Below are 72,089 nucleotides of genomic sequence, written 5' to 3' on the forward strand. Positions count from 1 at the left end.
AGAACTCTGATGTTTTAAAAGCATTGCACTGGTAGAAAAATGCAATGCATGCTCTATTCCCTGTTTTAAAACCATTTTGATACTTGTCTTTATATAATAAAACTTTTAAAAAGCAGATGGAATGATATAAAACTTTGAGTGCCTTATTCAGAGTCTGTAGTTAAAAAAAAATTTGAAAATTTCTACTTTAAAGAATATGATTGGAAATTCAACCTATTTGACTAATCCTGGAGTCTGGAGAGTTCTTAGGCTGGCCAGCTCCTGTCAAACCATGCAACCTATGCCAGCATAGAAAACAGATGAAATATATATGTATATACAAAGAGAGAGGGAGAGAGAGAAAGAGAGCAGATAGACAATCAGATAAAACGAATTAGAAGCATTATGAAAGCAAAAGATAATGTTTATTTACAGAGTACTATACATATTTTTTATAGCTGGATATTCCGTCTATTTTACAGCTATTACTTTTGACTTCATAAAGAGATATGGATAGGGAGGCAAAACAAATAGTTATAATATAAAAATAGAATATACAGCCTCATAGATATGTATATTGAAATGCATACACACATGTCAATATGTATGCACGTATATTTGTAAAGTTATGGAGTAGAAATCACATTTTAATTAATATCCATTGAATTATTTTTTTCAGTTTTATTCGTTAAAATATTAGTCTTGATACAAAGTCCTAATAAGTAGGAAGACAGGCGAACCACAAATCCCTTCAGGTAGATGGCCCTGCTCAATCTGTAGTAGAGGCATAGGTAAAAACTCTATAAGATGTACCCAATGTAAGCTATGGACACATAAGAGGTGCAGTAATATCAAAGGAAGGCTAACTGGGAAGATAGTTTTTGTATGTGGCAGATGCTCGGGAGCAATAAACACTGAAAATGCTCAGGAAACAACTTCCGCCATGTTTCAAGGAGAAAAACTAGTAGTTGATAGCTTCTGTTACCTAGGTGACCTAGTCAGTTGTGGGGGAGGGTGCACTGAAAGTGTAACTCCTAGAATAAGAATAGCCTGGGCAAAGTTCAGAGAGCTCCTACCTCTACTGGTGACAAAGGGCCTCTCTCTCAGAGTAAAAGGTAGATTGTATGACCCATGTGTACGAACAGCCATGCTACATGGCAGTGAAACATAGGCTGTGACTGCTGAGGATATGGGTAAGCTCGCAAGGAATGAAGCCAGTATGATCTGATGGATGTGTAATGTCAGTGTGCATACTCGAAGGAGTGTAAGTACCTTGAGAGAAAAGTCGGACCAGATGTGGTGCGCAAGAGAGATGACTGTGCTGGTATGGTCATGTGGCAAGAATGGATGAGAATAGCTGTGTGAAAAGAACCACACCCTAGTGGTTGAGGGAACCTGTGGAAGAGGTAGACCCAGGAAGACTTGGGATGAAGTGGTGAAGCACGACCTTCAAACTTTAGGCCTCACCAAGGCAATGACTAGTGACTGAGACTTTTGGAAATATGTTGTGCTTGAGAAGACCCGGCAACCCAAATGAGACCATAACCTCATGGCCTATGCCAGGGGCGTAACCAGCCCATTTATGCGTACCTTTCCTTTTTTGGAAACTAAACTCTGTTTGTGAAGACCTGTTGAGGCAAGTGAAATTGAAATCAAATTTGATGACTGGCATCTGTGCTAGTGGGGCGCTAAGAGCACCATCCGAGCATGATCGTTGACAGAGTGGCTAACTGGCTTCCATGCCGGTGGCACGTAAAAACCAGCATTCAAATGTGATCGTTACCAGCGTCACCTTACTGGCACTTGTGCCCCATGCTAGTGGGGTGCTACAAGCCCCATCCGAGTGTGATTGTTGCCAGAGCGGTGGCATGTAAAAGGTACCATTTGAGCATGATCGTTACCAGCGTCACCTTACTGGCATTTGTGCCGGTGGCATGTGAAAAAACATTCGAGCGAGGTCGTTGCCAGTACAGCCTGACTGGCCCCCATGTCACTGGCATGTAAAAGCACCCACTACACTCTCGGAGTAGTTGGCGTTAGGAAGGGCATCCAGCTGTAGAAACTCTGCCAGATTAAGATTGGAGCCTGGTGCAGCCATCTGGTTCGCCAGTCCTCAGTCAAATCATCCAACCCATGCTAGCATGGAAAGCGGACATTAAACAATGATGATGATGATGACAGCTCGTATATATAACTGTTTGTAAATCTTTTGTATTTTGTTGTGTTCATGTGTGTCTTGTTGACTATAATATACATAAACTTTATAGTTAGTTGTGTCTCCAATGAACAGCAATAAGTGAAAACTGGAAAGATAGAGAGAGGATATTCTGCTACTTGTTACTTTAGTCTGAATACCATAATGAATTAAACAATTATACTGCATGACTTGTATAGGAGTGCAGAAGAAGAGTGGGAGCTAATAAGTGAACTGTGCATGAGAAAGAGAAAGTGGGTTATAGCGTAATAGTTACCAACTACCACAGTTTTTCATTGTTTCTCTTTAAAATGAATAATATAGTACAGGTACATGGTTTCAGTCAAGATTGACAATGGTATTTTTCTCTTTAGCACTCTGTCAAATGCAATGCTTATTTATTCATATTGTTTTGAATTAATCATAAATCATAATGTAGGTTTGAGATTTTTATGTGATTGTTTATATTTAGAATGACATAATAGGGTAGGTGTAAGAGGCTGGATCAGCTAGTTTGAACACAGAACATAGAATATTTAGGCCAGATTTGGTTGGTTTAAATGATAAAGGGTTAAGTAAAAACTAACAATGACAGAGAGTAAATGAATGTCATGAGCACTAAATGAATAGATCTATGTTCAAAGGTATATCCAGAATCATGCTATGCAATATGTTTCCTTTTTTTAAGATTATAAACTATAATTTGAAGGAGACTTGGCTGCTTTTTCAAGCATGCAAGTGAATATATAGGAGCTAATTTGTTGTCTTAAATGTAGAAGGCAGAGCTACATGAGGAGGAACTGAACTCTTGAATGACAATAAATAACACTTTAAGGTTGTCTTCAAATAAACTTTGTTTCCACTTGCAGGTTAGAGAGATGCAGCCCTCTCCTTCCTGTTATTTTCTACTGGGTCATAGGTGCAAGGGCCATGCCTACAGCTACTTAACACAGGAACAGTGAGAGTGCACGAGAAGGTCAGTTTCTTTTACTATGAAGTCATATTTCAATGTGATTGACAGGTGAGAGATTGCAGACAGCCAAATATCTCTTTCTATTAATGTAAAAGAGATTACACTAAACATTGGGTTTTGAGTAGTTGAAAATCTTCTCCAAAATAAATTTCTTAAGAAAGTTAATTGTTCAGTTAGCATTATAGAAAGAATATAGTGTTAATGAGAATTCGATGTAATTCAGCTTTTAAAAAAATCCCCAAAACAAGAAAAGCCAACAACATGATAAAAATAGTTTCATAGTTATGCTATGAATTTACCTGCCATTTCGATTTTTGGCTACCATGTGTACTAAGAGCATTAAAAATTCATATCACTTTGCATAGAAGATAAATTTGAAGGAAAGCTAGCAATTTCTAGTTTTCCTTCAAAAGCAACAAAAATTATATGATTACATAAAAAAAATGACAAAAACTTCAGTAAAAATTTCACTTAAGATAAATGCAGGCATATTATAGTTGCAAGCTTACTTAACAACATGGTTTTGGTTTCAGTCACATGGCACCTTCTATAGCCCTTTGTCAAATGGAATTTGGTAGATGGAAACTATATATATATATACACACACACACACACACACACACACAGATAGATATATATATATAATATGGGTAAAAATATAGAAACAAGAAGTTGAAAATGCGCTACGAGTATTTTTAAAGGCTTGACTGGTTTCACAGATTTTTCTGATTTTCAGAAGTTAAGTGAAATAGAAAGATATGGGGTTACACCACAACTGTCTTGCTTCTGACTGGAGTTTGAAAATTCTCTTGATTTTATAGAGAGAGCCTGGCTCAATTTAGTATCTGTTTAGGATACAATTTGATTGGTAAAGGATGATAATGTGATTAGGCTTAGAAATGTATTAATGTCATGTGACACTATTTTTGATGATGTAAGTTATGGCTGACATGGTTAAATGAATGTGTCTACTGACAGTCCAAAACAATCAGGGCTCTCTAAATGTAATCTGTCAAATGGTAGCATGGATAGAAGTTGTTTGTATGTATTCCAGTGGCTAAATGGTTATGATTTGTACATATGCATGTAAACATACATTTTTTGTGTTAGTGCCATGTGAGAAAAAGTCATGACTGTATCCAAAGTTTAGGTTATTAATTGTGTGAATTCAATGTCAAGTGAGTTTGTGCATGAGTAGTTGAAAGGGTTAAAGTTTATTCAGTCTTGATTTGTATTTTTGTATGAATATATTTCCTTTGTTTATTTGTGTTTGATCTATGGTATTGACTGAACACAGGTAAAGTGGGAAGACTTGGAATTTGGCGGACCTATTTTTTGCACATATGTCTTTAATAAAGCTGATGCAATTCCCTAGACACAAGTCTCTAGGCACATTTACTCAACTCTTTTAGCCATAACTTATGGCACTAAAAATACTGTTACATGACATTAATATATGTATGTAGTGGGGAACTCACAAAAATGTTAAAATCTAATCATGTGACCATCCTTTGCCAATCAAATTGTATCCTAAACACATACTAATTCAAGCCATGTTCTCTCTGTTAAAACAACAAAATTTTTGAACTCCAGTCAGAACCATAACAGTTGTGACATAGCCCCATGTCTTTCAATCTCACTTAACTACTGAAAACTAGAAAAATCTGTGAAACTGGCTAAGCCTTAAAAACAAACTACCTAATACACTCAAATTGTATTTTCAACTTCTTTTCCCTATGTGTGTGTGTGTACCTTTGAGTTTGTTTCTCATCACCATTTGATAACCAATGTTGCTTTGGTTATGTTTAGCATTAAGAGACAAAGAAAATAAATACTAAACTAAAAAAAAAAAATACTGGGGTTTATTTGTTAGTCTAAACCCTTCAAGGCAGTGCACTAGCATAGCTGCAGTCCAATGACTGAAAAAGTAAAAGGATGCAAAAATATAAAATTTAGGAAAATATGAAGTAATTGTGACCAGATTTTTAAAATCATGATTTTTAAGAAATATAAAAAAAATGACAAAAATTTGTTAATCAATTAGGAAACCAAAAGCAAATTTCATGTTTGGGTTTTGGTTATCACAGATGTTGAGTTCCAAGTATGGAATACTTTTGTTGGGGTTAGCAGAAAGACATTTACCACTGGCTTCATTGTACAGCATTGATGGTGCAGACTGGAAATAAGAAAAATTCGAAATATATTATTAATTTTGTTTTTTATGTTTTGAATATAAATTAAATAACTAATTTAAATTAATTGTAAATAAAGAAGATATTTTAAGCTGTGATTTATTATTTTTTTAAATACAAAATAAATGATTAAACATTTCAATATTTGTTCAACTAATAAAAAAAAAAGGATTCGATTTAAAAAAAACATTTTACACAAGATAAAACCTAGGTATTTTCCATGTCTGACACACTTAAAAGACAGGGGTTTTAAAATTGAATATGCTTTGAGATTGACATGAAAGTAAATCATTTGATTAGACTGGTCATTAAACCAACATATCTATTAGATTCACTTGACCAATATATCTCCCAGGCTTCATTAAACACATCTTTCAGATCTGTCAGGCTAACTGGTCTGTTTAGACCAACACACCTGTAAGGTCTGAATCTGAAAGATTAACACATTTATTAAAACTAATAGACTTACTGAATTGAACCACATCCATTCTTGAGTTCCTCTACTATTATGACATTTCATTAACCTTGGAAAGCTTTTCTTGAATCCAACATCATTGATTTCCAGACATAACTTATTAGCTAATTTCAGTTCATTATCAAATGTTTGATACCATTGCTGCAAATTAATATATATAATGGATGTAAAATTGTACAAAAAAAATATAGAGCATCAAATAATGAACAAGAAAACTGGTTAAGTTTTTATAATTTATATCTTTCATAAATCCAAAACACCTGTAAGGTCTGAACCTGAAAGATTAACACATTTATTAAATGCATAGTGGTGAGTCCCTTAACACATCGAGGTATAAGGGCACCAATGAAAACTTGCCTCTATGGCACATCTGAAGCATAATCCTCTCCTAATTACACTCATCATTGCAAATGCACTCAATACAACATGCTACTGAAACATCCAATTTTAGAGTGCTCCCATTGTTTACAGAAGTGAATTCTGGTAACCAATGGTATTCACTGATAAATAAGTCACTTTTGAAATGGACCCAACATAAATAAAAAGGTGAGTAACAAGCAGTCAACTAACTCAGATATTTGTTGTAGGTGCTTGTATTTATAAATGTATGGAAATGTGTCTGACTCTTTGTGTACATGTGTATGCTCAAGTGTACTGTATTTACAGAGAACAAAACTTCCTCATTTATGATAAAAATAAGAAGTCAAAAGGGCATCACCCTGATGACCTAAAAGCTTACAGTTTGTATCCTATCAATAATGTTTCACAATATCCCTGGCATAATTCTCAGTAACACAATCAATTTAGCTGTAAACAGGTACCATAACATGTCACAGCACAGTGGTGTAAGCAGTAAAGACTTTGACAATTGTTTCACTAGTTCGTAGTGTAAAGATCAAAATTACTCATAGGCCTAGAGAAACAATAGGAAATACTCTAGTATTTTTACCTTTGAGTCCCAACATAAAGACAATGTTCTGACTGGTGATCCAATAATCTATGAGGCCATGGGACACTATACAAGCAGGAAAATCTTGATAAACTAATAGTATAAGTGTATCTCTGACTAACATCAACGTCAGAATTAAAAATTAGATATTTTGCAGAATTCTTGACATTAACATTATGTAAAAGAGTTACTAGACCAAACAGTCGGCTTTAGAATATTTAATATGCATTGGTTTGGAAGAGAGAAAGGCAAAATACAGAAAGGTGCAGTGGTTTAGGTGTATCTGTAGAAAAGCTTGTTCACTTGAAACTGCAATAATGTTTTGAAAAATAGAAGGTAAAAGGAAAAGAGAGTAGCCTAGAAGAGACTCAATGGAATGTGATTATTGGAATCCATAAAGAAAGCTCAAGACTGAGAAGAAAAATATTGGCAGAAATGCCATGGAATGACTTATATGACTAAGGGTATGATTAATTTCTTTATGGGACTGTAATGATTAATAAATGTTAGTCACCAATTCATAACAGTTAAAATTAAGATCTAATTTTAATGGTTTATAAACAATGGAAGTCACCAATTATAATAATCAAATGTAATGTTAGTATGCATTGAATGAAAGATATTGTTAGTTGAAATGGTCTTTTATTTATATTGTTATTATTGTTACAATGTAGAAGACAACTTCTTATAGAAGTAGTTGTATACATATTACTTGTGTAGATAGTAAATTCGTCTGTGGGTGACTACTAGAGAGAGTGATTCTAGCCAAGTAGAAAGTAAAAGCTGCAAAGTCCTTTGCATAAAGGTGCTTCCTCCATCAGGACTGGAAGAAAGGAAAAGAAAGACAGATGCTCTTTGGCCAGAGGCCTTACGACCAAAAGAGGTAGAAATGATTTGGGTTTGCTTATTTATATCCTTCCTAATGAAACTAGGTCAGGCTAAACAACTGATTTTTTCCTCTGTATAAGTTTTGATCCATGTATGACTTGAGAAAGGCTAAGAGATCAGTTCACTTTCATAAATTTCCTAGTGCAACAAGCAAGAATAACAGGCAGAGGACTTGTAGGAAAATGTGGATTCAGTTTTGAATCCTGGCTTAGAAATTTGGTAGCAAATCACAACAGAACATCAACAATAAATCAACTCTAATATGGTATACAAATGACAATTTTGGAGTAATCACAGAATATACAAACCTGCTTCTTTATTTTGGAGTTGGAATCACATTTAGCTAAAATCAGCTTTGAATGCTTAGTATATATTTCCTGAGCTGACTGAATACATAAGCCTGATGCAATATGTACAATCTGCAAATAAAATGAAAAATGTTATAAACATTAGCAAAGCTATTACAGTAGACTATGCTGGACTTATAGTCTGAGACAGTTCATATCCTGGCAACAGAATTCTTTTGTTTCACTTTACAAAGTTTTGCTACAGTTAAAATATTCAGTCTAAGGCGTCAACTTTATCTTTGTAGCAGTTGACTATAATGCTGCTACACCAATCATTGGATATGACTACCTCATGGAAAAGCTGATTAACTATACAGGTGACTATGTTATATCCTACTCCGTCAGATAAAAGCACCCATGCCAGTGACATGTAACAGGCACCTGTGCCGGTCACATGTAAAAGACACCTGTGCTGGTGAGATGTAATAGATGTTCTAGAGGAGTAAATGTCAAAACAAGAAAAATTGGAAAAATCAAGCAAAAATATAAAATCAAAGATCTTATAACTCTTCCTGTGGCTAAGAAACTGTTGAAACTATACACAGCTACAGGTTAGAAGGCATGATAAAAGAAGCAAATTCTATCGTCAAAACAAAATATTCAAAACCAATGCTAAGAAGTTTTATAAGGAAATTGGCAAAAATAGATATGGGTAAAAGAACGATCCAAAATTGAGGCGGTGGAAGAGTTTTGGAAGAAGATATGAAGCAATGGATAAGAGTTTAATGCTGAAGTCAACTGGATAGAATGTGAACAAATACTTGCCTGGCTAACAGAAGGATCGATCTACTTACTACCAAAAATTCATGATAGAAAACCCGCAGAATTAATGTCTTAATACTACTTACAATATACAAATGATACATACATCTTTTCTAAACAATCGTAATGGAGTTCTATATTCAAGAGATGAGGAATTATGTATATTATTTACATTTGGCGGATATTTGTCCTCATCTTGTTTGTTGTCAACACAATGTTTCGGCTGATATACTCTCCAGCCTTCATCAGGTGTCATGGGGAAATTTTGAACCTGGGTTCTCATTTTTGAGGTATTTTTCGATGTTGTTGTTATTATTATTAGTATTATTTTTCAGGTAACTGCCTGGAATCGAACTTGGAATCTTGGTGTTAGTAGCCCATGCTGTTAACCACTACGTCACAGGCATATGGCATAGTGGTTAAGAGTGCGAGCTACTAACCCCAAGATTCCGAGTTCGATTCCAGGCAGTGACCTGAGTAATAATAATCATCATCATCATCATCATCATCGTTTAACGTCCGTTCTCCATGCTAGCATGGGTTGGACAGTTCGACCGGGGATCTGGGAAGCCAGAAGGCTGCACCAGGCTCCAGTCTTATCTGGCAATGTTTCTACAGCTGGATGCCCTTCCTAACGCCAACCACTCTGTGAGTGTAGTGGGTGCTTTTTACGTGCCACCTGCACAGGTGCCAGGCGAGGCTGGCAACGGCCACGGTCGGATTGGTGTATTTTATGTGCCACCGGCACGGAAGCCACTGGAGGCGGCGCTGGCATCGGCCACGAGTCGGATAGTGCTTTTTACGTACCACCAGACCAGGGATCCTGGCTGGTTCAATTCGATTTCGATTGCCCCAACATGTCTTCGCAAGCAAAGGGGGTTGGCATGGGTGCCTGTCGTACGGTTGGATTGGTGTATTTTACGTGCCACCGGCACGGAAGCCAGTGGAGGCGGCGCTGGCATCGGCCACGAGTCGGATAGTGCTTTTTACGTACCACCAGAACAGGGATCCTGGCTGGTTCAGTTCGATTTCGATTTCGCTTGCCCCAACATGTCTTCGCAAGCAAAAGGGGTTGGCATGGGTGCCTGTCGTTGGATGAGGTTGTATATCGACTTCGCTTGCCTCAACAGGTCTTTGTGTCCAAGGGAGGAAAGGCATTCATAAGTGGGCTGGGCTCACTTGTCCTGCCTGGTCTTCTCACGTACAGCATATTTCCAAAGGTCTCGGTCGCTGGTCGTCGTCGTCAACAACAACAACAACAACAGCAACAACAACAACATCGAAAAATACCTTAGGAATGAGAACCCAGGTTCAAAATTTCCCCAAGACACCTGATGAAGGCTGGAGGGTATATCAGCCGAAACATTGGGTTAACAATAAACAAGATGAGGACAGATATCTGTTAAATGTAAATAATGTACAATCGTAATGGAATAAGTATTAACATCATGTAAGGCATCTTTCAAGATGACTCGCTCTCCCCATCACTTACCAAGGGGGGTGAGGGCTGCTAAGAACTGTCAAAGAGTTTAGCAATGACATTAGTATGGATTTAAATACCAAGTTTTATTAAATCAAATCAACCAAAATCGGAGTTTTATTAAATTAACCCAACTACTTTACCAAAATGTGCTAATGACAGAAATAACTTTTGTTCTCATTTAAATATTTGTTTTCTTATGTTGCAATGGTTTTTTTTTTTAATGGCTTGGTGAGAAAGCGGGCAGAACCTTTGACTTTTGTTAGAACTTTTATGACTGGTCGGAGGAAGTGAGGAAATTATCTTTACATCAGTAACTTAGACCAAATGCTTGCAACCGAAAGCATACAGCTAAAGGGACACAGGACCAGGCAATGAATCAAGAGAAATTCGTCATTTATTCAATACAACCACATACCTTGTCAACAGCTTTTGGCTTCAGAGGTCTTGCATGGACTGGTATATTTAAAAGAAAGGGTGATTTTTTACCAGAATCTGGCAGGATCTATTAGGAAAAATGACAAACAGGATAAATATATAAATACCTCAATCAAACAGTAACTTAGAGTAAGAAACAATTGCAACTCAGTATGTAATAATATATTTGATCAACATCAATGGAAATTGTAGCTGTGATACCAGTGCCGGTGGCACATAAGAGAACCATCCGAACATGGCCGTTGTCAGCGCCGCCCTGACTGGCCTCCGTGCCGGTGGCATTTAAAAGGCACCATCCGATCGTGGCCGTTGCCAGCCTTGCCTGGCCTCCGTGCCAGTGGCACGTAAAAAGCACCATCTGATCGTGGCCGTTTGCCAGCCTTGTCTGGCACGTAAAAAGCACCCACTACACTCATGGAGTGGTTGGCGTTAGGAAGGGGGGCATCCAGCCATAGAAACATTGCCAGATCAGACTGGGCCTTGGTGCAAACTTCTGGCTTCCCAGACCCCAGTTGAACCGTCCAACCCATGCCAGCATGGAAAGCGGATGCTAAATGATGGTGATGATGATGATGTTGATGATTCAAATATAGTTGATGTTTATCCCAAGTTAAGCCTGATCAAAAGTATTCAAATATGACCATCTTGTCTCTTTTTTTTCTTTTTCAGAAATAGTGTATCCTGTACTACATTATCCAAAAGTTTCCATTTTTGAGTTAGTAGAACAAGGCTTTAGAGAAATTTAGCTGCTATTTCTAGCAGGCGAAGTAACTACATAGAGGATCCTTTACTAATTTCTTTCAAATAATATTATTAATTGTAAAGTATAGAAGCCATCTTATCATGGCTAACCACATTGGGGAGGGGGTGTTACTGTAGCTTTATAGCCCCAAGAGATCTTTGTCTCTAGCTGGCTAGGACACAGATATTGTGTCTAAAGCCAGCTAGAGACGAAGATCTCTTGGGGCTATAAAGCTACAGTAACACCCCCTCCCCAATGTGGTTAGCCATGATAAGATGGCTTCTATACTTTACATTATCGAGCGATTACTGTTTCAATCTCATTCTGAGATTTAATTATGCTTAATATTATTATTGTTTAACCTAAAGTTAGCCCTGATCAAGCAAACCTATAATTAGGAATTTCAGCCTTGACCGAATTGCATTTAGTTTTAGAGATTGTAGGCAGTAAAATGCAATAAAAATCTTGAAAGTCATTATATATATTTTGAGTCAGTTCTTTGATATTAATGCTCTCCAAGTTGAGTTGGAGGACTACATCTTGCTTGTATGTTTCAATTTTGGTTTCTGTAGCTGAATGCCTTCTGTAACCATTGTGTAGAGAGCAGTGGATAAATTTTATAGTGGTGCCAATAGTAGAAGTCGTCATACCCTTGGCAAAACTAAAGACCCCGTGATAACTGTTCAATTTAGTGAGAGGAAGAGAGAATGAAAAGAAGAAAGAGTGGTGATGGACCAGGTTGAGTGGGTGAGTAGAGTGAGCACATGATGGGAAGAAACAGAATGTTTGGGATGTGATGGTGGTAGAGGGGCAGTAACGGAAGAGCAACATGCTTGCCATTCTGAGAGAGATGAAATGATGCAGGGTAATAGAAAAGAGTGATACATCATAGCAATAGAGAATGATGGATGTCAACAACAAATGGTTTGAGAGTGGGGGTCATGGCTTGTAGTACAGAAAGGGTGATGGTGGGGGTATATCAGATACGAACAAACTCAATGCTATCTCATTATTTAGGCATCCTATAGGAAAGACAGTTAGAATGTATTGAATGATGGTTAAGCACAGAAAGGTCCAATATTATCCTTTGCAGCATGGTGCAGCGAATAGAAGAAAGTGTGCTTGCCAAACAGATCTAATACCTGTGTAACTGGGGCAGTTACACAGGTGGTATAGTAAAAGAATAAACCAAACTGACTAATACCACCTGTGTAACTACCCCAGCATAGTAAAAGAATAAATCAAATTGGTTCGAGGAGCACAACTATTCAACTCCATTCCGGTACATGTCAGAAATCTATCAGGATGCAGTGTGGAATCATTCAAATTGCAGCTGGATAGATACTTAAGCACCATTAGAGATGAACCCCATCTCCCAGGATATACACAACGAGCACAAACTGACTCAAACTCGCTCCTACACATGTCAAAATTAAACAGAAAATACAACCTGGCAATCACACCAGACTCTGAGGGTGGAGTCTTCGACTTGGCCTGAGCATGGACTCAAACTCAAATGAAATGAAATGAAATGACTACCTTTTTGCCTACCCCAGATAAGACTATTACTAACTATTAGCAGATAATGTATCATACTATGAATTACTATTAAATAACAGTTATTGTGTTGGCACAAGAATTCAGTGCTAAAAGGTACAAAAACACTTACCTGTTCTGGATAGACATTTTCTAAATACCATTTGAAGGAATGGCACTCTAAAGATTTTCTCAGAGACAGTCTTTCAGAAATGTCTCCATAGTTTACATTGTTGCGGGCTCCAGGATTAGTCTTGAAGAAGAATTTCTTTTGGAAATAATATAATAAAAACATTAATAACAAGAATAACACTAATTGAAGCTTTCCAAACATTTAACTTCATCCTTTGTGTTTCACTTTCCATGTTTCAATTGCTTTTATCTCTAACCATTGTCAAGTTCCCATTTCTAAATATGTACAGGGTGGGCCAGAATTCATGACTCACTTATTAGTTATATTTTTTAATATGCTTATTTTATTGTTATTGTAATATTTTATTTCTTAATCTAACAGATTTAAAAATTTTTTTTCAGAATTTGATTAACCCTCATGGCACATCCTTTGCTAAGCTTGGAGAAATATGTTCAATGTGTGAGATTATATGCTAAAATGGACATCACTGAAGTCTGCAGAGTAATGGAAGCAGCTTATGGGCCACCGGCACCTACGAGAAAGACTGTTGCTAGGATTAATAAGTTATTTGATGAAACAGGTAGTATTGTGGACCCCAAAAGACCAGGATGACCAAGATCTGTTTGAACAAATGAACATAAAGAATGCTTGAGAACCGAGTTAGACAATTCTTCACAAAAATCCAAGTCATCAAAGATCTTTATCAGATCTTCTGAACATTTCAAGGACTTCTTTAAGATGCTTGCTCCATATGAAACTGTATCCTTATACCCCTTGTTTGATTCATGGATTAGTGGAAGATGATCCAGAGCATCACTTGCAGTTTGCAGAAGAATGGCTGGACAAGTTGAATGATGACCCAACATTGGAAGAACATGCCTGGACTGATGAGTCAAAATTTTATATTTCAGGGAGTGTTGTTCAGCATAACTGTATGTACTGGAGACAAGAAAGTCTTCAAATTATGATTGAGTATGACCACATAATGGTGTGGGCAGGTGTGAGTAACAACGGACTCATGGGGCCATTCTTTATTGAAGGTGGCATAAATGGGGTCACATATCTGAAACTTTTACAAAACCAAGTTCTCCCTAAGTTAAAGGAACAAGAAGACTTTGTAGAATTATGGTGGCAGCAGGATGTTACTCCCCCACGTTATTCACTGGCTGTCTGTGACTGGCTGAACAAAATTGATTGTTGGATTGGAAGGTGAGGGCCTGTGCAGTGGTCGCTTCACTCACCTGATTTAACACCACCAGACTTTTATTGTGGGGTTATCCAAAAGACCGTGTCTATTGTCAGAAGATTAACAGTCTTGAACATCTTAAACAAGTTATTATCCAAGAATGTGAAACAATCCCAGTAGACATGTGTTGTAAAGCATGTCAAAACGTTTCAATAAAGATATAAGCCTGTCTTGCAGCAGAAGGAAGCCCAGTTGATCATGAAATGGATACCTGATTTAACTAAACAGTGCATTCATTAACTTTGTACATTTGTGTGCTTACATGCATATCAATAAATATAACTAACAAGTGAGTCATGAATTCTGACCCACCTTGTACATTGTCTTAGGCCTCATCTGAAGGTTCTAGGTTTAAATTCAGCCCATACCTTATGCTTATTCAGGAATAAGATGTATGACAACACACAAAATTGAAGCAATGAAATTGTTGTAAAAACAGAAACACACACACACACACACACAATATGAAATTAACAATTTAGCATATTTTACTAACTCCACTCAAAAGTTTAAAACTAAAAATAATAATTTCTAATTTAGGTACTAGGCCAGTCATTCTGAAGTGATGGAGTTAGTCGATACCATCAACTCTAGTACTCTCGCTTACCAACTACACGGTTCCGGGTTCAGTCCCACTGTGTGGTACCTTGGGCAAGTGTCTTCTACTTTAGCCTCGGGCTGACCAAGGCCTTGAGTGGATTTGGTAGATGGAGGCCAAAGGAGGCTCATCATATATATGCATATATATATATATATATGTATGTGTATGTATATGTTTGTGTGTCTGTGTTTGTCCCCCCAACATCGCTTGACAACCGATGCTGGTGTGTTTATGTCCCCATAACCTAGCGGTTCGGCAAAAGAGACCGATAGAATATGTGCTAGGCTTACAAAGAATAAGTCCTGGGGTCAATTTGCTCAACTAAAGGCGGTGCTCCAGCATGGCCACAGTCAAATGACTGAAACAAGTAAAAGAGTAAAGAGAGGGACAATACAAAACTAGGGACATGTGGGGCTTAACACAAAAATCAAGTAAACAATAAAATAACAATGGCAATTAACAATACAATTAAATAATTAAAATTCCCCAAAAGGAGGTGGGTATAATAATAGTAGTAGGAGTAGTAGTATTAGCACCAGCACCAGCAGTAGAAGTAGTAGTAACGATTATAAAAAGTACAGATATAATAGTTGCAGACATGGCTGTGTGATAAGAAGTTTTCTTCCCAACAACAATGTTTTGGGTTCAGTTCCACTTTGTGAAACCTTGGGTAAGTGTCTTTTGCTATAGCCCCATGCTGACCAAAGCCTTCTGAGTAGATTGCACAGAAATTGAACACTAACTTTCCAGACACTTATGATCCAGAACTGCTTATAATGTGTACTAGTTTATGAGCAGGAAATTAAAATTTTATGGCTACCAAACTAGTTTATTGGGTTGCCCACAGATGGCATTGAATATAGCCACACTTGGATTGTTTACACTGCAATTGCTGGTGATTGATACAATTTTGTGAAATTCTTAGCTTATTTTGCTTAAACTTAATCCCAGCTCTGACCTCTAAGAGAGATAAGAAGGATTTGTGAGCATCTCAGTCCTGAGAAGGTAGTATAATGCAGATGAAACTGCATTATATTGCCAGTGCACACTTCGGAAAACATTAAGAGCTGAAAATGAAGAAACACCCACAGGATCCATAGTCTCATGGTAGGCTTACCATCATAGGGTGCACAAATGCAGCAGGTTTGCACAGATGTAAACCACAGATGATAGGGAAAACTAAATATGCCAGAGCCTTGAAGTGTTAAAAATTTACTCAGCAGCATACTGTGCAAATAAGAATGGTTGGATTACAAGTGAGGTCGGCAAAGAATGGTTTGAGAAGATTTTTGTGCAAGAAGTCGGAGCAAACTGTACACCTGTAGGTTTACCAGATGACTGCAAAGTTATTATTCTGGACAACTTTTCAGTCCACCCTAAAACTGAACTCCTGTGTACGAAAAATCTTTATATGGTGTATTTACACACAACTATATGTTATTTGTCCAACCTTAAGACCAAGGAATACTGTGCTCTCTAATTGCTCAATTTTCAGGAAATCTATGAAAGATGCAGTGAATGCTGGCAAGTCTGTACCAACATTTATTAAAAAATTTAACATAAAGGATGTTCTTTGGCTCATTGCTAGAGCATGGAAGAATGTTGAAGCATCTATGCCAAAGAAAAGCTGACATAAGTTGTGGTCTGGCTAGATGTTTGAAAATGCATGTAATGAAAATATGATTTCACAGGCTTTCATTTATCAAACAAAAAAAAGTTTGGTTTACATGTTGCTTGAGTAAGCAAAAAATTTCACAGGACCTGTGTTGCCAAGGATAAAGCAAATAATCTTAATAGATACTGACAATGGATGAATACTGACAAAGGAACATCTGTTGTGCAATATCTTTCAAACTCAAAAATTATAAAATAGAAAACAATGATGAAAATGAAACAGATGTAATTGAAAAAACTTTACCATGACAAGTCAATTGAAATCATGAATAAAGTAATCAGGGGGCACAGAACAACATAGCACATTTATGGAACAAGAACTAATGAATTTATATTTGTTGCATATGAAAATTTATACAGGGAAAGATCAAACCTTGAAATGTTTAAAACGATAGACAAAAAGAATGTGTACAGTAATTAGTAAATCATAATGATTTCCTAACAAAGAACTGTTGATGCAGAAATATAATATGAATTTCCTACATTCTGCTGAGAGCTACTGTAAGGTATCAACCTACTGACTGAAGAGTTTGTATTCAGTTACTAGCATTGTGTTCTGACTATGCTCAAGACATTCATGTCTTAACGATCCAGTTAACCAATCTATAATGAGGCAGTTTGTTGCTCTATTTTAGACTCAGGACAAGCAAATCAATGAATGAAGGCATTCTAGCTGTAATTGTCTTATTTTTTGTTTATATTGGGAACAACATTGTTTGATCAACACTTGTATTCTATTTTCAAGACAGGAGGCTATAGTTTAACCCTTTCGTTACTATATTTCTGACCAAAATACACCCCTTATGTGTTTCAATTAATTTCTAACGTAATCATAAATTTAGTCTGGTTTCATTAAACAACTATAACTTTTTTATTTATCAATATATTAACATGAATTTTGGAAGATAATTTAATGAAATGTTCTCAACCAATTCTATACTATAATTTTTGTCACAAAGTGACTCTAATTGCAGGTAGATACAGGTAAATTCAACAATATATAAAATTATAAAAATTTTGTTCAAACATCGCTATAGAAAATGGGTTATTAGCTAATATTCAATTGGGTATACAACAAAATTTTACGATAGAATTTGTTATTCTGGGTAACTTTCTGATACCCATAATAATATTTATGGCAAAATAGGCCTTAATTTCATTTAAGGTTGTGGGAAATAACAAACTATCCTTTCTTTCGCTTTGTTTACGTTTAGCGTAACAGTTCGTTTCCGCCGTAATGATTTCAAATGGGCTCATTCGAAAAAGTAAAAAGAAATAGTCTAAGGCTTTACTCTTCTGGGAAAGTCTGTGGCTTGGTCCAGTTTCTTCAGAAAAATCACCGAAAGAAACAGTTTTTAAATTTTCACTCCATTCAGGTGCCAATTCATTTTCTTTATCGCTATCGGATTCACTGTTTTCACTTTCAGAAAATGAAACATCAGATTCATTATCAAATACCACATGCTTTTTTTTCTTCAGTCATAGAGTTAGATTTCAGTAGAAAATCCTTCGAATTCTGACTCGCTGCTTGATATAATGAAATTCGTATCCATTTTTTGTCAGAATTACAAATTTTGAAAACACAATAGGAACAAATTTCGGAAAAAAATCTCCCATAATTCACGGAATTAAAATTACACTTCGATTTTTGTACAAAACTGTAGTTGAACTGTTTATGAAGTATAAATACGTGTTTTCACGAATGTACTAAAGAGATTTACTCTGATATTCTCATTTAAATATGAATAGGTAAATTCGAGCAGTTTGGTAACGAAAGGGTTAAGGAAGATTTAATTGCTCTCTGTAGCTTGACTGGCCAAAAATTGTAGTCAAATCTGTAAACTAGCTTCTATGATGAGGTATTGACTTTTAGTGGAAGTTGTGGAAACATTGTACATTTTACAAACGCTTTACTAAAAATTCCAAAAAAAAAAAAAAAAAAAAAAGAGCAGTTAGTTTTTCATGAAGTGAGGAAAAATAATTGCTATGTTCTAGAAGAATACAGATCACAACAGCTTTTGAAAACTGTGATAAACTCCATAAAAGTTTGAAATCTTCAGATAACAGCTTTGTTCAAAAAAGAAAAAAAAATAAACAACAGAATACATCACACATTATCTCTTTAACTCTTTAGCATTTAAACAGGCCAAAAGTATTCTGCCTGTTTTATGTTCAAACTTGCCAGATCTGGTCTCTTACACCAGTCCTACAATATCGTTTTAAAAATTAACAGCGACCTCATCAAAATCTCATAGCTCCAAGATAATGCCTGATTAGTTCAAGGCAATGTGGATAAAAAAGGATTAATTATGGTAGAATAATGCGAACACTGAAGGGTTAAACTAGAAATGCTTACAATATAGTCATCCAGCCAAACATGAGCAACACGTAATGAATTCTTCAGCATGCTGTCTTCTCCTCTTGGAGAAGTATAAGGTCGACGATTTCGGAAAACATGTCCTACTCGGGAACATGGAATTATTTCGAGATGACCACCACACATCCATATCTGAGAGAAAAAATAGAAAATGAAACTGAATTTGAGACTGCCCTAACTTCTATCATATTAAAACTTTCCTTCAAAATTTCATGTTAATTTATGTACCAAACACCAGCTTTATAATGATAAATTCTTTATCTTAAAAACAAATTAAAACAAAGTTAGTGAAGTTTAACAGAAATATAACAAAAGGATTAAAGAAAGGACACACTGGATAATGTTCTATACATACTAGCTGAAAAGAAAGATAGCGTGATCAAGAGTGAAATACCTTTGATCATGATTGTTTAATCAGGGTTGATCTGTGGGCTAAACATATAATATGGTAATAACATTATCATGAATAAGAAATGCTCTAACAAACTTTCAGTTTAAACTAACGAGAAAGGAGAATGGCATATATTATGCATATCAATTTTTGATCTGAAGATATATTCTAAAATTGTGCATAAATCTGGAAGCATAATTCTATATGTACAATTGGTTCTTTTGCCTCATCAAATCTTTACTCCACTCTCTCATTCTCTTTTACTGATCTCTCCATCACTTACAAACAGCAGTGTTCTGCTGTTGTAATCAAATGAAGATAGAACTACATATTTTGATCATCTTTCCTGTGATAACATTTATCTTTATCACTATTGACAACCACTTCAATTACTTCCATTCTTCAGTGTAAAATGTGAGTGAAGAGGGACACTGAACCACTTCATGTTGATTTGTCCTTATCATCCTTATCTCTTACTCTCTCCATTCACACTCTTGCAACCTGCTCACATGTCATCTCTTTCTCTCTATCCTGCTGCTCTTCAGCCATCTGTACAATCAGCACCTCCCAAATTCATATGCATCATTGATTATCCCTCCACCATTCACCCCTAAACCCATCCAACCACCAGTCATCATCTACTCTCCCCTACCTTTCATCTAACACATATTTTATCATACAAATCCCACTCTACCTTGCACCTTCAGTATATTCAGATCGCTATCCCATTCCTTGCCATTTCTTACTCTTTCCATACACACTTGCTACCTCTATCCAGCCTCCCTTTTTGTTCTTATCCCTCTTTATCTCTCTTTCCGGCTCCACACTGATTACCCCCACCCACTTTTGTACAATGTGAGCAGCCATGTATCTCTTTACAAAAAGAAACCTGATCTAGCCCTTCATACTTTCACCTTTCAGCATCTAGCATAAATCTGCTTCCCTCTATAACGTGGTCCTGCTCAGCTGATAGGGATCTTAGTCATGTGAATTACATGGTGGCCTCACTAGTGCTGATGCCATGAGAAAAACACCCAGTACACTCTGTAAAGTGATTGGGACTAGAAAGGGAATTGAATCATAGACATTGTGCCAAAGCAGACACTGAAGTACAATGCAATCCTCTGACCCATTGGACACCATCAAACTATCCAACCCATGCCAGTATGGAAGACAGATACTAAAAAACTATGATAATTTAATTTTTACTTTTATTAAATGGAATCTAATGGTAAAGTTAGCTAGTTGATGACAAAAACCAGTATGTTAAAAACCTGTAAATTATTTCTTTCCATTTCTTATAATTAAGAGGGTTTTGAGATGCAGTAAAAAAGTAAATTTTCAAAATCCTGTCAAAAATAATGCCTTGATGATTCTAGCTGGAGTTGTAAGAATTATCAATATTATGTATATGCCATAACCTTTTACTTCACTGGGTTTCTGCTAAAAGTTTTCATCTTCATCAATGTATCTATGATAAGTCAGTTAGGTAGAGCTCACCTTTCTCAGACCTATGCCCTCCTGATGATTTCAGATCAGCAGTACAATCTAACCAAAAAACTGTGTGTATTTCTCATGCAATGTATTTACAGTTAAGTAAGTGGGTAATTTAAAAATGTTAAGTAGGTTAGCCAGATAGTATATTACCAACAATAAGAGATCCACAATCAGCTCTTCACTCATATTAATTCCTCCAAGTTTGCAATTTCAGATAAGCTACAGGGTTTTACATAATAGATGTTTCAAGTAAAGCCCTTTATTGGAGAGAGAACATTTTTTTATCTTTTACCAATTTTACCAATTTTATGAAATGACTTTTGCTGATGCAGATCATCATTTGTTCAAATGAACTCTGTTTTTTAACTGCAAATTACCAAGAATAACTCAAAGCAAGTAAAACTTACCCGAAATGAGATTTCCAAGTTTTCTCCACCCCAAAGATCCATGCCAGCATCATATTTTCCCATCTCATTAAAGTAATCACGTTCAATGGCAAACAAACCTCCAACCATTGTTGGTGTTCTGTATGTGAAATAAGAAGTTAATTAATTCTGAAAATTTATCTTTATGAAGATAGGAAACATTCTTCTGTACAGAAATATATTATTGATCAGTTAAGTATTCCATTGCTTGCTAATGAACTGTAAGTTCAAATTTATTAGACATTTCATTGTGCAGGACATCATATTCTATGTATCAAGTTGTCAGGAACAGATACTAGAATTTCAGGTAATATTAAATGTAACAGATTGATATTCTGGCTAAGAAAGACTTATCAGTCTTAGTCAGGAGGTTTGAATGCAGCAATATTGATTCAAAGATTGGTACAAAACATATAAGGGAAAAAAATAAAGAAGACAAGATGAAATTAATTTTTTTAATGATCTGCCTATTTTTTAAAAGCAGACAGCAGTAATAAGTAATGGATGGACTCCTATAACAAAACAAAAATATTAGCAAACTTTATAGAGATGAGACATATTTCTAGCACTTGCAAGCTGATGCTTTTTTTGAGTTATCATAATATTAATATCCAGAGAGTAAATGCTTCTAAACAATGTTCTTTGTATTAAGCTATACCATAAGCATTTACAAATATGATTCTAAATATATTATTTAAATTTGACGGATATTTGTCCTCATCTTGTTTGTTGGTAACACAACGTTTCGGCTGATATACCCTCCAGCCTTCATCAGGTGTCTTGGGGAAATTTGGAACCTGAGTTCTCATTCCTGAGGAGGAGGAGGAGCTTCTTCTTCTTCTTCTTCAGGTCACTGGCTGGAATCAAACTCGGAATCTTGGAGTTAGTAGCCTGTGCTCTTAACCACTATGCCATATACCTGTGATTCTAAATAGTTTTAACAGTTCTTGGTGGGAATTAAATTACTTTAAAAAAAAAAAATAGATAACCAAATAATCTAAGATTTAATGATAAGGCACAATAGCTACAAAGTCAAAATTATAATCTTCTGATCATGTGGCATGATTTCAAAGGTGATTACCAAAAAAGAAAAAAAAAGAAAAAAATGCACAACATAATCCAACTCAGTTTGTCTGTCTGACAACAGTTTCTATTCCTAATGCTCAGTTATATGCTGACCAATAGGAAGAGAATCCAATTGTAAAAACAATTACAGTATCACTCCACCCAGAGTAAAGCAAGCATAGCAAAATATATTTAAAACAAACAAATGAACAAAAACTGTTGGAGGGAATTTCATTTTGCATAATGTAAGAAGTTTGACTGGGAATAAATAAAATTATACACACGGAATTGGTGCAGCAGGGGAGACTTTGTCGAACTTTGGTGGTAATCGGTCCCATTGGTAATGTAAGCCCCAGTTGAAACCACCACGTACCCGAGGTGACGCAGTATAATCAAATGTATTACAGTTGATTGTGTCTACAAATGGGATGGTAACAGTTTTACGATCTTTGGCGATAGGAGATAGAAGTGGAGGTAACCAACCAACATTTACTTCAATATGGCTATCCAGAAATATCAGAACCTAAAATGTAAAGCAAAATAACTGCAACTTTAAAAGATTGCAATTCTAATTTATTCAGTTTCTTTTAATCAGTAATTAACAAAAATTTTAATCTTAAGTTAATATGACCATATGAATAAGAGTGGTATACCATTTTTATGGTATGCTCCAATTTCATTTGGATATTATTTAGAAACTCACTATAATAATCCAGTTAAAATTACTGATCTTTAAATATGAATCTCACAATGAGCTTTTACATTGAAAAAAATTAATACAATACAGGCACAGGAGCGGCTGTGTGGTAAGTAGCTTGCTAACCAACCACATGGTTCCAGGTTCACTGCCACTGTGTGGCATCTTGGGCAAGTGTCTTCTGCTATAGCCCCGGGCCGACCAATGCCTTGTGAGTGGATTTGGTAGACGGAAGCTGAAAGAAGCCTGTCGTATATAAGTATATATATATATATATGTGTGTGTGCGTGTTTGTATGTCTGTGTTTGTCCCCCTAGCATTGCTTGACAACCGATGCTGGTGTGTTTACGTCCCCGTCACTTAGCGGTTCGGCAAAAGAGACCGATAGAATAAGTACTGAGCTTACTAAGAATAAGTCCCGGGGTTGATTTGCTCGACTAAAGGCGGTGCTCCAGCATGGCCACAGTCAAAATGACTGAAACAAGTAAAAAAAAAATATGTTGAAAATATTACATCTTTGTCAATGAAGGTGCATTGTAATCCCCCAAGTCCATTTTAATTCTGCTAACCTAAGGCTTTAATATGTTGTAAAAGGTTCCTTTTACCTGGTTTCTGAATGGAAAATATAGAAAAGTGTAGATGTTTAATACCTGACCAGTAGCTTTTGAAGCTCCAAATAAACGTGCTCTGATTAAACCTTCACGTCTTGTTGTTCTGAAAACTTTCACATTGGGAAATATCTCTTTCAGGTCAGTATGATCAGCTGCACAAAGAAGATTTGGTACATCTTAAAAATTACAGTTTCTACTAACATCAATATTAACAATTTCTTCGATGTAATTCTAAATATAAACAAAGAAAAATTCAATGAAACTTTAAAACATTATCTTTAAGTCCATAATTTTAAAAAAATCTAGTAAACATTAATGAACAAATCTGTGATATATCCTCTGATAAAAGAGTATTTTAATCATCATCATCATTTAATGTCTAGTTTCCACGCTAGCATGAGTTGGACAGGTTGACAGGAGCTGGCCAGCTGAAGAGCTACACAAACTCCATTTGTCTGTTTTCGCATAGTTTCTACAGTTGGATGCCCTTCCTAACACCAACCACTTTATAGAGTGTGCTGGGTGCTTTTATGTGGCACAAGCACAGGCACTTTTACATGGAACTAGCATGGATTTTCTTATGTGGCACTGGCACACCTGAGCCGGTGAGCAGTTGATGCCAGCACAATTTTTCTAAGCTTTTTGATTTTTGTGTAGTTTCAGATCATTAAAATGGAATGTGAAGTGGACAAAATGGAGCATCTTTGATACTATTTACTTTTTGCATTTAATAGAGGTGTTAAGGCTGCCGAAACTGCTCGTGAGATTTATGTTGTGTATGGAGAAGAAGCAATGCCCTTTAAAATAGGGAATTTTGACCTCAAAGATGGATCACATACCAGTCGACCAGTTAAGTTTGAAGAAGAGTGATTGAATCTTCTTCACAAAAATTCACATCAAACAACCAGAGAATTGGCGGGGCAGAAGGATTGTGATCAACCACCTTCACTCAATGGGCAAGGTTCAGAAACTCAGCACCTGAGTGCCACACACTTTGAGTGAAAACAACAAAAATCAACACTCTAAAATCACCGCTAGTTTACTTGCCAGACATTGCTCAACATATGGTCACAATCAGCATTTTGTTTACTCTATTGTCACCTGTGATGAAAAATGGTGCCTTTAAGTCAATATGAAACAGCAAAAAGAAAGGCTCAGCTCTGACCAACAGGTGACTCCATGAGCAAAACAAAACCTTCATCCTTGAAAGAGGATGTTGTGTATATGGTGGTACTGGAAAGGCACAATTCATTATGAACTGCTTGAACACAACCAAACACTCAATGCAGAACTCTACGTTCAACAACTGCACCAATTCAACAATGTAATTCAGCAAAAAAAGACTGAACAGGTGAAATGGCATTCTTCTGCAACATGACAACACCTGTCCTCACATCACTGTAATCAAAGCCGCAATTCAAGAACTTGAATGGGAAGTGCTGCCTCATCCTCCATACTCTCTAGACTTGGTGCCATCAGATTTTCATCTCTTTCGACTGCTTTGTATCATTCAATAATGACATGGAATTGAGGGCTTGGTCAGACGAATTCTTTGTGTCAAGACTGGGAGATTTCTATTATTAATATTATTATCTAAGGTGGCGAACTGGTAAAACCATTAACGTGTTGGGCAAAATGCTTACTGGCATTTGGTTCATCTTTACATTCTGAATTCAAATTCTGCCGAGGTTGACTTTGTATTTCATCCTTTTGGGAGTTGATAAAATAAGTACCATCTGGACACTGGAGTCAATGTAATTGACTTACTCCCACCCATCAAATTGCTGGCCTTATACCAAAATATGAAACCATTATTATTATGTTGTTATATTACTAATGTTAATTCTAATGCTTCACCTTATGGCAATATTCTTGCACTTGTTTCTCTCTCCTTCAAGATCACCGGCTGTTCATCTCCATGAAAGGTGAAAGACTGAATGTTTGCAGTGCACCTACTTATTGCTACCCCAACCACTTATACTAGAAGTCTTCCTCTCTCTCTCATATTTTTCTCAGTTTGTAGCAAGTTTCCACCTCCATTTCCTATGTCTGTACTCACACCATATCAGGCCACTAGGTCCGTGCCAGCACTAGCAACAGTTGTCACAGTCTCCTCTCATCACAATAATTACTCATCATTGCATTTGGATCATACTCTATTTGTTTCACTTTATTTTATTAATAATACTTGTGCAGCACCTAATATATCATCATCATCATCATCATCATTTAACGTCCGCTTTCCATGCTAGCATGGGTTGAACAGTTCAACTGGGGTCTGGGGAGCCCGAAAGCTGCACCAGTCCAGTCAGATCTGGCAGTGTTTCTACAGCTGGATGCCCTTCCTAACGCCAACCACTCCGAGAGTGTAGTGGGTGATTTTATGTGCCACCGACACAGGTGCCAGACGAGGCTGGCAAACGGCCACGCTCGGATGGTGTTTTTTATGTGCCACCGACACAGGTGCCAGACGAGGCTGGCAGACGGCCACGCTCGGATGGTGTTTTTATGTGCCACCGACACAGGTGCCAGATGAGGCTGGCAAACGGCCACGATCGGATGGTGCTTGTTACGTGCCCACAGCACGGAGGCCAGTCGATGCGGTACTGGCTACGGCCACGTTCGGATGGTTTTCTTGTGTGCCACGTGCCACCGGCACTGGTACCACAAAGATACAAATTCCATTGATGTTCATCTATTTTGATTTGTTTTGATTTGATTTTCACTTGCCTCAACAGGTCTTCACAAGTGTCACAAGAAGGAAGGTATGCACAGGTGGACTGACTACGTCCCAGGTAGGGGCCATGGGTTATGGCCTGACTAGTCTTGCCGGGTCTTTGGATGGTGTTTTTATGTGCCACCGACACAGGTGCTAGATGAGGCTGGCGAACGGCCACGATCGGATGGTGTTTGTCATGTGCCCCCGCACTGACTACAGCACTGATGGATTTCTTGTGTGCCACAGGCACTGGTACCACAAGATACAAATTCCATTGATGTTCATCTATTTTGTCTATTTTGATTTGATTTGATTTGATTTTTTGATTTTCACTTGCCTCAACCGGTCTTCACAAGTGTCACAAGAAGGAAGGTATGCACAGGTGGACTGACTAGTCTTGCCGGGTCTTCGGAAGGTGTTTTTATGTGCCACCGACACAGGTGCCAGATGAGGCTGGCGAACGGCCATGATCGGATGGTGTTTGTTACGTGCCCACAGCACGGAGGCCGGTCGATGCGGAACTGGCTATGGCCACGTTCAGATGGTTCTCTTGTGTGCCACCGGCACTGGTACCACAAAGTGTGTGCCACCGGCACTGGTACCACAAAGATACAGATTCCATTGATGTTCATCTATTTTGATTTGTTTTGATTTTGATTTTGATTTTCACTTGCCTCAACAGGTCTTCACAAGTGTCACAAGAAGGAAGGTATGCACAGGTGGACTGACTATGTCCCAGGTAGGGGCCATGGGTTATGGCCTGACTAGTCTTGCCGGGTCTTCGGATGGTGTTTTTATGTGCCACCAACACAGGTGCTAGATGAGGCTGGCGAACGGCCACGATCGGATGGTGTTTGTCATGTGCCCACAGCACGGAGGCCAGTCGATGCGGTACTGGCTACGGCCACTTTCGGATGGTTTTCTCTTGTGTGCCACCGGCACTGGTACCACAAAGATACAAATTCCATTGATGTTCATCTATTTTGATTTGTTTTGATTTGATTTTGATTTTGATTTTCACTTGCCTCAACAGGCCTTCACAAGTATCACAAGGAGGAAGGTATGCACAGATCATCGTTTAACGTCCGTTCTCCATGCTAGCATGGGTTGGACGGTTCGACCGGGGATCTGGGAAGCCAGAAGGCTGCACCAGGCTCCGGTCTTATCTGGCAATGTTTCTACAGCTGGATGCCCTTCCTAAAGCCAATATATAGATGTACATAGTGGTTTTACTTATCTTATAATAAACTTTTTAATACTGTTTGATAGTTATATATAATTATTAAAAAAAATTATAAATATGAATATAAATTAATAATTTTAAATTTAAATAATTTAAATTTAAAATTTTATATTTTATATATTTTGTAAATTATATTATTTTTATTTTTATGTTTTTGTTTATGTTTTTCACTGTTTGATTTGCCTAATAGTGGTTTTATCTCTAATTTAATTTATATATATATATGTGTGTGTGTATGTGTGTATAGAATAATGACTAAATGATGGAAAGTTTAATGCAAGGGAAAAATTAATCATGCTTGTAAATCTACTATCTGCTGGCCGGGTATAGCCCAACTTCTCTTATTCCTCACTGGTACAGATGCAGCTAGAATGAGTAGCTTTACCATAGAAGACAGGACTCCTTCTTATATAAGCTCTAAAACATTAGGGAAGTAACTTCAAACATAGTCACAATGAAAAATAGGCCTAGCAAAATTGTAGAGATGCTGGAGTAGAGATGAGTGGATGTGCATCATGCACAAGAGGTAAGACGGAGGGGATCTTCAACCAAACTTCCCAGCAATTCAAACACTTCTGAGTGAGCAATAGTGATAGCAGGAGTGGAGTACTGTTAGCTGAGAGAGAGGATAGATAAGGTAATAGAGGTAGTCAGGGTGTGTGATAGGATTATTAAGTTAAGACTAACCAATGGCAACACAAAAGCAACATTTATTTCAGCATATGTCCCACAAGCAGGACTACTAGAAGAACAGAAGAATATTGTGTTCAATAAGGAAGACTGAGGTGGTATGGTCATGTGATGCATATAAATAAGAATAGCTGAATAAAGAGGTTGCTGTTCGTTTAATGTGGCTGGAACCTGTAGAAGAGGATGACCCAGGAAGACATGGGATGAAGAGGTGAAAGCTGACCATAGGACCTTGAACCTGACAGATGAAATGACAAAGGGCTGGGATCTCTTGTGATAAGAGGTTCTCAAAAATACCAGCCTACCTCAGCAAAACTAAGTTCTGGAAGCACTATATTTTGGGTTGTCCACTCATAACAAAGACTTTCCTCATGCACTATGTCTATCTCGTCCCCCTCCCCCCAGCAACTGTATCATCCTTACTATTCCTGCTACTTGTGGTCCCCACCTCTTCTGGATCTTCAATCATCTTTCTTTCAATCTTCCCCATACAATCTTAGAAACTACTCATCCACCCTTTCCTACATGGCTTGTGCATTGTGGGGATACCCGAGCACCTTATCACCATTATCAATGTCTTGCAGTTCCTACCGCTCATTCTTCTCCACCCCAATCCCTCAGCTGGAACCTACTCTGCCCCAACTCTCTCATACTAATTCCCTCATCCACTAGCATGAAGCTGATCCATCACTGACCTCTAGGCTTGTAGTCCTGTGAACTGCATAGCCACCTCAATAGTAGCATGAAAAAAGCACCCAGTTGTAAAGTGTTGGTGTTAGGAAGGGCATCCATGTAAAACCATATCAAAGCAGATGTGGAATCTCAATGCATTCTTTGGACACATCAGTTCCTGTCAAACTGTCCAACCCATGTCAGTATGAAACATGGATGTTAAATGATAATGATGATGGTGATGTAGATATTTGAAGCCTTTACCTACATAAAATCTGAAAATTTTCACTGCGAAGCTATGAGAGGTTATGTTATTCATTATGTGTGTAAGCATGGCTGAATAGTTAATAAGTTAATTCTGAAACTACATACTTTTCATTGAGTGGCACCTTCAGACAGTGTTTTCAACCATATCTTCAAGTTGACCAAAGCCTTATGCATGAAACACATCACACACACAAATGCATGCATGCACACATGTGCATGTGTGCGCATGCACACACACACACACACATTGATGTGGGTACGAGATGAAAAATATATGAATTGAACAAAAAGTCTATGACATTTTTTTTTTTTACTGCAGTTAAGTCTAAAGTCAACAGTATAAAAGAACAAATATTGCTTACGTTGACTGCTGAAGTCATCAACAAGTATTATTTCATGAATCATTTCCGGAGGAGACCTTTTCATCACAGTATTAACTGACCGATATAAAGTTGATCGTGCTTCATTATAGAAACATAAAATTACACTTGCTTTGAGTGGCACTTGTAAATGGATTACTTTTGGACACCTGAAATAGAAGATGCAAGAAAAAGAAAGCAAAGATTTAATCCAAATAATAGCAATGTTGATTTCTTTTGACTAATCTAAGAGTCCACAGAAAAAGAGGTGGATGCATTGCTGTACTGAGTTCAGTCCTTTAGTTTCCTGAATTCAAATAAATATGGATGTATTTTTGAGAGGCATTCCATGGTTCTATGTTACAAACAACTTATTTAAATAAATAATTTTTTATATAATTTCAGAACTTTCCCAGATAGCAGTCATTTCTACATTGGCATACATAATTTATTTAAAGCAATGCAACAACCACTTTTTTATTATTTATTCAAGAATTTCCTGATATTTCTCCTTCTTTTTATCCAATATTTTGGCAAAAGGTTACTGAGATATGGAGTTGTGCAGGAGCAGGATATGAAATGAGTTACCTTAATAATACAGTAATCAAATGATTTTTAGGTACACAAAGGGTAGAAGACGGATTTGTGGAAGAGAGAAAAAAAAAATCCCAGCAATATAGGTAAGTGTAAATACTAGCTAACTTCTGTCAACAGTTCTGAATGTAAAATGATTCATCTTCATCACCAAGATCATCAGTGTAGAAAGAGTTTGAAAGTAATGAAAATTATATTCAATGGGGAGAGGAACACCCAGGAAGACATGGGATGAGGTAGTCAAGCATGACCTCAGAACGTTGGGCCTCACTGAGGCAATGGCGAAGGACCGAGATCTCTGGAGATGTGCTGGGACTACAAAGACCCGGGATGCTTCCGGCACCAGTTCCGCATAGTCCCTGCCCATTCAAAGTACCTTGGATCTCGGAACATCTCGCTGTGCTTGAGGAGACCTGTTGAGTCAAGTGCATGTACATGAACATCGAAACAAATATCAATGGAAATAGTAGTTGTGATACCTGTGCCGGTGGCACATAAAAAGCACCATCCGAATGTGGCCGATGCCAGCGCTGCCTCGACTGGCTTCTGTGCCGGTGGGACATAAAAAGCACCATCCGAAAATGGCCGATGCCAGCGCCGCCTTGGCTGGCTTCCGTGCCAGTGGCACGCTAAAAGCACCAACCGATCGTGGCTGATGCCAGACCCCCCCTGGCACCTGTGCAGGTGGCACGTAAAAAGCACCCAATACACTCGCGGAGTGGTTGGCGTTAGGAAGGGCATCCAGCTGTAGAAACACTGCCAGATCAGACTGGAGTCTGGTGCAGCCCTGGCTTCCCAGACCCCGGTCGAACCGTCCAACCCGTGCTAGCGCGGAAAACGGATGTTAAACGATGATGATAATGATGAAATCACTAAAAGATGATAGTATTTTCACTTCTGGTGGGACAAGGTGAAGAGGAAATCATGATTCAAGGGATGTTGCAAACCACTACTTCAGTCCCTTAAGCAGTTCAGTTGAGTGAGCCTCTCAAAGTCCTAAACTAATCATAAATGAGAATAGAATACAAAATTATGTGACAACAAATAAAATAACCTCCCAAGACATAACCCATGAGGTTAGAAAGTTGCCCAATCTCATTCTCTTATGAGTAAATATTCATTTACACTGAAGTATAATATTTTTTGATAATGAGGTAAAGCTTTATCTAATTTAAAGTTTCATTATGCTATGTAGATGAAATAAAACACCAGATTATACAATGGTAGTAAAAGCAGTTTAAAACAAGATTAACCATGTAGATAAAATCAAGTTAAATAGAAATTAAAATGAAGAAGATGCAATATTGATTGATAACTCCTGATATAACAATAATACTGAAATACTTACTCGGGGGGACGAGTATCTGGTAAATTTCTGATCAAGCCAATTCGATTACTTATCAATACATTGAAAGCATAGAGACGATAACCTAAAAACATACAAATAAAAAGAAATTAACAACAAATTATACAAATTGATAGTGTCATGGGATAGCAGTTGCTTATCTTCTTTAAGTTCTTGAAAAAGAAAATTTCTTTTGATAATTAATTAAAAATAGGGGTATCAAGCTGCTGGATCAGGTAATGAAGGTTACGGAGAGGGTTATAGCCCAACTAATTAGAGAGAGAGTTAGCCTAGATCAGATGCAGTTTGGGTTTGTGCCAGGGAAAAGTACTACTGATGCTATTTTCATGGTAAGACAGCTGCAAGAGAAATACCTAGCCGAAGACAAGCCCCTATACCTGGCTTTTGTTGATATGGAGAAAGCCTTCGACAGGGTCCCCCGATCCCTCATCTGGTGGTCAATGAGGAAACTAGGGATAGATGAATGGTTAGTGAAAGCTGTACAAGCCATGTACAGAGACGCTGCTAGTAAGGTGAGGGTTGGCACTGAGTACAGTGAAGAATTCAAGGCAGAGGTTGGGGTCCACCAAGGTTCAGTCCTCAGTCCCCTCCTATTTATCATAGTCCTCCAGGCAATAACAGAGGAATTCAAGACAGGATGCCCCTGGGAGCTCCTCTATGCTGATGACCTTGCTCTAATTGCTGAGTCTCTATCAGAACTAGAGGAGAAGTTTCAGGTATGGAAACAAGGTTTAGAATCGAAGGGCCTTAGAATCAACCTAGCCAAAACCAAAGTCCTAATAAGTAGGAAGGTAGACCAATCACAAACGCCTTCAGGTAGATGGCCCTGCTCGATCTGTAGAAAAGGTGTAGGTAGAAACTCTATAAGATGCACCAAGTGTAAGCTATGGACACATAAGAGGTGCAGCAATGTCAAAGGAAGGCTAACTAGGAAGATGGTTTTTGTATGTGGCAGATGCTCAGGAACAATTAACACTGAAAATGCTCTGAGACCAACTTCCGTCACTTTCCAGGGAGAAAAGCTAGAAGTAGTTGATAGTTTCCGTTACCTAGGTGACCAAGTCAGTAGCGGGGGCGGGTGCGCTGAAAGTATAACTGCTAGAGTAAGAATAGCCTGGGCAAAGTTTAGAGAGCTCTTACCCCTGCTGGTGACAAAAGGCCTCTCGCTCAGAGTAAAAGGCAGACTGTATGATGCATGTGTACGTACAGCCATGCTACATGGTAGTGAAATTTGGGCTGTGACTGCTGAGGATTTGCGTAAGCTCGCAAGAAATGAAGCTAGTATGCTCCGATGGATGTGTAACGTCAGTGTTCATAATCGACAGAGTGTAAGTACCTTGAGAGAAAAGTTGAACCTAAGAAGCATCAGTTGTTGTGTGCAAGAGAGACGTATGCGCTGGTATGGTCATGTGATGAGAATGGCTGAAGATAGTTGTGTGCGAAAGTGCCACACCCTGGCAGTTGAGGGGACCTGTGGAAGAGGTAGACCCAGGAAAACCTGGGTCGAGGCGGTGAAGCACGACCTTCGAACTTTAGGCCTCACCAAGGAAATGACCAGTGACCGAGACCTTTGGAGGTATGATGTGCGTGAGAAAACCCGGCAAGACCAGTGAGAACAGTCAAAATCAAGATCAAACCAAATTGAGGTCGATCAACATCAGGGCCCCCGTGCAGGTGACACGTAAAAGTACCATCCGTTCGTAGCCGTTTGCCAGCCCTGTCTGGCCCCCGTGTCGGTGGCACGTAAAAGCACCATCCGTTCGTGTTCGTTGCCAGCCTGGCCTGGCCCCCGTGCCGGTGATACGTAAAAGCACCATCCGTTTGTGGCCGTTTGCCAGCTCTGTCTGGCCCCCGTGCCGGTGACACGTAAAAGCACCATCCGTTCGTGGCCGTTTGCCAGCCCTGTCTGGCCCCCATGTCAGTGACATGTAAAAGCACCATCTGTTCGTGTCCGTTTGCCAGCCCTGTCTGGCCCCCATGTAGGTGACATGTAAAAGCACCATCCGTTCGTGTCCGTTGCCAGCCTCGCCTGGCCCCCGTGCCGGTGACACGTAAAAGCACCATCCGTTCGTGTCCGTTTGCCAGCCCTGTCTGGCCCCCGTGTCGGTGGCATGTAAAAGCACCATCCGTTCGTGCCCGTTGCCAGCCTCGCCTGGCCCCCGTGCCGGTGACACGTAAAAGCACCATCCGTTCGTGGCCGTTTGCCAGCTCTGTCTGGCCCCCGTGTTGGTGGCACGTAAAAGCACCATCCGTTCGTGTCCGTTTGCCAGCCCTGTCTGGCCCCCGTGTCGGTGGCATGTAAAAGCACCATCCGTTCGTGCCCGTTGCCAGCCTCGCCTGGCCCCGTGCCGGTGACACGTAAAAGCACCATCCGTTCGTGGCCGTTTGCCAGCTCTGTCTGGCACCTGTGCGGGTGGCACGTAAAAAGCACCCACTACACTCACGGAGTGGTTGGCGTTAGGAAGGGCATCCACCTGTAGAAACACTGCCAGATCTGACTGGGCCTGATGAAGCCTTCCAGCTTCACAGACCCCAGTTGAACCGTCCAACCCATGCTAGCATGGAGAACGGACGCTAAATGATGATGATGATGATGATGATTTATGAGAAGCTTATTTTGTTGCATGTAACAAACAGTTGATTTAGCAATATGAATAAGTTTTTAATGTATTTTCAGTCTTAGTGTTGTGGAAGGATCCTGATCACCACATTACTGAATGTGGACAAAAGAAACTGTGTGAACTGTCAGTAGTTGACAATGGTATAGTTGACAGAGTTGATCAGCCGTATTGGTTACTGTGTTAGTTTAATGTCATAACTACGTTTGGAGAAGTACAGAGTGTGTTCTGTGTGAACATATTAATTCTGCAAAAGGTTTTTTCTAGATAACCATATCCAAATATTTATTTGGGTAATACTTTCCTTACACCCGACATGTACAACTCATATCATAACATCTTTGGTGATGAGATATTAAAACACACGCTGGAGAGATTGTTGTTTCAACATGGAAGACTTACTAGCTTTGGCAATTGAATTACAGAAAGAGCAATAATAGCAGTTGTTAAAATTGCAGAAGCAACAATAACTGTTAATACAACTGCTACTTAGCAAAACAGAAAATATATTGAATTTGTTCATCTGATAGTCGCAAACTCCATCGGAGAGTTTGCATATAACTCAGATAAGGGTACTACTTTTCTGGCTTACTTTAGAAGGTATGAGGAAATTTTTAAAGAAGAATGCTCTGGCTGGCCAAATGAAAAAAACTGTGACATTTGTTGAGAAAGTTGGCACCAGCCGAGCATGAAAAATATTGCAATTACATATTACTAAAGAGACTGGGTGAATCTATTTTGAAGAAACAGTAGATAATCTATCAAAAATATTCAGCAAAAAAATCTCTTTATTTAATATGTGCTGGCAATGCATGAATATAAAAAAAAAAAGAAGATACATATGCTGGAATCATTAATAAGGAATGCAAGAGTCAGAAAATTTTTTAAAAAGAAGTGAAAATGTTGTTCCCTAATGTTTTGTTGGACAAGTTGAGTTGGTGCCACAGAAAGTCATAAAAGGCAGCAATATGATGTAATGGCCGTTTTCCCAAACAAGCATAATTGTTGGTATCCCACTGGTTAAAATTACTGCCCATATACGAATTCTAAACTTTTGTCAAAGAAATCTTTCATGAAATACGGTTCTTAGAATTTGGATATGAGCAGTTATAAAAACCCTGATTTTTGGGAAATTACTCAGTGATCGTAGGATGTTACTAAACTCCACAACACTCACAATAGTGATCGCTGGATGTTACTAAACTCCATGACCCTCACTCCTTGAGATATTGGCTATTTTTTATGCCATGTCTATGACTTAAATCAAACAAACATGAGGTGGTTTCATGGCAAAGAATTCATCAAGGTATCTTTTTACATCATCCAAGGAATTGAAATTTTTACCATTAAGACTATTTGCAGAGACCTGAATAAGTGGAAATCCGAAGGTGAATATGGAGGGTGGGGTAACACATCCCAGCCGAGCTGCAGCAATTTTTGTCTGGTTCCCAAAGAAACATGTGGTCTTGCATTATCATGTTGGAAAAAAACACCCTTCCTGTTGGCCAATTCTGGACGTTTCTCTTGAATTGCTGCTTTTAACTCATCTGGTTGTGTGCTGTATTTCTCAGAATTAATTGTTTGGTTACATGGGAGAAGCTCATAGTACAGAATTCCTTTACAATCCCACCAGACACAAAGCAAGACTTTTTAGGGTGAAGACCCGCTTTTGGGGTGGCTAAGGCTGGCTCATGTCACTTACTTGCTTTTTCTGAATATTTCGGTAGATAATCCATTTCTCATCACCTGTCACAATTTGCTTTACAAAAGGTGCGTTTTCATTCCATTTATAAAGTGAATCACAGATGGAAATGTGATCCAAAAGGTTCTTCTCACTCAACTCATGTGGTACCTAAACATCGTAGCGATTTATGTACCCAAGCTTTACCAGGTGCTCATGAACGACAGATTTTGATAGGTTCAGGCTTTCTGCCAATTCTCGGGTCGTGCAATGTGGGTTATTCTAAATTAATGACTTGATTTGGTCATCATCTGTAGTGGATGGTCTGCCTGATTGCTCTTTATCAATAAAGCTATAATCTCCAGCTTGGAACCTTGCGAACCACTTCCCTACAGTTCTTTTGGATAAAGAAACATCACCGTTAAACTGCGCATATTTCTTTGGTTGCTTGTGAGGCATTTTTCTCCTTTACGGAAAAAGAAAAGCATCAAGTGCCGAAAATGAACTTTCTTATCTTCTATTTTAAAGGGTTACAGAATTAACACAGGTTATAGGAACATAAACCTTCTTCCATGAAAAGATAGCTTAAACTGTGCTCTAAATGGAGGTGTAGCCAAATCCTATTTTATGAACTCAACCATGTTCTAAAATAAGTCGAAAGGTAAGGTACTATAAATCGGCATGAACTTTCCGGACAACCCAATAACTCTGCCTAAACTGACAATTTCCTTTTTAATCTATGTGATCATGTCGGGAGGTCACCACTTTTTATAGTCAGTTTGGTTACTGTTTGTGTAACACTACTTTTATATGTTTCCTATTTGGAAATAGATAATAAATATATTTTACTTTTGAAGTAAACATATCACTTATAACTTACTTATAAATGTTATCATTATATATAAATTCTGACTCCAGCTACATAAACACCATAGTGAGAAATACATACTCTGAAACACTAACGGACATTTTATGTGTGCATGTATGTTGAAGATAAATAAATTCATGTTCTTTTAACTGCTATAAAAAAATACACTAACAAGTTGAAGAACGTCAAGAAAGAAAAAAATAATTACTACATTAGTTTATTTATGTACATTTAGCATTTACAGTACAATTGGAAAGTAACATCATTTTGTCTTAAACATTTTTCATTCATGACCCTATTTTGCATCACAAGATTTTTCGCAACCCCAGGTATTAAATATGAAATAAAACATACAAATAAATACATAAATCATTTAATTTTTTTGCTGAACAATATACATATAAAGAAAGTAGTTATATTATTTGTTAAAATAAAAGTAGTTTTAAGATTTGTTTCAAGTACAAAAATAAACCAAAGTAAAAATCAATGTGATGGATGTGCTTGTTTTCTGCTGCATAACAAATTAAACCTTAATGTAATATTTGACACTACTGAACATTTTTCAGCATTGAACAATATTTGGTTTTAATAAGGGTTAAAGCTGAACAAGTCATTTCACATATTTATGTGGCACATCACGTTAAACATTGTGCATTTGTGAAATAGTATATAAACTGAAATTCAAGTGTTTGAATTTAATTTTCATGACCCCCATTTGGGGTCATGACCCATAGATTAAGAAGCACTGCTCTAAAGGATGTCCAACAGGATTCATTTCCAGACAACATCCAGTTTGTTTATGGCTAACCATGCTTTAGCTATCTGAGTTCTTATGTCCTTTTCAGTTGAGACTATCTCAGAATTGAGATACATGAAATCATCAACTTGATTCATGGGTTCTTCACTGATGTTGGTGATAAACAAGGATCCATCACCAACATCATGCTTTCATATAAGTAAAGGATTACATCATATGATGTGTGCTAAAAGATATAGTTAATATTAGTGATAGTGATTTATGATACTGTTACAAAGCCTTGGTGCTGTAACGATGGTAGTGAGGAGATTTACTCTTTACTCTTTTACTTATTTCAGTTATTTGACTGCAGCCATGCTGGAGCACCGCCTTCAGTCGAGCAAATCGACCCCGGGACTTATTCTTTGTAAGCCCAGTACTTATTCTATCGGTTTCTTTTGCCGAACCGCTAAGTCACGGGGACGCAAACACACCAGCATTGGTTGTCAAGCAATGCTAGGGGGACAGACACAGACACACACACATACATATATATATATATACGACAGGCTTCTTTCAGTTTCCGTCTACCAAATCCACTCACAAGGCATTGGTCGGCCCGGGGCTATAGCAGAAGACACTTGCCCAAGATGCCACGCAGTGGGACTGAACCCGGAACCATGTGGCTGGTTAGCAAGCTACTTACCACACAGCCACTCCTGCGCCTATATTTGGGGATGTTTATTGCCCTATAAAATAGCATTATTACAATATAATACAATATGGTTACACAGTAATTGAAAATGAAATTAGTAATAATACAACCTTCACTCCGTTCTATTTCATTGTCTTTTCCATGGATAATTCCAATTCTTTCCATAAGGCCTACATCTGTGTTCTTTTCTGCTGTCTGATGACTTTCCAAAAAACTTTGCTGCCTCTTAGAAGCCTCTTTTCTCCATGTTAGAAACTTTGAATCTAGTTCATTTGCTTCTGATGAAAAATGGAACGCGGAAGAATATGGCTTACTTTGAAGCTTATTTAATGTTGAATTTTCAGGGACATTTGAGTAGTAGACAAGTATGACACAGACAGAGACAAAAATAAGACAAATAGTCCAGCGTTGCCATCTCATCTTGTAATGTGTAATGATTACATCTGGGTCTTATGCATTGTATGCTATAAATCTAAAAAACAAAAAAAATTAGGATAGCGTCAATGAAACATATTGCTAGAAAAATATGGTATTCATATACACATCTCTAAGTAATAATTCATACAAAGGTTTTCAGCTTATAGGCATTAGAGAGAGAAAAGTTTTATGTTGTCAGATTGTTTCTGTTTAAGGCTTTATGAAAATATAAGCAACTTTCTGCTTGTGGACTTTTTGGTCTTCAAAGGCAATGCAGTGTGATGAATGTTTCAGATTTATATCATGACAAGATGAAGAAATGTGGTCAGTTAAAGGAGCAATTTAACAACAGTCAGGTGGAATGTATGACCTATCATTTGACTGTGAAATCAATCCAAACCATACCAGCATGGAAAATAGGTCACTTATCAGATCTTGTTTAGTTTGCCAGAAATGTCCTGCATTATGAAGGTGGAAACAGACAGGAGATCTCCAAACAGCTGTTTCTTAGTGCGATGAGTTCTCCAAGATATGTTTAAGACTGCTCTTAGCATTTGGGTGAAAGTTCCATATAGCTTAGATTCCTGTTATTTGGTAAGTGCCCAGGTTGTTGCTCCATATAAACTCTACCATTGCATAGAAAAAATTCCTCTAAAGTAGCGCTTCTAAAACATTTTTCATTTATGACCCCATTTTGCATCACAAGATTTTTCGCAACCCCAGGTATGAAATATGAAATAAAACATACAAATAAATACATAAATGTATTTCTTCATCTTGTCATGATATAAATCTGAAATGTAAATACAAAAGTATGACCTGTCAGATGTATAAATGTAAATTTGAGAGATGAACAATATGGAAATAGTAAATATAATTTGCTATCAGCACATTATAACTGAGAGACAAGCAGACTAAGAAAATATATTAGTACACAGAGTCATATATTTTAATAAACGAAATTAAGCCTTGTACATGTGCTACTACTTTTACAACTATAAATTTAGAATCACTACATAATTCTTGATATAAGAAGAATGCTTAATTTAATGCATTATAATGTTCCATTGTCTGTTGAAGAATTATGATACTTCTCTTATAAAAGCTACTCATTCCTTTGAATACTTGTAACAAACTTTAACCCTTTAGTGTTCGCATTATTCTGCCAAAATTAATGCTTTTTAATCCACATTGTTTTGAACTAATCATGCATTATCTTGTAGCTATGAGATTTTGATGAGGTAGCTGTTAATTTTTAAAATGATATTGTTGGGGTGGTGTGAGAGACAAGATCTGGCCAGTTTGAACATAAAACGGGCAGAATACTTTTGGCCGGTTTAAATGCCAAAGGGTAAAAGAACCTCCTCCACTTTCTAATAATCAATTGTCTTCTTACTATTCGAAAATGCCTTCATCCCCATTTTTTGGCAAATGTCATCATTTATTCTGTCAGACAAGAGGGTCTCCTTTTCAGCAACCAAATCGAAAAAAATTCCTAATTAGTCATGGATTTCAATTTGTCATATGAACCAACAGGCTCATTTGGATGTAGAATGAAAAGTATAATGGGATCAGATGGAGCCACATGAAAGATTAACCCTTAAAAATAAGAAATTAAAGCTTTAACAAATGGAGACTGTGCTGATGGAAGCTTTACATGCTTTCTGATCATTACTATGTACAGCTACAAATGAGATAACTCATGAAAAACTGTCCTCTTTTTTTTTTTTTTGTTTTTTTTTAAAGAAAAAATACAAGATTAACGCTCCCCACTTGGGTCTCCAAACTTGACACAGATATCATTATTCTTTCTTTTCTTTTCTTTTACTTGTTTCAGTCATTTGGTTAAAATTCGAAGAATTAAACTACGTTAAACTTACAAATTACAAATTTATCAAAAAAGCCAAGTGAAAATAATGTTTTCTTTTGACACATTCTACCAGTATACGAAGTTTCAAATTGTTTAGTTAACTAGAAATTGTGTTGAATTCCGTCTATCAAAAGGAAAAGATCCGAACTTTTTCTAATGTTTAATTACATACAATTCATTCTTTCGTTTTGACCCGCAGAAACGTCAAATATTATCATATCAAAGAATGCCGTAAATGGATATGTAGCCAAACAGATAGATACATAAGTAGATAGATAGGTACATAGGCAACAAGGACAAGCGCACACACATACACGCACAAAAAATTGGGGACGGAAACACATGACCATACACACATGCATACATACATACGGACATACACACTCCAAACAGAGACACATATGGAGACACACATCCATACATAACAGACACATGTACATAGTCACACAAACCCATATGCACAGACACACTCAAACAAGCACAAATACACACAAACACATGAATATGCAGAATACATACACAGACGCATACATACATACGTACATACATATATGCATTCCCCACACCTATGTGCATACACATACGCACAAACAGACAACATCCATTGACAAAGTTGCAAAAAGCAGCGAAAACTTTGGAAGGAAAAAAATATAAATAATAAATGAGTGGAAATCGAACCGGTGAGTGTGTTGGATAATAAAGGCATTAAGACAGTATGGCTCTCCCCATACACAACAAAATTTGCTTCAACACACGAATTCACATAAACACTCTTGCAAACCAGATACAAAAACGATATATTTACACACACACACACATTTGTATGTGTATGAAACTGGTCAAGTAAATATAATCTACAATAAAAATTTGCAGATTTATTTTCATTAAAATATCAGCGCCTTCAGAGCAAAACGAGAAGGTGTAATAGATGATGGTTTTCCAACTCCTAAACAAAAAATGTACTAACATTGATAAAAATTAAATTTTTATCAACTATAGTTGAATGTAAAATGAATACCGATCCACTAGAGTCTCTTATCGCACAGGAAACATCGAACTAACGACTCCCTAATATTTATTACCATATTTAGAATTAACCTTATTTGTTTCGCAAAAGAGTTTGTTTAAAATATAAAGTAAAAACGATATTAGTCAAAATACTTCAGGGATCTTTTCGGTTTGAACGGCAGTTTTTCCTAGCGATGTTCTTATGAAATTGTCACCCATAATTATGACCCTAGAATCGATATATTGCATTTCAATCTCTTTTAGGGTTAGGGTTAAGGTTAGGGGTGGGGGAAGGGTATCTTTTTTTTCTTCACAAATGTAAATAAACCCAATCTGTTTCTTAAACGAGGGACATATTCATACGGCACAGAATGTTTTTTACTTCAATAGACGTCACTGATTGGTTGAAATTGCAGAAATTGAAGAAAAAACAACAACTAATATCTTACAAACTATAGAATTTTCTCAATAAAGCCAAGAGAAAAAGATGTTTTATGAACACATTCTACCAGTATACGAAGTTTGAAAGTGTTTAGTTACCTAGAAATTATATTAAAAAACAGCCGTTCAAACCGAAAAGATCCTACTTCAGGCTTAAAATTTGTGACTTATCTGCCAAATATTGTAAATTAACAGATTTGAAAAACATTGAAATAATATATTCAAAACTTATCTCATATATATATATATATATAAAAAAACGCGATTACATCCATGAATTTCCGCGTGTAGGTTTCTATTATGTCAAAACATATTTTGATATAAATTCGTAAACATGAAAACAATAAAAGCGGAGGGAGAGTTCAATCATTTGAGTTTGTATATGTAGATTATTGTAGAATATTTTCAATTTATTTTGTAAAATTGCGTTCACTTACCTTATTGATTCCTTAAAAAAAAAAAAAAACATTAATTAATTTGTAACGCAGTCGAAATGAAAACATGCGACGTATTTAGCATCAATTAAAAGTGACATATTGAAAAACACGCAGTATAGCGAAATAGAAGTTGTCTCCCTTGACTTGGTGGACGAGGCTGAAATGTTTTACAAGCATACTTAGCGGTATTTCGTCTGCCGCTATGTTCTGAGTTCCGCCGAGGTTGACTTTGCCTTTCATCCTTTTGGTGTTGATAAATTAAGTACCTATTTCTTTATTACCCACAAGGGGCTAAACATAGATGGGACAAACAAGGACAGACATAGGTATTAAGTCGATTCCATCGACCCCAGTGCGTAACTGGTACTTAATTTATCGACCCCGAAAGGATGAAAGGCAAAGTCGACCTCGGCGGAATTTGAACTCACAGCGTAACGACAGACGAAATACGGCTACGCATTTCGCCCGGCGTGCTAACGTTTCTGCCAGCTCGCCGCCTTCTCCATTAAGTACCAGTTGCATACTGGGTTCGATCTAATCAACTTGCCCCCACCTCCCAAAATTTCGAGCCTTGTGCCTAGAGTAGAAAAGATTATTATTATTATTATTATTATTATTATTATTATGGCTCAGTGGTTAGAGCGTCGAGCTTACGATCGTGAGGTTGTGACCTCGAATCCCGGATCGGCCTGCGTGTTGTGTTCTTGAGCAAGACACTTTCGGATCTTTTCCTTTTGAACGGCACATGTCAACACGATTTCTAGTTAACTAACGCTTTTAAACTTCGTATACTGGTAGAATGTGTCAAAATAAAACATTTTTTTCTCTTGGCTTTTTTGAGAAAATTGTAATTTGTTTGTTTAACGTAGTTTAATTTTTCGAATTTTAACCAATGAATCGCCTCTAGTAAGCTAAAATCATTTGCTGCGTCTAAAACTGAGACATCCTGTCACTAACCCGACCCTCACCCTCACCCAAACCCTAAATTTTAGTCCTTCGTTTTTTTTCTTCTTAATTGTTAAATTAATTTGTTACGCGTGTGTCTATAATTATTCGTTTTGTTTTTGTTTTGAGTTTTTGCTTTCGTTTTAGCCTTTCGTTATGTATACGTACGGAAAGCGTGTGTATAAAATTATAGAATTATTTCGTTTGTTAATTGTTTAAATTATTTTCCATTGCTTTCGTTTTTTTTCTTAATTGTTATCCTTAAATTAATTTAACAATTAAGAAAAAAAAAAAAACGAAATTCTAAAATTTAGGGTTAGGGTTAGTGACAGGATGTTGTCTCAGTTTTAGATGCAGCAAATGATTTTAGCTCAATTAGAGGCAACTGATTGGTTAAAAGTCGAAAAATTAAACAAACGAATTACAATTTTATCAAGAAAGCCAAGAGGAAAAAATGTTTTATTTTGACACATTCTACCAGTATACGAAGTTTTAAAGTGTTTAGTTAACTAGAAATTGTGTTGACATGTGCCGTTCAAAAGGAAAAAATCCTTCTTTGTTTCTCTGTTCCCTATGCATTCTCAAACAGCTCTACCAAATCAAATTTTACAAGGTAAAATTTTACAGATCCCGTGAGAGTCAACATAATTTTCTTTTTCATATCGATTAAAACAATATAACATTGGCACTGGTTTGGTATTTTGTGTCAAAAGTGAAAGAATATCTATATTGTAATGTGATATAATATTGTTTCACTTTTATAAGACTATGATATTGTTTCACTTATAGTGATGTTGATTAAGTGACATCCTATAATTTAATAAACATGAGAGAAAGAGGGGGTCACCATCTTGTACGTAATGACAAGAAAATAAGAATTTGCGAGACGTTTGTAATAAGTCATAACATATTTATTTCCGGAAGAAATGCATTAACATATAATATTAATTGAAAGAAAATGTAGAGCGACTGTACGTAAAGGAGATGGTGATGAATGTCTCCTTTTAAACGCCGCACAGTCGCCTACAATAAAAGCCAAAATACACGGAATAAAAGAATACCAGTGCCAAGAAAGAATAAGGAGAAAACACAACCGTATAATGTATAAGAGAAAAGACTTTATTTACAGATGTACTTGTGAGGAGCAGAGTGTTGGTCTATGAGTGCAACAAGTATGTTTCTGTGTGCGTGTCACAAGTGTGTGTACATGTGCTAGCAGAGTGTGTCTGTGTATGCAATGTAAGTACAAACAAGTGTGTGTCTGTGTGTTCGTGAGTGCGTTGTGTGTACAGAATAATAAAGAACAATAGAAAATGAGTCTCTCAGGATACTAAATGAATGTTCAGACAAGATGTTGGTAAATACCAGTTCGGTGTAAGACACACCGTAGCAGAGGTTCTGTATCAATGAAGTTGGGGCAAAGTGGAGAGCCGGTTGAACACATGTCATGTAGCGATTGTGGTTTCTATCCTATGCCGGGTTACTTTGGTACAGTAAGTTCTCGCAGGTAGACTGGAGCTGTTAACAGCGTGAAGTTAAACCTGGAACGATGTTGGTGATGGTGTGTCTGTAGACATGTTGGTGATGTCGATAAGCTTAAAGCGACAGTAGTGATGACGGCGTTAAGGTGAAGTCAAAGATGGCGACGGCAACGGTGGAGAAGTCCTGAAATACTGCATTGGTGTTGGCGCTGTCTGCCGCTGGAACATGGCTAAGTCGCTCTGTGGTCAGAGGTTTGTCCCAAGAAGGACTAGAGCCAAAGACCCAAATGGTTTGTCGTGACCACCTTTAAAGGGTTTTAGTGGGCTCTAGAGAAGAACCTAGAAGACTGTGTCAGGGACCTTATCTGAAGGTTGTGATTGGTTAGTTTACACATTGGTGCGAAATAAAGCAAGAGATAAAATTGCACCAAAACCAACCAATCAGGGCAGTGGACACAACTGATCCTAAGCAGTCGAAGGATGGCTGCTAACTGCCACGATGTTATTTGTATTGTATATCTCAGAGAGAGAGGATGTGTTTCACTACAAAAACTTGTAACATCACTAGATACTGGATGGTTTCCATGTTGAAGCTCCTAGGAGCTTGTTCACAGGTCCTTTTCCACTAGTAAAATTAATTTGTCATGTGTAGTACAACACTTCGACAGTTGTAGCTAATAGTAACATACAGGGTCAAATTTTGCAGGAAGCTCCCTCCAGTGTGTGTCAAGCCTGTTCTTGACGGCATTGACTGATGGAGCTGCGACCATGTCGTCAAAGCTCAGAGCCTCCCCAGGACGTCGTCAGACTTAAACTCTACCAACCCACTACAAAATTCCACAGTGGTAACCTCGCTTCCGGTATTACTTGCTTGGGAGAATAGAGTGAGCAATTGTCAGCACTCCCTCTGCCATCCCCCCATCTTAGGTCTCCGTCTGATCCATGTACCTAAGCCCCTGAAGGACTCCAATTGTGGAAAAAGCTGTTTCACCATCCAGGTAGCGCCGGAGATGCCTCAGCCACAACGCATGCTTACGCATCATCAGCCAAGGCATCTCCAGTCCACTCTTTTATGGTTCCTGACAGCAGATGGAGCGCCTCACAAATTGTGGCTTCCCCTTCCACAAAAAGTGAAAAAGGATCCTTTCCAGCTTGGTCAGCCACAAACTGGGGTAAGGCAGGATGGTCAGGCGGTAGGTTATCACGGATGCTATAAACACCTGTGTAACCTTGGCCCTGCCTAGCAAGGATAACGGCCTCTCAGACAAGATCTGGGTTCTGGCCGTCACCTTACTCGTTACCTCGCTCTAATTTTTCTCCACCTGGAGATCTGATGCAAACAAGATCCTAAGCAATTTAACTGGGCCCTCAGTCCAGTGTCCAACGACAGAGTTGGGAAGTATCGACTTGCCACGCCGTGTGGCGAGTTGCAAGCCAACTAATTTTTTCTGGTTAATTTTTGTCCCTGCCACTGCTTTGTATCCTTTGATAACATCTTCTACACAAGGTAGCTGCCCTTCATCAGACACGATGATGGTAACCCGGACAACAGATTCAATGTTGCTGTATAAAGCTTCGATCCAGTCTCAGAAAGTTGGGCCCAGTCCGACTGCCGCCAGATACCAATGGTCAACACTATCGAATGCTTTAGACTGGTCTAAGTTCACCAGTGCCCCACCTTTGCCAGGAAATTTACCCACCCTCTATATGGTGTAGCGTATGAGATGAAGGTTATCGAATATAATAATGAAATTATTGTATACAGTGCTCAGGTGCACCACAACTTGTCAGAAAGTATGTATAAAGTGTATGCAGTAATGTACAAATATCTGGAAAGCGAAAAATGTATGAGTCAGATACATGCTTGTGTGTGTATGGAGGAGAGGAAATCACGTGTAGTGTTGGCGAATCTCAGAAAGCATGGAAGTTTTGAAGGATGCAGTGCTCCGACAACTAACAACCAATGCCAGCAGTTTGTTCCATGCTTCAGCAACTCTCAGCGTGAAAAAATGTTTCCTAAAGTCATGGGAGCTGTGCTGCTTTCTGACTTTGTAAATATGTTCACGGGTGGAGTTTGAAAAGGTGCTCAGAGTTATTGTTCATAAGATGGTTGATAATTTTATGGGTGTCTGTCAAATCAGCTGCCAGACGTCGGAGTTTCAATGTGTCCATGCTCAGGGAAGTAAGGCATTCAGAATATGGTAAATGCCTGATGGAGGGTATTCTTTTGGTTGTACATCACTGAACGGCTTCCAGACAATTGATATCCTGGGCAAGATAGGGGTTCCAGACCGGTGATGCAAATTCCAGATGAGGTCTTACCATAGCTATATAAAGCCGCAGATAGATAGTCGGAGAGCGGCTCACAAAGGATTTGGTGAGTGATGCCAAGACACCCTCAGCCTTCTTGACAATTTTAGTGATGTGTTTTCTCCAACACAAATCACTGTCGACAATAACACCCAGGTCACGTTCACACGAAGACTTTTTGAGATTAGTGTTGTGGAGGGAATAGGTGGACGCTGGGTTTCTCCTCCCAAAATGCATGGTGTTACATTTGTCCACAGCCAGCTTGAGTTGCCAGTCCGATCCATTGCTGTATTATGTCCAGGTCTGCTTGCAATAGAGATCTATAGTGTACAGGATCTGACCTCTTTATTTCGAGGTACAGCTTGATGTCATCTGCATATTTCAGCACTGTGGCATTCTTTAAGTTGGCATCTATGTCTTTAACATATGCAACAAATAAAAGGGGGCCAAGAACAGATCCCTGTGGTACACCAGACGTCATCTCATAGGGTGAAGAGTGCTGTCCTAGAACTGTGACAACCTCTTTTCGGCCGAAAATAAAGGACTTCAACCAGTTATAGAGTTCGTCTCTTATGCCCAACGCAGAGAGCTTCACCATGAGTCTTTTGTGTGGCACAGAGTTAAAAGCCTTAGCAAAGTCCAGGTAAACAACATCCATCCAGGATCCGCGATCAGTGATTTGGGTAACGTCCTCAAGAAACTCGATGAGTTGATTACGGCAGCTGGAGTTAGGAATAAATCCAAATTGTGACGGCTGGATGAGGCTGTGAGAATATCGTCCTAATGGAGATGGCACATGTCTGTGCTTCTACCACCCATGACAATCCTCATTCTCTTGGCTAGAACCTTGGTCAAAATCTTTAACTCTGTGTTTAGCAGAGTCATGGGCCTAAAATTATTTACGTTATCCCCTTTGCTCGAGTCCTTACTGATCATTGTCACAACTCAGCGGCTCACAGATTTGGGAATTCTCTCATTCTGCTGCCAATTTGCATTAACACTGGTTATTATGGCATTCTTTTATGAAGTTTGTAAGGTAGACCATCCAATCCCGGCGTCTTGTCCCTGAGGCACTCGGAAAGCACCTCTATAACCTCCTTAGCTGTGATCAGCCCTTTACAGTGCTCAGCATCGCGCGCTGAGAAACGTGGGCCGCCAGCCAGGAAATCCCGCTCCTCCCGAACAATGCAGCAAACTGCTCATGAAAGGCTTTGCACATCTCCTCCTGTCCTTCGATCTTCTGCCCATGTTCATTAACCACAGACCTAATCGTAGCATCTACGCCACATTGGGTTTCTACTGAGCGAGCCCACCTGGTAATGTTGATACCCTCGTGACACAGTGCACATACTTTAGCCCGAACCTTGCTTCCTTCGTGTTTGGCATTGAGGTGTTGGTCCAAGGCTGATCTCACTGCCAAAACTTAGGGTGCAGAGCCCATTCTCAGTGACTCTTCTAACACCTTAACTAGTTCTCTTTCTACTCTAGTCTGCTACAAACTTAACTGCTTGCTAAATATAGTTGACTCAATATCGAATGGCTTTTTTGAGGTCACCCCACCACCAGTTATTCGACACAGTGCCGGTTAGTGCCCTCATCACTAACACATTAATCTAGCTGCGGTAAGTTTTGCAATCCAATAGGAACTTGTTCAACTCCCAATAACCAGATCCCTGTTTATGAACCTTATCTATATGCGACCTACACATCACTAATTTGTGCTTATCTTGCTGTGAAACTTCCGCCATCTTCTAGAAGGTCCAAGAGATAGTATGGAAGACGAGAGTGAAAGGAATTGCCTTATTTTCCGTTTCATGTGGAAAATGAAAAAGTCGATTAGCTCGAGATTGGAGATGAACATGCCTGTTACAATTCCTTTCACTCTTGTCTCCCATACTAACTCTTTCACAACAGCAACTACCAAGAGAAAACAGGCTTGCTCCTCGCTATTCAGGGAGGTCGGTGGAACTATCTTAATTACAGATTCACTCGACAGTTGTACTCTTCTCGAATGCGACAGCAGGTGTTCAACATAAGCCCAGAGCTCAGTCACCTTGGGGCATTGCACAATCGCATGCAGAACAGTTTCACTGTCTTGCTCGCATCTTGCAGTCAGAGACATTAATTTGCTCTGAAGTTGCTGGCATTTTAATCAAAACCTGAAAATTTTTATTGTAAATTGTATTTGGTTTATCAGTTTCATGCATGTACATATAAAAATGTATATGATATTAAATATTAACCTTAAGGCACAGATTGTGTCTCCATGTATATCTACTCAATGCTAGTGAACAGTTGGAAAGAATATGTTTCAGTATATATATATATATACATACACACACACACACATATATATATACATATATATATACACTGTAAAAACTCATGTAATTTGTGCACCTGTGTAATTTACAGAGGTGATTTTCTGGATAAGATTTGTTAAAAAAAGCTTCTACTCATGTAAAATTTGCACCCAAATGTTTTCAGAATTGCTGATATAGCCAGGGAAGAAGATTTTCAATTTAGTTGTATTTAGCATAATTTCACTTACTTATTAAGTTTTCATCAAATAAAAATAATTTCTGTTTAACAGGTATCATATTGAAAGCTATTAAATTACAAAGTGTTTGTGTTGTTTATAATAAACTTTATTTTACATCTCTTGTCCACAAGAAATTTTGTCCTATCTTTACTTCTGTATGTAAGAGATTATGTTTGATCATACTGCTGTATGTCTTCTCAAATCATGATCACAGGAAAAGTTGTTGATAAGAATTACCAACAAAAACAATGCTGATAAATACGCACAGGTGTTGCAAAATAAGTTTAATTACCAATAAACATCAGCTTGGATGACACTTTACTCAACTGACAGAGGAAGGTGACCGATCAAACTGATTATGTAAATAGAATTCTTTTCTGCCTATTCTTGTTGGAATCTTTGATATGGAGTATCGAAATTTTAATCCCTTTCACACTTATAAAATGTCAAGCAAACTTAAAAATTTGTCATTACCATTATTGCCAGTATGGGCAGAACTTATGATTTGTTTACTGCGAAGGAGAAATTGAATATGCTGAATATGCATTTGAACATGGCAATAGAGCTGCCAGAAGGCATTTTAATGTTAATGAAGCTAATGTTCGAAATTGGCATAAACAGTATGACCAACTTAAAATTGTACCTAGTTATAAACAGAGAAAAATAAAACCATACAATCAAGATTATCCATATCATAACATTTTTTTCAGTCAGGAATATCCATATCACTATGTATGTCAATGGTGCTCCATTGTAATAGGTAGCAACTCCAAGCAATGTAAAATATGGCCTGGACTATGTTTACTAGCATGAACATCAGACTTCAAGAAGTAGTTGGCCATTTAACGGTTTTAGTAAATTTATACAAAAAATGTAAGCATTATACCATCCAGCATAATTAAAAGTCAACTTCATTATATTTAAGCCATTATTTTTTCTGTAAAAACCTATTCTGACATTAAATGGGCCAACTTCTGGCATTAATGTTCAAGTTTTGTATGTCTTTTTCCAACAAAAGAATTAAAAAAAAAAAGAAAAAACCTGGAAACGATCTACTCATGTAATTTATGCACTCCCTAAAGTGCATAAATTACATGGGTTTTTACAGTAACTGTTTTTTTTTTGGTATCCCTTCCATCACATTTTTGGGATATGTCATTAATAAAGATAGAATTCGCCCATAAAGAAGAAAGTCAATGCTGTTCGTGATATTCCAGTTCCTATTTCACTTGGGAAGTTACGAGAATTTCTTGGACTTATTACCTTCTATAGAAGATTCATTCCACATTGTACAGAGAGTATTTTTCTTCTCATCATGCTACATTATCAGAAAAAAAAAAAATGAAACTATATCATTAAATTCAGCATCATTGACAGCTTTCAATAATATTAAGGACAACTTATTGAGAGTTACACTGTTGGCACATCTGGTTCAAGAAGTACCATTAGCTCTAATGCTTCAGACAGAGGTATCAGCATAGTTTTGCGACAACCATCTACAATGCTTGGTAACCCCTTTCTTTTTTTCTGAGCACTTGAAGCTGGTAGAAATGGGATACAACACTTTATAGTAGAGAACCTTTAGCAGCTTATTTAGCAGTGAAACATTTTCAGCATTTTTCAGAAGGGTGACAGTTTACAACTTTCACCAATCATAAACCATTGACCTTTGTACTGCAATTTAAAACAGGTAAACATTTCCCCCTAGAGATACCAGACATCTTGATTTTATTTTGCAGTTCACTGTGGATATCTGTTGCATCAAGGGTAATGATAATCTAGCTGTGGATACCTTACTGCATATTCATGTTAATGCTTTGCAAACTCATGATTCAATTGATTTGCAACAGAATGCTTTGGATCAAGAGGAGGAATTTTTACAACATCAAAAATTGGAATGACTTTCTTTGGATTGTCTGTTGCCATTATATTTTTCTGATAAGGTGGTGAGTTGGCAGAAACATTAGCATGCTGGGCAAAATGCTTAGCAGTATTTCATCTGTCTTTACATCTTGAGTTCAAACTCCGCCGAGGTCGACTTTGCCTTTCATCTTTTTGGGGTTGATAAATTAAGTACCAGTTGAACACTGGAATCGATCTAATCGACTGGCACCCACCCCCAAAATTTCGGTCCTTGTGCCTAGAGTAGAAAAGATTAAATTCTTCTGATTCATCTATATGGTGCGATGTTTCTACTGGTTTTTCTCAGGCTTATGTTCCAAAGAGTCATAAGCGAATTGTTTTCTTCACTCTTTATAATTTATCTCATCCTGATATTTTGGCAGCAGTGAAATTGACCTCAAGTCGTTTTGTATGGCCTAGTATGCAAAAGGGTAGTTGTAATTGGGTGTGCCAGAAAGCCAAAGACCAAACATCATATCAAAACATCTTTAGGCACCCTTGCTGCTCGCTTCAAACACATCTAAGTAGACATTGTGGGTCCATTACCACCAGTTCAAGATAATATGTATCTTTTGACTTGCATGTACTGTTTTTCAATTAAAGTAATCTCATCTCTCATTGTAGCAAAGGCTGAATGGATTTCACATTTTGGAGCTCTTTTGACCATTACAACTGACAGAGGCTGTCAGTTTGAATCCAGTCTATTTGCCAACCTTGATAACCTCCTCGACAGTGGTGCATCCACACTAGAGTTTATTGCACCATGTCCAACAGAATGAGGGCATTTTTGTTGCCAATTGAAAGCAGCGCTTCATGCTTATTCTGATTCAGACTACTGGAAAATATAAAAATTAAAAGAGGCAGCACGTATGAACTTATTGTGTTTGCAACTCATTCTCAAAAGCAGCAGCAGCATCTAATGAACAAAATACCATCCAAGCATGGAGAAACATGTTAAATAAAATGCCAAGGGACAGGGATGCAGGAATGTTCACATTCCAAACTCAGGTTTTAATTTGCAAATTGAACCATTTTATTTTTCTTGTATTTCTAATATTTGTCAATATTAGAACCAGTGTAATAAATGGATACTTTTTTAAATATTGGGCTGAGTAATTTTTATCTTGCTGAAAGGGATCATTCATCTGTAGGTGTTACTCATGCTTATTCATGATGACAAGCAATATATATACTGATAGTTATGAATTTGTTTTTCATTGGCATTTTATTCAACATATGTTTTTCCATGCTTGCATGGGATTTTGTTCATTAGATGCTGCTGCCTTTGAGAGTGGATTGCAAACACAATAATCGCTTGTTCACCATCTGTTAAATTTCTATCTATGTTTCTCTAAATATATCACCACTAAAACAGTAAAAACAAGTTTTTGTGTGTACTACTTTGGTTTTCTAAACAACCATAAATGAAGATAACATTATGAACCCTGCATTTCTTCTTTACCCTGTACTATAATTCATTCAACATTTACATTCTTATATCATTGCATTTTCCATACTTCACTGCACCCTCATTAAAATATCTAGATTACTTTATTTATTTAATTCTAGATTACTTTACTTGTCCATCATTTAAATTTCAGGGCATCAAATTCTCATATTTTTCCTGTTTTAACATTGTATTTACCTTGATGCTTTTAAATCAATTGTTCTCTTCTTCTCCACTTTAAATTTTGTTTAAAATTTTCTGTAATTTTATCCATCTAATTTTAAATATTTTAAATAGAAGAAAACAGTTATTTCTACTATACAAGCACTAAAATGATATGAAAAACTTGTAAGTTAAAACAACTTAACTACATTATATATAACTCCTATTCTGAGAAGACTGCAATGTGTTGTTTTTTGTTATCATTTTTATCCAATCTATAAATGAAATAGAACAGTAAATGTAAATGTAGCTGGCATTTCTTTACATATTTGGCCTTCATGAAAAACATTTTATTCTTATAGGCCCTGTTAAAAAGATGGGCAACGAATTTTCATAGATTCAAACCACCTTACAAAAGATGGTCTTGTAGTACATTGCCAATGAACTTCTAGGAGACAAACTGTAGACGAGGACCTTTACTGTCAAGTTCAGAGAAAGAACTACCAAGTGTAAACAACCATGCAACTTCAAGAGCTCTTTATTATCTGACCTGGGATACTCCAGGGCTAGCCACTGTTAAACACTATGGTGGTTGATTAACTTCCTGTATGTCCATAGTTGGACACAGGAGCAGAAGTCAGCATTATCCCAGCATCTGCAAGGGTCTAAAAGTGAGGCCAACTTTTAGCAGCCGCCAATGGTTCTATAAGCAAAGTGTACGGATGTTGCATTCTCTCCCTTCACATTGGCTCACAAGCATATACATGGGCATTCACCATTGCTCATCTCCATCAGCCTATTATTGAAGAAGACATTTTTCAGGCCCACTCACAGCTGATCGATCTTAAAGGAAGATGACTCAGCAACAGCAACACCTATAACTCTGTTACTCTGGCAATATCTGCACATGCTGCTCCTTGCACAGCAGCCATCTCTCAGCCCCTCGCATAGCAGCCATCTCTCAGACCAAGAATGAGTTTTGGGACTGTCTTATGAACTGCCTGAATCTCACTACCCTGACATTCCCCAAACCCACTACTCACAATGGAGTGAAACACCACATCCCAACTACCTGCCCTCCAGTACACAGCCACATGTGTCATCTACCACTGGACAAACTTGCTGTTGTGAGGGCCAAGTTCAACAACATGGGAGCTTTGGGTATTGTTCACTAATCAAGCAGTCACTAATCATCACTTCCACATGTGACACCAAAACCAAACAGAGATTTGCAACCTTGTGGAGATTATCACTGTCTCAACACAAACACTACCCCATTCCACAGATACAAGGTTTCTCAGTCCAGTTAGCCAGGTGCTCAGTTTTATCAAAAATCAACCTCATCAAAGGTTACCTACCGCTGTAACTCTTTTTGGGCTGTATGAATTACTATGTACAACTTTCAGCCTAAAACATGCAGCACAATCCTTTCAATGCTTGATGGAGACCATGTTTTTATATACCTAGATGAGTTTTATTGCAAGTCAAAATGAAGAACTACACAAGGAACACCTAGTGACCCTTTTCCATAGACTGGAACAAAACAGTTTGGTAGTCAACCCTGCCAAGTGGCTCTGAACCAATTTGTAGGTATGGTAAATTTTTATCATTGTTTCATCCCCTCTGCAGCAAGACTGATGAGACCCCTATACAAAGTGATATCAAGAAAATATTTAAAAAAACCATTAGAGAGGAACAACAAACACTTGTCAATTTTCACTCTCTTTGCCATAGCAACCACATCTTTATAGCTTGTGGATTTTAAACATCGCAGGTCAGATCCTCAGCATGCATTTAGTATCCCTGCCAATTTTCAGCTCGATCCTAGTACGTCTAGTGCCATTGAACCTTTACCAAAGCCAAAGTGTCAATTTTTTTTCCTCTTTTATAGAAGTAGACTAGCAGTATCGCCCGGCATTGCTCAGGTTTGTTTTGACCCTTTAGGATTGGAATTTTTGAAAATTAAAAATTTTGCATTGTAAATTTGAATGAAATTGGTTGTGTAGTTCTCAAGTTTTAGGAATTCACAGAGACAGACAGATATAGCAGAAAACACATGTCAAGTTACCACAGTGGGACTGAACTCAGGACCATGTGCTTTGGAACCAAGTTTGTTACCACACAGCCACATCTGCACTTATATAAGTGTGTGTGTGTGTGTGGGGGGGGTGCATGTGTGTATATATGTATGCATTTATATATGTGTATATATATGTGTACATATTACATGTATACTCATGGAGTGGTTGGCGTTAGGAAGGGCATCCAGCTGTAGAAACACTGCCAGATCAAACTGGAGCCTGGTGCAGCCTTCTGGCTTCCCAGACCCCAGTCGAACCGTCCAACCCATGCTAGCATGGAAAACGGACGTTAAACGACGATGATGATGATGATGATCTATATATATATATATATATATATATACACATCTACACATACATGTATACATATACATCTATATCTATAGAAATACATCTATACATATACATGTATACATATAGAGCTATACATATACATGTATACATATGCATCTATATATATAGTTAGTGATAGTTGAAGGCTATCAAACCTGCCACACATAGACAACTTCAGCTTTATATATTCAGATTAAGAGCACTTCCCATTCGATTTTTGAGGCGATTCCGTCTGCAAAATATTCTCTCATTTTGAGCTATTTTTTTACCCCATTTTCAAATGAGAACTCCTTAAAAAGGCACAAACAAAACTGCTAGAATTTACATTTTTCAAGCTAGAGAATTCAAACTTGCTCCAATTGATTCAGGAAATTTTTCTACGTATATGCTCATATTTTGTTTTTTGAAAAACTCAAAAATTGAACATGTTTTCGCCCCATTTTTCTGTTGCATTTGCGCAAACACGCGCACAGTCACGCATAGAATACAACATGTTTCGTGAACACAACTTAAGGCAATAATGTATGACATCCACTCAGTCGCAGAAAATGCATTGTTTCAGGCCTTTGTTATCGAGATAGACTTGAAACCTACTTTGGCCGTAACTACACTATGCCTTCAATAAATGTGTAAATTTTCAGCTCGATCCTAGCACGTCTAGTGCCATTGAATCCTTTGGAAATTTTGAAAAGTAAAAATTTTGCATTATGTAGCTTGTTATTCTCTTTAAGTGAAAATTTTTCTGGTTGAAATACACCGAAAAGTGGTGACACAGCAGTCAAAAAATCATAAAAAATTGGGATTTTTTTTTAGAAAAAAAGCACCTTTTTGATATAAATAATTTTTAGTCTTAACATGGTTTGATTTGAATTTTATCTTCTACGGAATGAAGAGCAAGCCTTCTTCTATCATACTCTCAATTTTGGTCAACTTGCGCTGCAGGGTCTCGGAGGAGATAGTGTTAGTTGAAGGCTACCAAACCTGCCATACACAGACAACTTTAGCTTTATATATAGACTACTCGTAACCTGTTGGGTCACCGGAAAAGTCTGAGTTTCCCAGCAACAGAGTTTTGTTTCGTGGGGTTTTTTCTTCTTTTTCCAGATTATTTTGCATGCTTTCAATGAATGTGAGTTCGAAACCACGGGTAAGCAGCTCCTTTCCCTAGAAAAGGAAAGATTTGGCTGCTATTTCTTGCATGCCCCGTTACTGTTCTCAATGCCAAAAACCAGACAAACAAACTTTTCGCATTTCAAATTTATAATATAGAGAATAGTAAAGAAGCTAGCATCATTGCTGCCAGACTTAAATTAAATAAAAGAATAGAGGTCCTTCCAAAAACCATTATAACTATTAAAGACCATAAAAAGAACTTCCTATGAAATCCTAAATGTAGGCTTATTAACCCAGCTAAATTAGAAATTGGTATTATTAGTAAAGAAATTTTAGGAAAAATCAATGTTTGCCAGTGGTCATGTAAGAAGACTCACTGTATAGTGAGAATTGTGTTTATTTTGGGAGGCGTGAAAGTCATAAATGCTACTAGGTTAGTACAATGGTCCAATAGTATAGAAGTCATTAACTAGTTTAAAGTAATTAGGAATAAGAATAAACGAGATTTATGTAATTCGATATTGTCGATTTCTATGCCTCTATCTCTAAGGAACTGCTAGATAAACCCTCATCTTCGCAAGCGAATTTCTAGAAATTAGTACACAAGATAAGGACATAATCTTCCCTGCTAGAAAGACTTTACTCTTCAGTGAGAATGCAAAGTGGGTCAAGACTACCGGTACAGACGGTACTTTCAACGTGAGCATGGGGGTCATATGACAGAGCAGGCATATGCGATCTCATTGGACTATTCCTACTCGATATGTTGGGCAAGACTTTTCCTGGTGTACATTTCGCCATTTACAAAGATGATGCCCTAACTTTAACCACGAATACCAATGGACTAGCACAAGTTCAGTTTAGGAAGTATATTATCCAAATAATGTAAAATTTCGGTCTTAGTATAACTACAGATAGCAACCTGATGATTGCCAATTTCCTAGATGTATCCTTAGATTTAAATAAGAATATTTACAAACCTTATAGGAAGCCCAACTGCTATACTGGTAATCCAAACTGGTAGTCCTTCGCAGCACAAATAGTATTCCGTCCAACTCTAGCTGTACTCCTATCCTTTATGGTAAAAATCCACTTGAAAGGGCACAAACACAGTCATAGAAATTTCCAAAAAATTTTCAGAGGAACACGCCTCCCAAAATAAACACAATTCTCACTACGTAGTGAGTCTTCTTACATGATCACTGGCAAACAAATACCTGGAACCCAGTGGAGACCCTTGTTTGAAAAAGATACTTAAATACAAACAGCAGCCCCCACTACACTCCCAAAAAACAAATGTGGTCATGGTTCAAATGTTCAATTTTTCACGTACGACGTGACTTCCACCATATTGAACAATGCGACAACTTGGTAGCAGTAAGCAAGCTACTTACCACACATCCACTCCTGCACTGATAATATTTATTTTTATATTTACATTGATATATATATATATATTTATGTATTGATATATATATATTTATGTATAATATAATGTTAGCAGGGGAAGAAAACCCTAACTAACATATATATATATATATAGTGAGGCATGGGATTTGCTATTTTTCCTCTTACATGGTTACCACCCACTTTCAGTGATCAGCACTTCTTTATACCACTGTCCTCATTCATATACATCACATCTCCAAACCAACATAGTCTTCTCTCTTGCATGCTACATTTGATTCCTCTTATGCCCAACTTTTCTATCAACATATTTACACTTTGCTGTACATGTGCATTGATGTTGCACATCCAACAGAGCATACTATCTTCATTTCTCTCCAGTCTACACATGTCTTCTGCATTCTGAGCCCATGTCTCACTACTACGGAGTATAACTGTTCGCTCACAAGCACCAAATAGTCTAGTTTTCACTCTGAGAGTGTCCTTTTGTTGCCAACAGAGGTAATAGCTCTCTGCACTTCCTTCACCCAATTCTTAATCTAGAAACAATACTTTCAGAACATCCTCCATCATAGCTATTTTGGTTACCTAGGTAACAGAAACTACCTACAACCTCAAGAGAGCCTCCTGGGCATTTGAGAGAATGTGTGTCCCGTGTGCTCTTAGTGCTTATTGTTCCTGTACATCTGCCACATATAAAACGACTTTATCTGTTAATCTACCTGTAATTCCACTGCACCTCTTATGTGTCCATACACTGGGTGCAATGAATGGAATTTCTTCCAACTCCTTTCATACATATTGAGCAGGGCCATTTACCTTGATGGAAAGAGAGTTTTATCTTCTTTCTTACTAACAACAACTTCAGTCCAAGAAAGTCCTTTGATTTCGGGTTTTGTTTCCATACCTGGAATTTTTTCTCTAATTCTGCTAAAGATTCTGCAATAAGAGCAAGGCCATCAATCAGCATATAGCAGTTCCCGCAGGCACCCAGTTTTGAATTCCCATATTATGGCTTGGAGGATTATAATTAATAAGAGTGAGCTGAGAACCGAGCCCTAGTGAACCCTACCTCTATGCTAAATTCCTCACTGAATTCATGGCCGACTCTCACCTTACTGACAGCACCACTATACATGGCTTCTACAGCTCTAACAAGCCATTTCTCTACTCCTAACTTCCTTTGAGACTGCCATTTAACTGAGTGGGGAACTCTGCTGAAAGCTTTCTCTAGGTGACGAAGGCTAAGTACAATAGCTTACTATTTTCCACCATCCTGGTTCCTCTTTTTGCCCTTTCCTTTTCATGGAAGATCTGAGTCTATTTGCTATCTCTAGAAGTGCTTCTTTATGTAGGGATTTTTTGCGTATTTATTTAAGTGATTCGTGATCTTTGTTCTCTGTTTCATAAGGACTCTCTTGTCTTGATTTTGTATATTGTTGCTCTTTTGTATGATGCTTTTGAATGTTGTTGTTCTCTTCTCTGGGACAAATTTAATGCATATAGCTTGCATTATTGACATAAATTCTTTAAGTTTCATATCAATGTTTGGCATAGAGAGCCAATTTTGCTGGATAATCCGTTTTTCAATTGACTTCCAGTCAGCCTTGCAGAAGTTCAGACTTGATAGAGTTTGGGTGCCATCTGTGTGAAGTACAACTGAATTGAAATTGTTTTTTACTTGGAAACCAAGGCAAAGAAAATAAATGCAAGTATGACAGTATAAATTGATAGAAAGTGCTTGTGCATTCCTTTTTAAATTACTTTTGAACATTGTAGTAAGAATCCATTGGTCTCGAGAAATCATGTCAGCTGCTGATGGTGGTGCATCATCTGTTGTGGCTGTACAGGTCCACACAAGAGTGGCAGTCTCACATACAACGACTGTATTTGAAGGAGTTCTCTGCTAGTACTGTTGATTTTTCCTTCTGTCGAGTGCACTTTTCTTTGATGGCAAGTACCTGTTTTCTTCCACTCTTTTCATTCCCTTTTGCAGTTTTTACCTCCAGTGTGGGCAATCATTTGCAACCTCCTCCTATCTCAAGACATCCAGATCAAGTGACTTCATATCTCTCTTACAGACATCTTTGAAATGGAGATGAGGTCATCCTTGTGCACTTGCGCCAGTAGCCAATTCCCCATACAGGAGATCTTTTGGGATCCTTCTGTCTGGTATGCAATGAACATGACTGAGCCAGCACAAACGATGCTGCTGGAGCAAGATGTGTATACTGGGTATTTTGACTTGGTTGAGGACTTCAGTGTTGGTGATATGGTTGGTCCACTTGATATAATAAAGGTATTGCTATATAATTTGACATCATATATGTTATAGCATGTTATGAAAAATTTAAACATTTTTAGTTAATGTAAATGAGGTGATTGAGGATTTGGGGGTAAATGTGGCACTGCTATTTTACCTGTTTTTTTATAGACAAGTAAACAATTTTGCCACAACCCACTTACTAATGGTGCATATTCACAATATTATGACAGCATATGAAACACTTCCCAGAGAAGTTTTGTATGCAATGCCACATTCATTATTTTATAAAGTTAGTGGATCTAATGGAATAAAGTTATAAACTGCAATTTGCCATCCTTTGTCATTGTGTATAAAAACGAGAAAAAAGCAGATCTCAGAATATGAAAATGATGTTAAGTATGAAAGTATATCAATCATCTCAACCAATTTTAAAACTATGATAATAGAGCATCGTGTACATCATCAATTCATTTCATGTGTTTATGTCAATACACGGACCTGGCCAGATAAAATTCAAGAGTACTTATGCAAGCACTGGGCTGATATATAGAATCTACTTTGAGTAGTGGTTTACTGCAAAATAAGCAAGGTATGTTATTGAAATATATCTTGACTATGATAATGTTATGCAGTCGAGAAGTATTTCTGGTGGATATAAATCAATTCTTTGTCTTGCAAAACAATATATTAATGACTCTGCAAGTTCAGATTCATTATAAAAAAAAATATTGCCCAAACCCATTTATGGTTGTACAGATAAGTACTTTATTAGCAGTTGCGTAAAATAAAAAGAGGAAAGGATAAGGCATGCAGGATTCTTCAAATGTTGTACCATGCAGAAAATTCTTCAAAATGGGATCATATTCTGCATATTGATGAGCCAACTATAATTTTAGAAAAATAAATATTTTTAGGACCTCATATTTGCCTTTATTAATGTGTCTTCTTACGTACAATAAATTATCAATCATCTTAGTCCTTTGTCATCTTTTCTATGAGGTACAGTGTCTCGAGATCAGCTTTCACTATTTTGTCCCATGTCTTCCTGGGTCTTCCCTTTTCCACAAGTTCCATCCACTTCATGTGAATGCCACTTCTTTATGCAGCTGTCCTCATTGATATGTACCGGATGGTGGGGCCAGTATTCATCTCTCTTGCACACTATATGATTCCTCTTATATCTAATTTTTCTCTCAGTACATTAGCACTATGTTATACATGCACATAGACATTGCACATCCAACCAAGTATGCTAGCTTCATTCTTCTGCATTCAGGGCCCATGTTTCACTACCAAATAGCATTTCAGTTCCAGTTTCACTACCATATAATCTGCTTTAGAGATGTTTTGTTACAAACAAAGGTAATAGTTCTCTGAGCTTTCTTCATTCTTTTCTTATTGTAGCAACTAAACTTTCAGAATATCTTCCACTACTGCTAATTAGATCAAACCAGGTAACAGAAACTATCTATCCCCTCCAGAGAGCCTTCAGAGCATTCAAGAAGATCTAGTTCCCCTGTGTCCTTAGTATTAGTTGGTCTTGTGCATCTTTTACACAACTTTTTCCATTAATTTTCATGTAATTTTGCTGCACCTCTTGTGTCTATCACTTGCACTTATGCTTTTCCTACATATCAAATATGGCCATTTACCTAAAGTGGGTAGCATCCAGTCTGTTTTCTTACTTAGTAGACCCTTGGTCTTTGCTGGTTAACTTTAAGGCAGTTTTAACACTATTTCTTACTCTATGCATTTGTACTTCCTCTTCTTATGTCTCGTTTCTTTTTGTTTATATTAAGGAAAAGCCTGTTCCTTAAATTTCTATCAAGCACTTTAACTTAATTGATACGAAGTGAGATATCTTTACTTTTACTGACCAAACCAATCTAACCCTGTTCAGTTTTGGCCTTTCATACATTGTATATATATATAAAGGGAATTTTGTGTGTATATTTAGAGTTGTATTATTGGTGTAACCATGATGTTCTGGTGATCTGATGAGCTGGCTTTCTTTATTTGCATTAATTTGTGAATATAGAATTGTATAATGCTGAGCATACTTATTAATGCAACATATACGTACGATTTCTTTCATACTGAAATTAATATGACATGAAGAAGGTTGCAAAATAGTCATAATGTTATGGTAGTCACATAAATAAACAAATATATATTCCCCCTTTACAGCTCCTGTCTTTATGGTTTCATGTGTGTGTGTGCGAAACCAAAAAAAAAAAACTCAAGCAACTTATGAAGATAATTTCATAATGATTGAGTTTCACTAACATTTGTATCTAAATTACCTCATCATCATAACTTTAAAGTCCAAATAATATTTATTTTTGCTGTCCTGTTGATGTAACACTATATAAACCTGTTAGTATCAAATTCTTGCACTACCCTAAATAGAACTACCTATTAAATCTACAAGTATGTCTTTATTTTTGATCTTATTTATCTATGTATCTATGATATTTTATTCCTTATAGAAGAAGTAATTTAAACATGTAATCTAATATAAAGATATTCATTCTGGATGAAAAACCATCAGAAATAGGATTGCTTTTACTACATGTGTAAAGACATTCACCCATACAAACACATATGCACAAACATATCCAACACACACTGAAAATTGATATGTGAAATTTCCTGTATATTACTACTCATGTTTTATAAAGGTAAATAACCAAGTAACTTATGTTCACTAGTTTCTTGTAGATGCCATGACCAAGGTCGTGATGAGTGCTGCATTCAACATGATATTAGAAAATACCTTTTCCATAAAATTAGATAAATCTTTGAGGATATTTGGATATTTTTCTTAATCTCCTATTACTTCTTAAACAAGAATGACATATATTCACCTTTAAAAAGAAATGAATAGAAAATTTGCATATTCTGCTCAGAATATTAGATTACATATGTACAACACACATTGATGTATACACAATACAAATGCATGCATGCATGCATACATACATACATACATACATACATACATACATACAAACATACATACACACATGCACATACATACATACATACACACATGCACATACATACATACACACATGCACATACATACATACATATATATATATATATTAGTAAAGCATGTATACATTCTCATTCATGGGTATACCTGTGCTGATGCACTCATATGCATCAGCATACATCCTCTTAATCATATATGTATATAAACATATAAACATTGGTGTGTGTGTACATAGATACCTCAGTGTACTAAAAGCTTTTATGATCTTTCTCATACAGAGGTATGCATTGCCAAACCCATACATGTGCAGTAATAATCCCTGCAAAATGCATACATAGAAAAATATGTATACAGACACACACATAAATACACATATACCTACCGTACATACATGCACACACACACATAATCATGTGCAATATCCTATATTCTCACTCATACACATATCAATTTAACCCCTCCCAAACACATGCATGTTTTTTTGTTTTTTTTTGTGGGGGAGATTCCATTCTGTAAGCAAGGAGATAAATGCCAGCCATTGAAACCTTTAGCTGAGGTTAGTTGCTATTTTCAACAATCACATTGTAAATAGCATAAAGACTACTACTGAGAGTGTTATATTTTCCTTACTTTTATTCCTGCTATGAAAATCCTTACATGATCACCTTCACTCTATGTGAATTCTGGAGTTTTTCCTTGCCACAACAACTGCATTAATTTTGGCAAAATTCCTTTGTTTTCCAAACACAAAAGTAAGTTAAGCTTTTCAGCTTGGTACAATCTTAGGAATTCGGTAGAAGCTTCTCACTTCTTTTTATACTTTAGACTGAATAATCATGATTTTGAAATAAGCAGATACCGGCAAGATTACTGTTGTTGAGACTAATAAATGTTTTAATGATTTGGGTTAGTTAGTTAAAAAGCAAAGTGGGAAAAGAGAGCTGATGTGCTCTTGTGCTGGGCTGAATTGTTGCTACTGATGACTGATCATATTAATTGGTAAGTGGTTTGTTTACCATTTTGTTTTCTTAAAATATAATTAGATATATCATTTTGGAGAGAAATGGTACTTTTTTTTCTGCAAAGTGTGAGTGTTTGTTATACCTAATAGTGATAACTTGTCTCTATTATATTTACACTCAGTCAGCCTATATATATATATATATATATATATATATAATAAAATATTAGGGAATAAATCCGAACTTATAGGGAAAAATCAGATTTAGGATTAAATCCAATTTTATAGTATAAATATATTATATTATATTATATTAAATTAGAGATAAAACCACTATTAGGCAAATCAAACAATGAAAAACATAAGCCAATACATAAAATTAATTAATTTATATTATTTTAAATATATATATCAAAAGTATTAAAAATTTAATAAAAGATATATATATATATAATATATATATATATATATATATATATATATATATATATAGTTAATCCAAACATGAAAACACAACAACGCAAGGACATGGAACAAGTATAGTATTATTGAATGCTCAGGAAAGAAGGAAGGCTTAACGTTTCGAGCAGAGCTCTTCGTCAGAAACATAGGAAAAGGAAAGATCCAAAGAAGGGAAGACGGAGGAAAAAAAAATTACTAACAGTACACACACGATCACCAACTAAGGGATAATATCTACCCAATACACTGCTTGTAGAATACCCAATTATTAATACACAAGTGTTTTTTATTGCACGGCAATTACATTACTGAATGTAATAAATGGGAGAGGGTAAAAAGTTGTTTTACCCTTAATTTATATGGCAATAAAAAAATGGAGGGGATCAAGAGGTGGTATTCATCAACTTTTAGACATTATATTATGTCTATTTATTTATTTAAAAAAAATAATTGTAATAATATACATACATATATAACAGATTATGCTTTATATATATAAAAATACCAGTAATTATTAAAATATATAACGTAGAACATGGAAAGTAGAATTGTTTCTTACAGCTGTTACAGCTGTACCCCACTTTACTTCCATCCCTTCAGTGAACTGAGGTATTTGGTAGATAAAATCAAGGTATTTGGGTGAGCCTCTGGGCTTCGTCAGAGAGTTCAGAAAGTTCATAAGGTTAAGTTATAAATATAAATACATATCCATATATTTATATATGTAGAGTAGCCGAACCGAGCAGGCGTCGCTACTGACTGTCTGTTTGAAGGATTATTTACCTAAACTTCAGTGGAATAGATCCACTGGTTTTCAAAAAGAGAAATATTAATATTTTTAAGTCTCTCTAAAGGAGACTCTGGCAGCGGTATTGGATATTAATAATTATCGCCAAGCTAACATGACAGTCCAGAAAAATAGGATGAATGCTGCCGTAGCCTCCTTTAGAAAGACTTAGAAATATTAATATTTCTATTTTTGAAAACCAGTGGATGTATTCCACTGAATTTTAGGTAAATAATCCTTCGAACAGACAGTCAGTAGCGACGCCTGCTGGGATTGGTTACTCTACATTGATAAGGGGCAAATACCCTGAAACTAGCCTGTAGATGCCAGGCCAGCAAGGGGAAGCGGCTGACCTCCCTTGTTCGAAGTTTATAATGGACTCAGGTTTGTGTCACATAGCTAGCTAGAGGTGATGGCCTCTTGGAGCTAATCAACGGCAGCATTCGTCCTATTTCTCTGGACTGCCATGTTAGCTTGGCGATAATTATATATATGTATGTGTGTGTATATATATATATATATTTATATATGTATATATATATATGTGTGCGTGTATATATCATCATCATCATCACCATTTAGCGTCCGCTTTCCATGCTAGCATGGGTTGGACGGTTCAACTGGGGTCTGTGAAGCCAGAAGGCTGCATCAGGCCCAGTCTGATCTGGCAGTATTTCTATGGCTGGATGCCCTTCCTAATGCCAACCACTCCGTGAGTGTAGTGGGTGCTTTTTACGTGCCACCCGCACAGGAGCCAGACAGAGCTGGCAAACGGCCACGGACGGATGGTGCTTTTTACATGCCACCGGCACGGGGCCCAGGCGAGGCTGGCAACGGCCACGATCGGATGGTTCGCTTACTTGTCACCGGCACTGGTCCACAGCTGCAATTTTCATTGATGTTGATCGACTTCGATTTTGGTTCTTCTTTCTGATATCTGATTTGATTTGGTTTGATTTTGATTTTTATTTTCACTTGCCTCAACGGGTCTTCAGAAGTGGAGTTTTGTGTCCCAAGAAGGAAAGGTATGTAGGCCACAGGTTATGTTCTCACTAGTCTTGCCAGGTCTTCTCACGCACAGCATACTTCCATAGGTCTCGGTCTCTAGCCATTTCCTTGGTGAGACCTAAAGTTCGAAGGTCGTGCTTCACCACCTCGTCCCAGGTTTCCCTGGGTCTACCTCTTCCACAGGTTCCCTCAACTGCTAGGGTGTGGCACTTTTGCACACAACTATCTTCAGTCATTCTCATCACATGACCATACCAGTGCAAACGTCTCTCTTGCACACCACAACTGATACTTCTTCGGTCCAGCTTTTCTCTCAAGGTACTTACACTCTGTCGATTATGAACACTGAGATTACTCATCCATCGGAGCATACTGGCTTCATTTCTTGTGAGCTTACGCATATCCTCAGCAGTCACAGCCCATGTTTCACTACCATGTAGCATGGCTGTATGTACACATGCATCATACAGTCTACCTTTTACTCTGAGCGAGAGGCCTTTTGTCACCAGCAGGGGTAAGAGCTCTCTAAACTTTGCCCAGGCTATTCTTACTCTAGCAGTTATACTTTCAGTACACCCACCCCCTGCAACTGACCTGGTCACCTAGGTAGCGGAAGCTATCAACTATTTCTAGTTTTTCTCCCTGGAACGTACGTGGTAGAAGTTGGTCTCTGCACATTTTCAGTGTTTATTGCTCCTGAGCATCTGCCACAGACATATATATATATGTATGTATATATATATATATATATATATATATACTCTTTTACTTGCTTCAGTCATTTGACTGTGGCCATGCTGGAGCACCACCTTTTAGTTGAGCAAATCGACCCCAGGACTTATTCTTTATAAGCCTAGTACTTATTCTATCGGTCTCTTTTGCTGAACCACTAAGTTATGGGGAAGTAAACACGCCAGCAAATACACACACACACACACACATATATATATATATACATATACATGTACAATTTTAAGTTGAGATTGTTAACTTTTACAATGCTCAAATGCAGGCTAGAATTAAAGTGCTCTAATTGAGCTAAGTTCCAATTTATGATTTCAATGGAGGCAATACCGGCGGAAAACTAGAAGAACATGACCTATTATCCAATAGAACATTCAATATATGTGCATATACATATACATGACGGGCTTCTTTCAGTTTCTGTCTACCAAATCCACTCACAAGGCTTTGGTTGGCCCTAGGCTATAGTAGAAGACACTTGCCAAAGGTGTCATGCAGTGGGACTGAACCCGGAATCATGTGGTTGGTAAGCAAGCTACTTACCACACAGCCACTCCTGCACCTATATATATATATATACACACATGCATATATATATATTTACGTACAAACATACCCATAGGCACAGTTCATGTAAAATATTTATGTAATGCAGCATGAAAATTTTAATTTTAATTTTAATGCATTAATTGGCTTATATTTCGTATATAATTATTTACAATATGCATTTTGAATCTACTCTTCGATTTAAGGTGTTCTTTAATTTTACAATAGGATGAAATTATATTAATTTATTTTGTTCACTGCATGCTTAAGACCATTAATTGAAAGGGCCAATGAAACAAATCCATTTTTAAAGGTGTATCCATTAACTAGTTTTGATTATATCATTATTTCTGTTCCATTTTAACAAAACTGTCTGACGAATGGGAATGTGAAACTCTAAGTAACAGCCTTTGTTATATTTCTGCTGCTTTTAAATAAAGTATATATGTGTGTGTGTGTGTGTGTGTGTGTTTGTGTGTATATATATATATATATATATATATATATACATATATTTGTGTGCGTGTATATATATATATGTGTGTGTAGATATATATATATACACACACACATACATATATATTATTTATTATTATTATTTAATTGAATGCCATGCAGCCATTTCCAAGTAAGTTTATCTTAACCTTTTTGATGCAACTCTATACTGTTTTCTTCCTCCATTCTTCTTGAATTCCTTTTCTCACTCACCCTCTTTCACCGTTTTCTATCTGCCTCTCTCTCTCTCCCCTCTTTCTCTTTTACTCTCTCTCATTGCTCACACATGACCATCGTCCATCTTTCTTTTTCATATGTGACCAACTTTCTTTTCCTTCATGGACGTGCAAAAGACTAGATTTTTTTTTCTCCCTCTTCTATCTTTTCTCTTTTCAAAAAAAATATTTCTCCCAGCATTTGCTATTTTCCTCTCAATCTGGTCTAACGCCCTCCATGTTTGTTTTCGTTCGGTTTCCTTGTATGTTTCCACTGTCCTGTTTTTGTTCCCAAATTTGACACTTGATAAATCCTAAATTTTCAGAATTTATGGGAGCAACTGTCTATGAAGACTAATATTGTCGTTGAATGCTCGAAATGAGGAGTAGATAGACAGCTGTCAACGGATGAAAGGTCCTTTTTCTGTGTTTACTTGTCTTTTTTCCATTTTTTTTCTCTCGTTGTTTACATATTTCATGTTTCTTGCACAGTTAGTGACATCCTGTATCCTTATATGCATATATATATATATATATATACTATACACACACACACACATATATATACATTTTGAAAGTTGAATTAGAGATTAAATAATCCTCATTATAGGATAATAATATCCAATGAATTTACTGGTTTCTTACGTATTATTTATTTTAAATATTAGATTTAATATTCAAAATAGGTAATTAAATATACTGAGATTTATATTTACTTAAGAAAAATAAGAAAATAGAGATAAATCTATCAATAATTATATTTATTAATCACAAAAATAGACATAATCTCTGACTTAGGAAATTAATTAAAATAATTAAACCATTATAAATTTGGATCTTGTCAGAGGAAGAAGAAGATATACCATTACAGTTTTATATTTTTATGCATTTGTATGGAGCATTTCGGCTCTGTAGAAAAACATATAGAAAAACTTAGTATCTGTATATCTATAAAAGGCAGGATGTGTGTGTATGTACACAAATGTAATTTATGCATGTCCACAAATTAGCATGCATGTTGCAAATATGGAAAATGAGAATGGTATATATCAATAAGATGAAGACATAGAGGAAAGGAGTAAAAGAATAAGGAGATGGAAAGAAAGAAGCAAAAAGAAGCATAAAAGTTCATAGTTCAACTTACTGAAGTTATAGAAGCCAGTACATGAGTCCTTAGGTGCAATCCTGCATAGATCCATGAATGTAAGTCTTTAGGTGCCATCCTGCACATACCCATGTGGGTTAAAGTCCTGATATTGTAGACGTGAACATATCAACGTTCAATAACAGAATGGTAGCGAAGGTAGCTATTAATTGCTAAAAGTAAAGAAAAGAAAATAGAAAGAAAGATAGATAGAGTGAGGTAAGGGGGATTTTGAGGATTGTATGTATAAATATAGAGGCGCAGGCATGACAGTGTAGTAAGAAGCTTGCTTCCCAACCACATAATCTGGGTTCAGTCCCTCTGCATGGCACCTTGGCTAAGTGTCAGGCCAACAAAAGCCTTGTGAGTGGATTTGGTAAACGGAAACTGAAAGAAGCCAATCATATATATATATATATATCTTCTCTATATATAAACGGCAGTTTGTCTGTGCGTGTTTCTGTGTGTCTGTTTTCTCGTACCCTCACCCTGACCACGGCTTTCAACCGATTCTGATGAAACTTGACACACGCATAGCCCAATGTCATAATTCAAAACTAACGCAGCGAAAATTTTGAAAAGTTCCCCCAGTTCTGAAAAAAATCGATAAATTCGACATGGGGTCGAGAATAAAAAAAAACAAACCACAGACTGTCTAGGGGACGCAACTCAACCTTTTTTTACTCTCAAAAAAAAATTTACCATAATTTTTTTTCCATTTTTTTGCTATTTTTTGGCTATAACTCTCTAAAGATGCTTTATAGTTATTTCCCTTACAAGCCTGAGCAACGCCGGGCGATACTGCTAGTATATATATATATATATATATGTTTGTCCTCCCACCATCACTTGACAACCAATGTCGGTGTGTTTATGTCCCTGTAACTTAGCGGTTTGGCAAAAGAGACCGATAAAATAAGTACCAGGCTTACAAAGAATAAGTCCTGGGGTCGATTTCTTTGACTAAAAGCAGTGCTCCAGCATGACTGTAGTCAAATGACTGCAACAAATGAAAGAATATATTATATATGTGTGTGTGTGTGTGTGTGTATGTATATATATATATATATATGTATGTATGTATGTATGTATGTATGTATCTATATATATATGCATATATGTATATGTATATATATATATGGCAAATGAAAAACGGAAGAAGTATATATATATATATGCATATATATATATATATATATATATATATATATATATATATATATATATTATATATATATATATACATACATACATACATATATATACACACACACACATATATGGCAAATGAAAAACGGAAGAAGTATATATATATATGTATATATACGAGGGGTGTATGAAAAGTTTTTAGCCTAACCTAGAAATAGGACTGCTAGATAAGATAGCTGAAACAATTTTTTCTGGTAAGTACAGTCTTTTTGGAGCATTCTTGCTCATTTTCATGATACTGATATTTTAATATTTTTTTACTGCAGATTTTTGAATTAACATGTATCACGGTTACAAGGAAAATGGAGAAAACTGAGTATCATGCTGTCATAAAGTACCTTCATTTGAAAGGCATGACTCTATCAGAAATCCATGAAGATATTGGGAGAATCTTAACAGATAATTCTCCTTCATATGCAACAGTCAAACGTTGGGTAAATGAATTCAGGTGTGGCAGGGAAAGTGTGTAAGTTGATCCCAGACCAGGGGGACCTCCAACTGCAACCATCAAGGACAACCTTGACCTTGTTCTTGGTAGGATAATGCAATATCGTTGAATATCATGTCGTTAGATAGCTGAGAGACTAGGCATCTCAACTGAAAGAGCAAACAACATTGTGACAAAAGAACTTGGGTTCTTAAAGGTTTCCACAAGGTAAATCCCTCACCTTTTGACTCCTGAACAGAAACATACCAGGTGCACTTTGTCCCTGAGCAATCTGAAACTGTTTGAAGCCGATGAAGAGAATTTCTTGTTCGTTTCATTACTATGGACGAAAGTTGGGTTCATCACTACCAGCCTGAAACCAAAGAACAATCAAAGCAGTGGAAGCACACATCTTCTCCTACCCCAAAGAAGGCCAGGGTCATTCCTTCGGCTGGCAAGATCATTTTGGGGGATTCTCAAGGTGTCTTGCTGATCGATTATCTTGAAAAGGGCCACACCATGACAGGGCTGTATTATTCTCAGCTACTGAAATGTCTCCGAGAAGCAATCAAAGAAAAAAGGCCAGGAATGCTCACCAGAGGAGTCCTTTTTCATCACAACCATGCACCTCAGTGGTTACCATGGCAACAATTCGTGATTGTGGATACGAATCTGTTCCCCATCCACCTTATTTGCCAGACTTATCCTCCTCTGACTTTCATCTATTCCCA

General features: G+C 37.1%; 1 protein-coding gene across 2 annotated transcripts; it reads right to left on the reverse strand.

Annotated features, from left to right (window-relative positions):
• Positions 1 to 2,991: 2,991 nt before the first annotated feature.
• LOC115216471 (polypeptide N-acetylgalactosaminyltransferase 11) lies at positions 2,992 to 42,516 on the reverse strand. Of its 2 annotated transcripts, XM_029785835.2 has the most exons (13): positions 42,374 to 42,516; positions 38,311 to 38,672; positions 31,565 to 31,646; positions 29,626 to 29,792; positions 23,712 to 23,824; positions 22,649 to 22,887; positions 21,282 to 21,399; positions 18,966 to 19,118; positions 13,089 to 13,223; positions 10,658 to 10,744; positions 7,959 to 8,069; positions 5,808 to 5,954; positions 2,992 to 5,322 (listed from the first exon to the last, which is right to left on the reverse strand). In XM_029785835.2, the coding sequence occupies exons 2-13, from the start codon at positions 38,618 to 38,620 to the stop codon at positions 5,179 to 5,181; spliced, it is 1,806 nt and encodes a 601-aa protein (XP_029641695.1). In that variant the 5' UTR covers positions 38,621 to 38,672; positions 42,374 to 42,516; the 3' UTR covers positions 2,992 to 5,178. The 2 variants fall into 2 exon arrangements, with proteins under 2 accessions (XP_029641695.1, XP_036362266.1); XM_036506373.1 differs by lacking the exon at positions 18,966 to 19,118.
• Positions 42,517 to 72,089: the final 29,573 nt, after the last annotated feature.

Source organism: Octopus sinensis, linkage group LG10, assembly GCF_006345805.1.
Source record: "Octopus sinensis linkage group LG10, ASM634580v1, whole genome shotgun sequence".
Classification (NCBI taxonomy): domain Eukaryota; kingdom Metazoa; phylum Mollusca; class Cephalopoda; order Octopoda; family Octopodidae; genus Octopus; species Octopus sinensis.

Coding starts and splice junctions, on each gene's coding strand:
- LOC115216471 (XM_029785835.2), bottom strand. CDS start 38,620: ATGAGATGGCAACGCTGGACTATTTGTCTTATTTTTGTCTCTGTCTGT. Junction 23,825..29,625: donor TGATGACTTCAGCAGTCAAC/GTAAGCAATATT, acceptor TTCTTTGTGCAG/CTGATCATACTGACCTGAAA. Junction 10,745..13,088: donor AAAATGTCTATCCAGAACAG/GTAAGTGTTTTT, acceptor TTTTCCTAATAG/ATCCTGCCAGATTCTGGTAA.